Raw genomic sequence first — 70995 nt, 5'->3', positions numbered from 1 at the left:
GTTCATTCTCCAAAAAACGACTACAGCCTTCCCAACACCGCACCTGACATCTGCCTCTGCATCTCCATTCTGGGAGATCACCCCACCCAAAGTAGGTGAATCTCTCCACTTTCTGCCCATGATACTTTATGAAGTAACAACAAAAAATCCCCTTCTCTTCACGCTGAAAAATTGAAAGTCAAGAAATAAGAGACAGGAACCAAGTGAACATTACAGGAATCTGGGTTGAGGTGTCTCTGCCAGTGCCATTCTGTTGCATCCAACCCCCATGAACTTAAAGGTAACATGTATCATCATGTCACAACCGATTTATGGCCTACTTATGCATTTACTACTTATCCTGGGGCTGTTTGCTTCACAGTGGGGTTTTCCCGTGGTTTTTTTGTTTACACAGGGATTCTCGCCTGTAAAATGTCCTGAGCCAAGCTGCTGTTTTGCCTGCCAGCTGCCTCATTGTTTCCATGCATTTTGGGAGGTTGGCTCCCACCATTTTTTATTGGGGACCATCTTTAGTCTGCCGTTATTTTACTAGGCAGTGTCAATTTCACAGGGTTTCACAGGGTCCATCATTTCAGCGATACACCTTCAGTGTTAACAAAAAAAAGAAAGCCCTTCCGATCATTTCGAACGGGTGGTCTGACAAGTGGGAGGAACTCCTGTGGTGTGGGCTGGGAAGGTGGGGAGGAGAGAGAGAACCGAAAGAATGCTAAATGCACGTTGATCTCTTCGCTTTCCCTGCAAAGGGAGAGAAAAACTCACACTTCGAGAGCTTTTGGAAGCCGCAGGGATCAGCGGTGGGATTCAAAAATTTTAGTAACAGGTTCCCATGGTGGTGGGATTCAAACAGTGGCGTGGCGCCAATGGGGCTGGGTGGGGCACAATGGGGGCGTGGCTGGGCATTCTGGGGGCAGGGCATTCCTGGGCGGGGCTGTGGCAAGGACGCAGCCGCTGCGCCGGTCCTTGGGCGGGAAACGAATGCAGGAGAGAAAGGGGGCATATAAATCCAAAGGGGGCATATAAATCCAAACTCCTCCTCCTCCTCCTCCTCCTCCTCCTCCTCCTCTTCTTCTTCTTCTTCTTCTTCTTCTTCTTCTTCTTCTTCTTCTTCTTCTTCTTCATGCGGGCCGGGGTTGGGAAATGCTGCTAGCAGCTGCTAGCAGAGTAGGAGGAGAAGCCTGCATAAAATACATTTATGTCATTTTGTATGCCACCAATGCAAAGAACCAACATTGAAAAAATGTGTTAATTTTAATGGGAAAAGATTTGGAACGAGGAAGCGTGAAATGGTGCTCTCCCCTCCCCAAAAGAGAGAGACTTGAAAGTATTTTTTTTTTTAATGAGCTTGCAGGAAAGGGACGGGTAAGCCAAAGACTGCATCAAAGAGCTGAGTTTTGCAGGAAAGGGGCGGGTAAGCCAAAGACTGCATCAAAGAGCCGAGTTCTGAGGAAGGCTCTGTAGGAAGAGGAAGAGGTAGCCCTGGACAGGTGTTTGAGAGGGTGCTCCAGGTGTTGAGGAAGCAGATGAAGACCTTTTGGTGGCTGAAATGTAGGAGGGACACCATCAAAGATGAGTCAGAATGTTAGGGCAAAGAGGTAAGGGAAGACGGCTTTGTTTGTGTAGGTTGTGCACAAACTGGGGTGTTCGTGTTCCTCCACTGGCACGCCTTGAGCCTGCCGCTGGCTGATAATGACACAGCCAGCTTGGAATTTTCTGTCCAAATTCCAACACAGAATTTCTGGCTGAACTAAGCAGATTACTATCGGGGCTCAAAGCCGCGCGGATTCACCCTTTGGTCCTCAAGGTGAGTTCCGAGCAAGTCACAAATCCACCATCACCTGGCCAGGGATGTGTCAGGTGCCCTCCGGCAGTGCACAGAGGAATCTTAGGGGAGTGGTGGGCACTGTTCTTAATCCACCATCGTAATTGTTTTGCTGTTTTATTTAAAGGCACCTTCCCACGGACGTCAGCAGGCAGAGAAATGGGGCCACCCTCGGAGGAGTTGCGGCATCATTGGGTAGTTCCTAAGGTGCTCAGAAAAAAAGGATCGGCTTTGCAAATTTAAAAGGGGGGAGAGAGAGAATGTTGTGTATACATGCTGCCTTACCATGGAGCCAGAGCTGCATAAGGGTCTCACCTATCTGTCAATCACGTTTTTATCCTGCACTTTCTCCAAGCAGCTCAGGGCAGTGGCGTATCTGCCTAGGGACAAGGGTACCCCTTGTCCCCCGGCGCCACTCTTCTGGTCATGTGGGGGGCGCAAAATCGGCCCCCCATGTGACCAGGAAGTCCTGCTGTCTCCTCACTTCCTGCTGCCTCCAAGCACCCTCAACCCCACCCTGGACTCCCCCATCCCTTCCTTCCCCCCTGCCGGCTGGGCTCCCAGCCTGCAACCTGCAATCTCTTCGGACCTCCCCTTCGGGCAGGCCAGAAGAGACTGCAGTCCCGGCCCCCGAGACTTTCTTTTATAAGCACCGAGGCCAGGGGTGGAGCTGGGTGGGTCAAGGGCAGTGGGGGTGGAGCCTGGAGGCATCGGGGGTGGAGCTGGGGGGCAGAGCCTGGGGGGCAGAGCCTGGAGGGCGGGGGTGGAGCTGGGGGGCAGAGCCTGGAGGTGCCATTTACCCCTGGTACGCTTCTGGCTCAGGGTGAAGGAGAGATGCCAAGGCTCAGGCCTCTTCCACACACGCAAAATAATGCGTTTTCAAACTACTTTCACAACTGTTTGCAAGTGGGTTTTTCCATTCCACACAGCTTCAAAGAGCACTGAAAGGAGTTTGAAAGTGCATTATTCTGCATGTGTGGAATGAGCCTCAGAGAGAGAGAAAAATACAGAAAACCCCAGAAAAAGACTCTTGCTTTCTGTTCATTTCCAAGGACTTGAAACAACTGAAAATCTTGGGGGACACTGGGGGGGGGGGAACTCCTACAAAATATTTTGTTTCAAAATGGTTTAAATGTTTTTAAAGATAAGGATTTGCAGTTATCCCTCCCACATCATGACTTTCCCCATCATGGTTTTGGCATATCGTGGGTCGGTGTAAGAAATTAAGTAGGAATTATTTGGGAGTTTTGCAAACGCTGCAGATGTCACAAAAAATTTTTTAGAAATGTGGAAATGGATAAAATATATGTATTGTATAATATCAACATATTTTATCTTTTAATACCATAAATGTACACAATTTCTTATTTAAAGCTGACATAACAGAAAGAGAAAAAATTTCAAACTTCTTCTCTGATATGAGGGAAGGACGAAAAATTTTACGTGATTTTCAGATCATGGGGGCTGCCGTGCCCCTAACTCCAGTGATTTGGAAGGGCTAACTGTATGCACTTAGAAAGCATGGATTTACTTCCTTTATATCTCACTTTTCTCTCCAATGGCAATCCAAAGCAGTTTACATTATTCTCCTCCCTCCGTGTGTAGCCTAACAATTCTTACGCAAAAGAAACTACGTCACTAGTAAATACTGAGGCATATTTTAAACATATATTTATTGTTTAAATGTGAACGTCCATAATTAATAGGCTATCAGCAATGTTTCTAATTCTTAACATGGCCCCATCTGCGGATTCTTAAAATTTGTGGATCGGGGCCATTTAAAGAGAAGGAAGATTTTTCTACAAACTTGGAGAAACTCCCAGGTTTGTAGAAATAAAAAGGTAAAGGCAGTCCCTACTGGGTCATTATTGGTCCATGGGTGACGGCACATCACAACATTTAATAAGCAAACTGTGTTTACCTTCCCTAGTGGTTTGGATTGCCTTCCCTAGTCATCTACATTTTACCCCCAGCAAGCTGGGTCTTCATGGAAGGTTGGAATACTGAGTCAACCTTGAGTAGAAATATAACAGGTAATAAAAACACGGGGGGATTAGATCAGCGGTGGGATCCAAAAATTTTAGTAACAGGTTCCCATGGTGGTGGGATTCAAACTGTGGCATAGCACCAATGGGGCTGGGCAGGGCTCAACGGGGGCGTGGCCAGGCATTCTGTGGGTGGGGCATTCCTGGGTGGGGCTGTGGCAAGGATGCAGCCGCTGCGCCGGTCCTTGGGTGGGAAACGAATGCACACAGGGGCAGGCTGCCACGCACACCGGTGCACCTCCTGCTAGACTGCTTCAAGTTCTGTGCGCTACTGCTGAGAAGAGGGGCACAACTAAGGCAAAAATCACGTGGCAAAATCACCCATTAGTAACCCCCTCTTGGCACACACAAATAATTAGTAACCTACTCTCGGGAACCTGTGAGAACCTGCTGGATCCCACCTCTGAACTCAGGGGAGATTAGATCCCCCAGACAGAGGAATGTCGCCTTGCACAGCTTGCACAGATATTGTGGGTGGTGAGCATCAAAATCTAACTAGAGAAGCCAGTACATTCTGTTGCCCAGTCTCCTTTGGAACTCACCCCAAGGTAGTTTGGATCCAACTAACAAAGCCCAATCAGTGCCTAGCCTTTACATGTGCGAGATGTAATGTATTACCATCAGCTTCGTTGCAAGGGAGACAGTTGAAAATTCCCTGTGCTGAGAAAATTTGCATATGCACCGTGACCTGTGTAGAATTGCTCGGGCATATGCTTTTGTGCTGCCCTCTCTTTGAGACAACCGGACTAAATCTTTTACAACCGGTTCTGGCAAAGAAGTTTGTCAGACTAACAAAAAATCTTATACCTGTTGAATAATATAACCGAGACAACAGCCAAATTTCTGTGTCTTGTCAATGAGATGTGTTTACAAATATAAATACTTCTATAGTGCTGCAGCCAGTTCTCAAGATTTATTGTATTATATATAGATATTCTCTTTTTTTGTCTGTCTTTTATGCTGATATGCCAATAAAGGTTGACTCAGTGATGGGATCCAAAAAGTTTAGTAATAGGTTCCCATGGCGGTGGGATTCAAATTGTGGCGTAGCGCCAATGGAGCGGGGCAGGGCACGACGGGGGCGTGGGCGGGCATTCCAGGGTGCAGGAGGCATTCCTGGGCGGGGCTATGGCAAGGATGCAGCCACTGCGCCGGTCCTTGGGCGGGAAACGAATGCACGCAGGCGCAGGCTGCCACGCACGCCGGTGCACCTCCTGCTAGACTGCTTCAAGTTCTGCGCGCTACTGCTGAGAGGAGGGGCGTAACTAAGGCAAAAATCACGTGGCAAAATCCCCAATTAGTAACCCCCTCTCGGCACACACAAATAATTAGTAACCTACTCTCGGGAACCTGTGAGAACCTGCTGGATCCCCACCTCCGGGTTGACTTGATTTGACTTGTGGGTGGTGACTGGGTGACTGAGCAGGTTGGCCACAGAGTGCTGTCACAATAGAGATTCCCCCCTCGGAGTGAGCAGGTAGCCCAGTAAGCAAGTAAATGGACAGGGAAGGAAGATATTTCCCCACAAATCTCACTGAGGTTCCCAACTTGTAACTTCTATAATGACTACTAATAAACCCTGTTGTGCAAAAAGATACAGCAAGCTCTACAAAAGCGTTGCTGGTCATTTCTGTCATTGTTCATGAAACATTGAAATTCAACATTAGTTTGAAAAGGGGCTTGGACAGATTTACGGAGGAGAAGTCGATCTCTGGCTACCCATCTTGATCCTCCTTGATCCAAGATTGCAAATGCCTGAGCAGACCAGGTGCTCGGGAGCAGCAGCAGCAGCAGAAGGCCATTGCTTTCACATCCTGCATGTGAGCTCCCGAAGGCACCTGGTGGGCCACTGCGAATAGCAAAGTGCTGGACTAGATGGACTCTGATCTGATCCAGCAGGCCCTTTCTTACATTCTTATGTTCTTAACATGTAGAACCAGGTGTCAGGTCTTGAGACTGAAGTCAATAAGCAGACTCTGGATGCTGGATCAGAAGTCTTTATTGATAACAGCGAGTGCCTGCCTTTCAGACAGCCAGTTCTGCCAGACCATGAAAATACAGTTCCCTTTATCCCCTCAGAGTTCCCGCCATAAATCCCCTCTCCCTGTTTCCCATGGAATGTGAGAATAACACAGTGGAAAGAAAGATGCTTGGGAGTTGAGCATCTCAAGGCCAGTGCAGTGATAGTTCTCAGCCACCTGCCATCCCCTCCCGCTGGGAAGGCTCCAGGATTGCTCTTAGCTAGCTACAGTTATTAGCATCGAAGGAAAGGGAAAGTAAAGGGAAAGATCCAGTAACATATCAGAAAGCGGAAACAGCTTCCCCCTCCCCACAAACAGGTGTGAGTCCTTTCACCTAAGCCCAGCTCTTTGATGGCAGGAGAGGGCACATCCAGAGGTGGGATCCAGCAGGTTCTCACAGGTTCCCGAGAGTAGGTTACTAAGTCTTTGTGTGTGCCGAGAGGGGGTTACTAATTGGTGATTTTGCCACCTGATTTTTGCCTTAGTTACACCCCTCCTCTCAGCAGTAGCGCGCAGAACTCGAAGCAGTCTAGCAGGAGGTGCACCGGTGTGCGTGGCAGCCTGCGCCTGAGTGCATTTGATTCTCACCCAAGGACCGGCACAGTGGCTGCGTCCTTGTCTCAGCCCCGCCTAGGAATGCCCCGCCCCCAGAACTGGCCACGCCCCTGTCATGCCCTGCCCAGCCCCATTGGCGCTACGCCACTGTTTGAATCCCACCACCATGGGAACCTGTTACTAAAATTTTTGAATCCCACCACTGGGCACATCCTGACATTAGGGTAAGACATGTGGACTCTCTTCCGCTTGTGTGCCTGCAAAGCTCTTTAAAAAGTGAGTTGTCACCAATACGTCTTGCCTTTTATGTCGAAATAAGACAATACACTATTTGCCTTTTCCCCACTAGTCTTTTTCAACGTTTCCTTCTGCCAGATGCTAAGTTTTATTGTTAGAATTCCACATGCTTTTTGACCCATTTGGTTCTGGAAAGTTTCCATCCAACTGTTCCTCTGTTGTTCTCACAAACACTTTTACTGAAATATGTTTCCTGGAACCGTTTCTGAGTCTGCTTCAATTGAGCAGGCAATCATGTTGAATTGGGGTTAATTTCCCTGCCCAAACACCCACCCCTCATTCATGCCCCTGTGCAGTTGTTCAACTTCCCTTTCAGCCCTTGGTTGGCCCCCCCCCCCCCCCCACCATCCTCTCCCTCCCTCAATTCTCCCACCCTTTTAAATTTTCCTGAGAATAAATTAATGACATAGCACTGGTGCAAATTCATGGTAGCCTTCATGTCCCCGCAACCCTCAAAAAAGAAAAAGTGTAGGAATTTCCAGTCTCTAGAGCAGTGATGGCGAACCTTTTTGAGACCGAGTGCCCAAATTGCAACCCAAAACCCACTTGTGTATCGCAAAGCGCCAACACGGCAATTTAACCTGAATACTGGTTGGCTCCGAGGAATGTGTTACTCAGGAGTAAGCTTGGTGGTAGTCATTAGCTTTCCTTTGAAGCAACCATGCAACTCTTCGAACGAGTGAATCACGACCCTAGGAGGGTTTACTCAGAAGCAAGCCCCATTGCCAGCAACTGAGCTTACTCCCATGTAAAGGATCGCGCTTTAGTTCTTCGCCTGAAAATCAGTGGGGTTTAACAGCGCTTAACAGGGTTACCTACACTGATTCCCCAAAACTGGGTCTTAGATTTAATGCTAATAATCAAGCCCAGCAGCCCAGGCCAGCCTAGGTGTGTATGGCACTCAGAGAGGGTGAGTGCCACCTCTGGCACCCGTGCCATAGGTTCGCCACCACGGACTCCTACAGAGTCTAGGATACAGAATATGACTCCCCACTCCTTTTTATCTTCTCAACAACCTCTGCAAGTTGGGAATGGCTGGTTTAAGGCCAGTAGTGAGTTGCCTGACTGATGAGGAATTTGAACCCAGATGTCCAGAAAACCAGCCTGACGTTCTAACCCTTACAGAACACTGCCCAGTTCTGAAGGCACACATCCCCCAAACGTAATCACCATTTCCACACCCAGGATCTTCAACTCTCTTCATAGTTTACGTCTTTCACGACTTAAAGGATCCTACCCAGAGGTGGGATCCAGCAGGTTCTCACAGGTTCCCGAGAGTAGGTTACTAATTATTTGTGTGTGCCGAGAGGGGGTTACTAATTGGTGATTTTGCCATGTGATTTTTGCCTTAGTTGTGCCCCTCCTCTCAGCAGTAGCGCGCAGAACTTGAAGCAGTCTAGCAGGAGGTGCACTGGCGTGCGTGGCAGCCTGCGCCTGCGTGCATTTGTTTCCCGCCCAAGGACCGGCACAGCGGCTGAGTCCTTGCCACAGCCCTGCCCAACAATGCCCCGCCCCTGGAATGCCCGGCCACGCCCCTGGAATGCCCCGCCCAGCCCCATTGGCGCTACGCCACAGTTTGAATCCCACCACCATGGAAACCTGTTACTAAAATTTTTGGATCCCACCACTGATCCTACCCCCCCAGAGGCATACCTCCAAAGGGACAGTGGGGCAGGGAGTGCGGCACACCGGGTGCCCCCCCTGTGGGAGTGTAGTGAGGGCGTTCCAGGGACATGGCAGGGGCGTTTGGGGGAGGGGCAGAGGACACACCAGTGCATCGGGTGCTTTCCCCCCTTGCTATGCCTTTGCTACCCCCTCAAGAAGAAATGAAAGTGTGAAGAGGGCAGCACCTTTACAGCCTAAAACACTATGGCACGGGGCAGAAGGAATGTGGGCAGAGCGCTTCCCTGACCCCATTTCCTCTCTCATAAGCTGCTGCCACCACCCCTCAGGCTCAATACAATGGTGCCATTCTGCTACAGAGCAAGGACAGATTTCTCCATCATTTCCCTCCCTGGTTTCTTACAGGACTACCAAATGTAAAAGTCAGACCTCTATCCACCAATGCAAGAGAGCAAAGGAGCACCTAATTCAACAAACCAGGCTATTTTGCACTGTCTGTTTGTTACTGCGCTGCCTGGTAACTTTTACTGGCTTCCAAAGTACCCAGCTCTCGGCAGCGCAAAGGAACCCAAGCAAGACCCTACACGGCGAGTGTAGTATCAAAGGAGATTTATTGAGATGCTGACCTAAGTGTCAGCACCTCCGTTCCGCACAATGACTGCGCTGCCTAGCAGCTTCACAATCTCTTAAATACCCTTTCTCCCGTCGGGAGCCCGGGAGAATACAAGACCGCCCACCACCATTCACTGGCAAAATTCAAAACAACCAATCATGCATTTGCAACATACGGGAACCAATCAGAGTTCGATGGGTATCCCCTTCTTGGATTTCACGCCGGAGTAGGGCGAGGTGATGACGTATGCCCTGGCGGGAGAATCACAAAGGGTCCTTCAGGTGTTCGGGGTCAGGAAATGGAGCTTGATGACGATGGCCCCTTATCTGCCTGCTGGCAGGGATTTGGCAGGGCAGAGGCGCTTTCCCCAAAGATCTTCTTTTGTTGTGTCGATCCATCAGGGACCTTTACCTGCGATGAAGAATGGCGGGCTCAGGTGGGGCCGAGGTGGACTCCTGCCTTGAGCCAAGGAGGTTCCACGCAGTCACAGATACAGAGAAAGTTATAAATCCTATTTCCTATCTAATACAGTTGGCTTCTACCTAACTAACACAAAAATAAAACACAGTTTAATCCTTAGTCAAACAAAAGGTCCAGAAGTGGAACGAATTTACTTCTGGCTCCGCTATCATGTTTGTATCACAGCAGTGAGTTGGGTCCCGTTTGCTTGGGGAGAACGGCAGGCTTATAAATAAATATGTACGTACATAAATGAAACATTGCAGAGGAAACCAAAGGCATATCTAGGGACAATGCAGCCTAAAATCTGAGTGCCCCCCCCCCCAATATGGGCAGCCACCTGCCTTCACCACAACAAAACAACGGGGGAGGAGGAGGAGGAGTTTGGATTTATATCCCCCCTTTCTCTCCTGCAGGAGACTCAAAGGGGCTTACAATCTCCCTGCCCTTCCCCCCTCACAACAAACACCCTGTGAGGTAGGTGGGGCTGAGAGAGCTCCGAGAAGCTGTGACTAGCCCAAGGTCACCCAGCTGGCGTGTGTGGGAATGCACAGGCTAATCTGAATTCCCCAGATAAGCCTCCACAGCTCAGGCGGCAGAGCAGGGAATCAAACCCGGTTCCTCCAGATTAGATACACGAGCTCTTACCCTCCTACGCCACTGCTGCTCCAGGAGGAGGGTTATGGGGCCGATTTTCCACTCCCCACATGACTAAATGGCTGCAGCCCGGGGACATTTGACCCTACATTTCCCCTTGGTAGTGCGCCCCTGAGAGAAACAGAGATTCTTAAGGAAAGATGGTGATGCAAAGCAATCACTTCCATAGGAGGCTGCCTTCCGTGTCACTGCAAGAGTACATGCCCTATTATGCCTCAGATGAGGAAACTGCCACATTTCTGCTCCAGGGTGCGATTTGTTCATTGACTGGCATGTATCCTCACATTCTGCTCAGCCTTTCTTCTGTTTAAGTGATATTCTGCCAGAGGAATTTGAATGAAGGCTTCACTCTGTTGGGCAGACTGGTAGGATAAATGCCACTTGGTCCCAATGAGGAGAATGACTTCCAGTGCATAAGAAAATAATGGACCTATAGAGGAGGCTCCCACTGCATCTCTGTATGAGTCACTGCTCAACTGGAGGCCCACTCAAAGGTCATTTAATTCCAGGGAAAAGTGGCACTTTGGCAGACTACAATAAGCGTGCTTCAAGTTTCACAGAGTGCCACAAGCAAAAATAGACCAATCCATGCCCTAAGGAGCTTATCATTTACATTTAGTTAATAAGGGATGAGAGGGAGAGGCGTTGAATGCAAGAAGGCTGCAAGCTTACGCAGAGACATATTTCTAGGCTTCATTAGAATACAATGGAACCTCGGTTTTCATCAGGTTCGGTTTTCATCGATTTTTTCAGTGAAAAATTTGCCTTGGTTTTCATCGATTTGCCTCGGTTTTCATCTATTTGAAGTAAGGTGCAGGGGTTTGTGGAGAAAAATCACCCAGACAAAGCTGTTGCAGGCCGTGTCTTGCCCCATTTCAGACAAATCTTAAAGAGGCGTCAGAAACAGACCTCTTTGGACAGCTTTCTGGTGCGACATTGGTCCACTGGCTCTGAAGCGGGTCCTAGTGTTATTGTTTGTTACTGTTTTCAGCATTAAACACTATGTTTATTCACCTAAAAATGTGTTTTGGGTATGTTTTTGGGAGTGCCTAGAACAGATTAATTGGATTTACATTGATTCCTATGGAAAAAGCTTGCCTCTGTTTTCATCGGTTTCAGTTTTCATCTATTCTTTTCGGACGGATTACCAATGAAAACCGAGGTTCCACTGTAGCTCCTTTTAAATTTCTTCTTGTTTTCAGATGTTGCTCTTGCGAGCTCTGTCGTTTGGCTCGTTGTTATTTCTGGGCTTCCTGATTCGTTTGAACCTTTTCGTGTAATTGATGCAAAATCAAAATAGGTCAGCAACTGTAAAAATCCAGAAGGGGGAAATTCAGCCCAACGCAACCGAGAATGGCATGAAAAGAACAGTGTGGCAGATGGCCAGGGAGGGTTAGGAGGACTTTATTCCAAACGATTTGGCAAGTCAACACCACAACAGCAACTGCCTCCTTCAAAAAAATGGGGATGGCCACGGCCGCTTTCCCATTTCTGGAAACGGTGACGAGGAATCTTGTGGCAAAGATCTAGGTGAGATCGGATCCTCGCTGGCACGCCCCAAATGGTCATAACATCTTGTTTGTGTTCCCGGTAGCATTCTAATGAGGGCCTGGGCTAATTAGAAAATTCTATCTTTGTGACAGATCGCTTCAAAGCATGTGAGGGGAATAAATAGGAAGGAGACGGCAGGGACAAGAAGGCATTTGCTAGAAATCAAGACAGTAGAATTAAAGGCTCCCATAAACCCAAAGTATCTTGCTCTCTTCGGAGGCAACGGCACAGCATATTTCACCTGCTCACTCAGGAGGCACCTGCATGAATTACTACACAGTTCCTCCTTCCTTCCATTCTGGAGGCATGCCCAGTTTGGTGTTATTCACAACAACATAGGAGCAATCTCTATGAAAGGCAAACTCTAAAAGTAATTGTATGACAGGCAGAAATCCACAGGTAAAAAAGCTTTCTAATACTACATTACACTACTATGCAGCGAAAAGGTTCTTCTGGGAATTTTTGCCAGCTGTTGCAATCTGGTAACGTGGACTGTCAAAGTAATATTGGTTGCTGTTAAAGTAGGAGTCGGAGTAGTAACCCCTGAGGTTAGGAGGAGCACTTCCGGCAAAGAAACAAAATAATTTTACAAACATTGGCTGTCCTCTCTGGCTCCAAATGACTCACATGTACGGGCAGGAGGTTAGGAAACAGATCTTAGGGACTAGTAATTTGAGTGAGCTCAGTTTGCAAGGGGGTGTTACAAAAGTGAGGAAACATCAATAGGAAATTACAAGACAAGGCTTACCCAGAGTCCTCCTGGTTTTAAGAGACTGTTTCAATGCATGCATGACATCTGTAAATGACGTTAACAGGTCCAAATCTGGTTTAGTTCAAATTGAAATGTGACTCTTAAGTACAGCAGACATCAGCCACATTACCTCTCTGCCTGCCCTCTTTCCCAATTAGTTTTAGTCTTTCCTTAGCTTTAGTCCCTCACCTTCCCATATATATATATGGGACATACACATACATACAGATATGGTATTACAGAAAGGAAAAATCAGTGGTTTCCTGATAACCAATTGACTGTAATAACCTTACTAAGAGCAATTGCCCGAAGAAGACAGTTTGTCGCTTGGAGATACTTCTGGATCCTGGCCGACAATTGCTGGCAAAGATCTCCTCCAAAACACGTAGGACCATTTAACGGTGTAACAGACTGTCTCCTCACCTATTTGGGACAGAGATAACATTGCTGCTTGTATGCCTTGGATCGCTTCAATGGCAAAGGGTGCGGCGTCCAGTTCTATAACTCTCTACAAGATGAACCTCATTTTACTTTCTGATGGAAAGCAGGAATACAATTAAAGGAATACAATTAAAGGAATACAATTAAAGGAATACAATTAAAGATGCTGACATATATGAGATCGTTCACGGAAGGCATAGTGTAAAGAGATGGCTTTTCTCCTTTGGGAAAAGGGGTGGTTCGCTTGCTGGAAGACATTACTGATCGCAGTACTTTAGTAAAAATACAACTGACCAAGATCACTATCCTTAAGTAATCAAGCACTAGCCAAGCTCGGAGGCAGAAGGCAATATTTATTTTATTTTATTTATTTATGGGTTTTTTATACTGCCCTACCCCCGAAGGGCTCTGGGCGGTGCACAACACAATTTCTACATATAGCATATATAAACAAACCCCATTAGATTAAATTTAAATCACAGCGGTAAATTCAATGAAGATGGCGTCAGCAATAAACCCCAATATCTGAGTACTCCCTCTCACTGTTCCCAGAATTTCTTCCAGGATGACTGAAACATGACAATTGTCAAAGCCTCACCCTATCCGAGAGGAATTTTATATGGGCAAAGCTGAACCAGTCGGGCGGATGAAGTGTGGAGCCTAATTACTCTGGAGGTTTTTTTTAAAAACAGCCATTTTCCTATTTAAAAACCCTCCTCTCCGTTCTTTAAATGGAAGCTGTCATGCCCCGAATTAAAAAAACTATTCTTGTAAAACTATCATTAGGTGGCCAGATTAACGCTCCGGGTATGTGTGTAATTACTGTGAGGCACTTCCGGGCCCTGGTCCTCCTTATAAACAGCTGAATGAATTCTTTGCATCCGTTTTCACTGTGGGAAACGTGAGACGCCCACACTACAGGTGTTTTCGGGAAGGGCGTCGAGAGAAATGAGCCCACGTTTTAAGGCTACTAGTCAAATTAAAATCGAATAAGTCTCCAGGTCCAGATGGTATCCCCCTAAGGATTCTTACACAATACAAATGTGAAACTGTTGATCAGTAAATTTAAGCAGGTTGAAAAAAACCCATAAGGGGGGGCCTTTGGGGAGTCCGGCCGCTGATGCCCCCCTCCTTTCTATAACATCTGTGGACCCTGCCGTCCCCTTTCCCCCCCCCCTCTCATCTCAGGGGATTAATTAGTAGGACGCCATCGGTATATCTGATGTTAGGACGCTGCATTTTAATGGCGTTGGTTTTAATATATATAGAGCCACTATTTAATGATTTATTTAAATCTCGATATTATTGAATTTATCTGTGCTCTATCTATTTGTTTGTTCACTGCCCTGAGCCCTCCGGGGGAGGGCGGTTTATAAATATAAATATAATAATAATAATAATAATAATAATAATAATAATAATAATAATAATAATAATAAATAAAATAATAAAAATGTGGGGAAAAAGAAAGTGTGGATAGTTGATGTTGCAATTCCTGGTGACAGCAGGATTGATGAGAAGCAACTGGAAAAACTTACACGATACGAGGATTTAAGGATTGAACTACAAAGACTCTGGCACAAACCAGTAAAGGTGGTCCCAGTGGTGATCGGCACACTGGGTGCAGTGCCTAAAGATCTTGAATGGCACTTAAAAACAATTGGCGCTGACAAAATCACCATATGTCAGCTGCAAAAGGACCCTACTTTCGGCTCTGAAACCTTGCATTTATTAAGATGCGATACATCACACAGTCCTAGATGCTTGGGAAGTGTCCGACGTGTGATGTAATACAAAATCCAGCATATTGATCTTGCTTGCTGTGTGTAACTGTTTTGTATAACAATAAAGCATAATAATAATAATAATAATAAATAATAATAATAAAGCTGAAAAGCCTATAGAAGGGGTGGGGAACTTTTTTTCCTGCTAAGGGCCATTTTATTTATTTTAATTTATTGTTTACACTTTTATACCGCCCCATCCCCTAGGGGCTCTGGGCGGTGTACAACAACTTAAAACATAATAAATAAATTATTAAAATCTTTAAAACAGCGGTAACACAATACTAATAGTAGTAATAATAGGAAGGCGTCCGACCAGCCCCGTTTTCCATTAAAATTCTCCCGGGGGGAAAAAGCAGGGGGGGGGGGAGGGCGGCGAGCCACATCAGATGGTAGCCTAGATGACAGGCCGGCTGGGGCACCATTTCAGCGGCTGGTCCCTCCAAAGGCCCGGCGGAACAACTCTGTTTTACAGGCCCTGCGGGGAACTCATTAAGGTCCCGCGAGGGCCCGAACCCGCCGGAGGGAGGGTGTTTCCACCTGGCCAGCAGTGGGGAGGCCAGCTGCTCTATCAGGTTGAGGGGCCAGGGACCACTAATAAGTTAGCCTCTGTTGAGCGGAGAGGTCGTGCAGGGACATTGCTAATACGGGGGTGATGCGGTTCCAGCGAGAAGGTCGCACGAGGGCCCCAGCGCCACGTCGGGCGCTTGAAGGTCCGAACACCAGCACCTTGAAGATGATCCGGAACTCCATCGGAAAGCCAGTGCAGCTGGCGTAATACAGGCTGAATATATGATCATAGATGGTGCTGCCTTCGTCGCAGTCGCATGCTTGCCCGCTGCATGCTGGACCAGCTTTGAGTCTCTCCGGATCAAAGCGCATAAGGGAAGACCCGCGTAGAGCGAGTTACAATAGTCTAATCTGGAGGTGACCGTTGCATGGATCACCGTGGCTAGGTCTGCTTGGGAGAGGAAAGGAGCCAGCCTCCGGGCCTGACAAAGGTGGAAAAAGGCAGCCCGGGTTGTATGGGCCACCTGGGTCTCCATTGAGAGAGACAAATCCAGGTGGACCCCCAGGCTGCGCACGGAGGGGGTCGGCGCCAATGTGACCCCCTCCCACACCGGTGGCTGGAAAATCCTGTCCTCCCCCCTGCGGCCAAGCCAGAGGATCTCCGTCTTCGATGGATTCAGTTTTAACCTGCTCTGCCGCAACCAACCAGCAACCGCCTCCAAACAGTGCTGGAGAGCCGCAGGGGCGGTGACTGTTCCCCCCTCCATCAACAGATATTTGGATATTTATATCATTTGCGGGCCACGCAAAATCATCAACTTAAAAATTAGCCTGCTATATTTGGTCAAACATTGAATTAACTGCTTCTTGCATCGCCTGCTTTCTCGCTTTTTTTAATCTTTGGAGGTCTCCTTTGTGTGTTTTCCTTTCAGCTGTCTCATTCAGAGGCGTTGGGCCTTTCCTCAAGCCAAGATGGGGAAAAAGGGAAACAAAAAAGTAGTTCCGTCTGACACAAGCAAGACAGGCCTCGTCCAGCCAAGCAGGCTCTGTTCTTCGTGGAGGGCAACCTCTAGTATCCAAATAGAAGTCAAAGTCCTCTTTGCGCAAGGCACAGCCGGCACGGATGGGTGCGTCGCGTTTGCTTGGATGTCAATAAAGTCCTTGGGAAGCCCTCCTTATTGTCTTTTTGACGTACCCAATTTCCGGGCGTAGAAGAGATGGGCAGCGGCTGGCCAGTCCAAATGATTTAACGGGCCTTATACGGCCCCCGGTCCGGACAATCCCCACCCCTGCCCTACAGGGGCCTTATAAGTCAGATGCAGTGGTGGGATTCAGCAAGTTTGCACCACTTTGGCAGAACTGGTTGTTAAAACTGTGCTTGTAAACAACCAGTTGTTTAAATTATTTGAATCTCGCCACCGGAGCCGGTTGTTAAATTATTTGAATCCTACCACTGGTCAGATGTGACAATGGCACAGTAATACAGAGGGGATCCACCAAATTGTCAGTTAGCCTATCTATTGTGTGTAAATTGGCAGATATTATTTATTAACATTAAGGCTCATTCCGCACATGCAGAATAATGCACTTTCAAACTGCTTTCAGTGCTCTTTGAAGCTGTGCGGAATGGCAAAATCCACTTGCAAACAGTTGTGAAAGTGGTTTGAAAATGCATTATTTTGCGTGTGCGGAAGGGGCCTATGATTATTGTGTACATCTAACAAAGTCTGCTGACGGAAGCCTGCTGCCTTACCAAACGTTTGGAGTTCTTTGAGAGGGTTAACAAACGTTAACGGCGGTCCAATAAATATGATGTATTCAGTTTTCCCAAAGCTGTTTGACAAGGTCCCTTATGAAAGACTCCTGAGGAAATATCGCAATCAGAGAATAACAAGACAGGTTGTGGTGGGTTTTCCGGGCTGTGTGGCCATGGTCTGGTGGATCATGTTCCTAACTTTTCGCCTGCATCTGTGGCTGGCATCTTCAGAGGTGTATCACAGAGAGAAGCCTGTTACAGACTGTAACAGACTTCTGTAACAGACTTCCCTCTGTGACGCACCTCTTAAGATGCAAGCCACAGATGAAGCCAAACATTAGGAACAAGATCCACCAGACCACGGCCACACAGCCTGGAAAACACACAACAATCAGTTGAATCCGGTCGTGAAAGCCTTCGACAATACAATAACAAGACAGTTTTCTCTCATGGATCCATAACTGGTTGAACAACAGGAAAGAGTAATATTAAGAGGACAATTCCCAGATGAACCAGTATTGGGACTGGTATTATTTGAATTTGTTCATAAATTATCTGGAACTGGAGGTCTGCAACACAGAAGCCAAGTTTGCAAATGATACCAAATTATTCAAGATGGCAAAAAACTGATCCTGGTTTTGAATACATGTTGATGGGGTCCACGCTAGCAGAAATGAGAGGGAAGCAATCCTAGATTGATAAAGGATAGCTCTATCAAAATGGCGTCTCAATGGACCGAGTGGCAAAAAACACCAACTCCTTGCTGAGAATTATTAGGGAGTGAAAATTTTAAAAAGTGCAATATGTCTGTATAGATCAGTGATGGCGAACCTTTTCGAGACCGAGTGCCCAAATTGCAGCCCAAAACCCACTTATTTATCACAAAGTGCCAATACGGCAATTTCACCTGAATACTGAGGTTTTAATTTAGAAAAAACGGTTGGCTCCGAGGTGCGTGTTACTCAGGAGTAAGCTTGGTGAAGCAACCATGCAACGCTTCGAATGGGCAAATCACGACCCTAGGAGGGTTTACTCAGCAGCAAGCCCCATTGCCAGCAACCGAGCTTACTCCCAGGACAGGTAAATGATTGTGCCCAGGCCAGCCTAGATGTGTGTATGTGGGAGTGGTGGTGTGATTTTCCGCCCCGCCCACATGATGAACTCTGGGCATACGTGCCCACAGAGAGGGCTCTGAGTGCCACCTCTGGCACCCGTGCCTTAGGTTCGCCACGGCTGGTATAGATCCATGGCAGTGGTGGCGAACCTATGGAATGGGTGCCAGAGGTGGCACTCAGAGCCCTCTCTGTGGGCACGTGCAAACAGACTGCCCCCCCCCACATCTAGGCTGGCCTGGGCCACTGGGCTCGATTATCAGCATTAAACCTAAGACCAAGTTTTGGGGAAGCAGTGTAGGTAACCCTGTTGGCGCTGTAGAAGCCCCACTTTGATTTTCATGCAAAGAACAAGAAACGTCGCTTTACCTGGGAGTAAGCTTAGGTTTGCTTTGGCAATGGGGCTTGCTTCTGAGTAAACCCTCCTGGGAGTCGAAGTGATTCACCCGTTAGCAGGAAGAGATGCACGCAGTTTGCTTCAAAGCAAAGCCACCGACTACCGCCAAGCTTACTCCTGAGTAACGCACGCCTCGGAGTCAACCGTTTTTCCTAAACTAAAACCCCAGTATTCAGGTTAAATTGCCGTGTTGGCACTTTGCGATAAATAAGTGGGTTTTGGGTTGCAGTTTGGGCGCTCGGTCTCAAAAAGGTTCGCCATCACTGATCTATGGCATTGCCTTTATTTGGAGTTCAGTTCTGGTCACTGTGTTGTGAAAAAGACACTGCAAGAGCTGGAAAAGTGCAGAAGTGAGCAATCAGGATGAGTAATAAGCTGGAACGCCTTTCATATCGTTGCATTGGGAGCTTTTCAGTTGAGACAAGACTGAAGGCATGAGAGAAGTTTATAAAATTATGCACGAGGTAAAGAAATCGGATGGAGAGAACTTTTTCTCCCTATAGCTTGGGGATACCCAGTGAAACCGAAGGGCAGCAGATTAAGGACGGTCAAAGCGAAACGGCTCTTTACTCAATGAGTAATTAAATCAGTAATTAAATAAAGCTGTCAGTGGCCGCTTAACCACAGGGACGGAAGTCATATTCAGTGGCAGTTAACCTCGGAATGCTAATTTTACAAGGCGGCCATGAGGGAAAGTCCTTGGCTTCTGTGTCTGGTTTGTTGGCACTACAGGACAACTGGGCGTGTGAAACGGGATGTTGGAACCTCTCCACCACTGTCGGGCTCCAGCAGGGCCTCTTACATTCTTTTGGGTATGGGGCCTGCTGCCCTGTAAGAGCATTTCTTTACCCCCTGCTTCTGCTTTGCTTGTATTTCTGTAAATAAAGCACAATATCAGGCAACTAAACCAGACAGGGCTCTTTCTGCAAAGTCTCACCTGTTGGGAAATCTGGACAAAAGATTCAACTGGATTCAACTGGTTGTGGTGGGTTTTCCGGGCTGTGTGGCGGTGGTCTGGTAGATCTTGTTCCTAACGTTTCGCCTGCATCTGTGGCTGGCATCTTCAGAGGTGCATCACAGAGGGAAGTCTGTTACACACTGTTACACACTATTAACCACTTAACAGCAAACGTTTAACTCCCTTTTAATTGCTTAATCTGCTGGTAAATTGGACAGTATTTTTAAAAGTTAATTATTTTTTAATAGCAGGACAAAGACTGCTGTCAAGCCCCAAGCCCCTTATGTCTTGCCACCACTATCCAGGGGAGTCCTGGAGATTGTGGCACTGTGTCTAGACACAGTGTGTAACAGACTTCTCTCTGGGATACACCTCTGAAGATGCCAGTCACAGATGTAGGAAAAAAATGTTAGGAACAATGTTACCCACTGGCACGGGGCAACTTCAATAGCGATTTCAGTGATTTCAGCTTGGCAGCAAATGAAATTGAAGCCACAAACTTCAAATTGAAAAATAAAACAAAGTTTTTAATGCGGTCGAACAGAGTTTCGTTCAGAAGAAAGTGAATTCAGCAGCAGTTTGGTGAGCACCAGGAAAGGCGCACGGCCAGGCCTGGCAAAAGCACACCGAAAACAGAAAAGTACAGACTTCCTATAGGCCCTTTCCCCACTGACCTTAAGCCCCGCGCTACTCTCCTCAAGTAGCGCAGGGTCCAGCTGCCTTCCCCACTTCAGGGGCGGCGAGAACTCAGCCGCCCCGACGCTGCCTCTCTCGCGCCCCTCGACGCGCGTAATTCCTGGCGCCTTTTGAAATGGTGCCTTTTGATGACCCCGTGCAGAGCGCAGGGTCGTGGGGAAGCCAGGGCGCGCGCCGAGAATTGCCCGCAGCAACCCTCGGGCAAAGGTGAGTGGGGAAAGGGCCATAGTAAATTTTAGAGGTTACATCATCAATTGAATTATACAATGACACTACAGGGGCATCAGGGGCCATTAAGGTCCATTCTTTCCAGACATCCAAGTCTTATCTTTGGTGAGGGAAACACCTCCGGATAGTTGTCCGGTTGGTTGGCACACCAAATTGTGGAAACCCTTTCTCATTTTTACATAGCCCCAAGTAATTGTCATACACACCCAAGATTGGCACACCAAATTGTGGACTTATATGGATTTAGATCTCCTGACTGGGATTTTGCAACATAAAGATGCACAAGAAGATTGGTCGTTACTGAAAGAGTACTTCGAAACAACATTTCATGCATCTTAAAACAAATGATTATGAAAGTTATTTGTTCACTCACCTGTTTTGGACTTTTCGAATGAGTATAGTAAACTAAGTTAAGTTAAAAAATATATGAGTTAAGAAGCTAGCAATTGATACTTGAGTAAAAGATGGAGTAAAATAATGACGATTGGTTGAAGTCTAAGTAGTCATGAATATAAATGTCAATACAACAAGACAATCCCCAGCTAGGGGTATGTAATATGTTATGTATTATTGCTTATTTCAAATGATATCAGATGGTTATTTTGTATGTATTATGTATTATGTCATTTGAAACTCAATAAAATTTTAAATAAAAAAAATGAGAAGGGGCTTGCCTGATTCATTTACTGTCTGCATCCTGTTTCTTTGGGTCCACCTTTAGCATAATCTAATCTTTTTGTTTCAGCAAGCTTGTGATTTAGGCTCATTCCGCACATGCAGACTAATGCACTTTCAAACTGCTTTCAGTGCTCTTTGAAGCTGTGCGGAATAGCAAAATCCAATTGCAAACAGTTGTGAAAGTGGTTTGAAAACGCATTATTTTGCGTGTGCGGAAGGGGCCTTATGGCTCATTCCGCACATGCAGAATAATGCACTTTCAAACTGCTTTCAATGCTCTTTGAAGCTGTGCGGAATAGCAAAATCCACTTGCAAACAGCTGTGAAAGTGGTTTGAAAGCGCATTATTTTGCGTGTGTGGAAGGGGCCTTAGTAGTGCATTTTACAGCTGGAAGGAAAACCTTACAGAACATCAAAATAAACCTAAATTCTACTAACACTATACGTCTTTCAAAAATTACATTAAAACAAAATCATTATTATCTGTCTCTCTGGTTCCAACAAGATTTACCAGACCACGGCCACACAGCCTGGAAAAACCACAACAACCAATAAAGACATTTTGTCTGTTCTGCTTCTGTCGCCCGGGATAGTCCCCAAGCAACCGCAACGAGGCTGACCTACAAACTCCAGAGTTGGCCTAAACAAAGAGAAAAAAAATCTGCTGCCCAAAAGATAATGCCGCATCACAACGCAGAATTGCTGTATTGCACAAACATTTCCGGCTGGTAGCATATGTGCCATGCCACGGGGAGACATGTGCTAAGCTCATTGTTGCTGTGTGCTAAACAGGAGACATTGGAATGCCGGCATTCCCTTTTCAGCGCTGCAGTCCACGCCCTCTGTGGTTTTAGGTATGAAAGCCGAAAGCCGCCACTCCCAGGACAATTGAAATCTCCTCATCCCGAGATTAACGTCACTGATGGTGCGCCTTTGAAATGCACGTGGTCTCAACACTTACCAAAGCAAAGGATCACCCTGACCATTATCTTCCTCCTCCTCCTTCCTTCCTTTCTGCATTATTCAACATTTGCTGAGATGCTCGGGCTCCTATTACAAAAAGATATTGCATGCAACCCTTTAGGGTAGGCCTGAGGTCTGTTCTGACATCAATAAAAATATCTGAATATCAAGTACAACAGCAATTATTATCAATTAACCACCTAACGACGAACATTTAACTCCCTTTTAATCACTTAATCTGCTGGTAAATTGGACAGCATTTAAAAAAGTTGATTGCTTTTAATAGCAGGACAAAGACTGCTGTCAAGCCCCAACCTCCTTATGTCTTGCCATCAGTATCCAGGGGAGCCCAGGAGATTGTGGCACCAAACATTCACTTGTGTCAGGGGGATTGTATTTAGTGATTGAGATAGAATCCTAACCCAGTGTAAATGCTACATCTATCTTGTACCTCGCTACAGATGTAACCAGCCTGCTATATGTTATTGCTGCTATTCTGTGACATTCTTTCCTTGATCTTTGCTTTATGGCTTCACATGCTGTGTAGATAACTAGGCTTTCCCCTGACATTCTAGTCCCATAGGAAACATGGTTATTTCCACTGTCCTGCGTAGGATACCGGGGGCTCTATATCTATCTATTGCCGACCTTGGGGCGCCTTAGCTCCGAACTAACCCTTTTCACATTTTTTGGGGAAAAGGGGGGGATCAACATTGTAATAAAACGGGTAGCAAAAAGCCAGGTTCCCCAGAACTCGCTTTGCCGCGTCTGGGTGCTTCGATGCCAATCAATAAATGCTACCGATCAACAATACAGAGTCTGTTTATTGCTTCAAGGTTCGAGACTTGACATCGTTCGAGACTTGACATCGTGGCTGATGCTTGTGCTTTGTTTAGAAGAATAATAAGGAACTTTCTCAGCCCAACCACAGAACACCTGTTCCTTATCTGTGTTCTGACCTTGGAGAGAGCCAGGCAGCTTGAAAGTGCGTTGGGAATGCTTTCACCGTCAGGGGAAGGGGTGCTTAGCTGTTGAATATAGATCGGTATTTTGTATGTGAATGCCAGATTTGGCAAAAAACAACAACAACCCTTTGGAGTATACCAGTTTGTAAGCTGATGCAATAAACCTGATTTCTGCAACTTTGGTTATTGGGAGGAAGCCAGAATCATTGTAGTGGTGGGCTTTATTGTGGAAGAGGCATCTTGCTTCCCCCCCCCCCCCCATACAGATGGAGATGCCTCTTCTGTGCACCAACTGAGAACCCTGTATTTTTCGTCATCTTTTTATTTATAGGCAAGTCTGATTAAAACTCATGCAGTGAATCGAATCAGGGAGCGATCCAAAACAGGCCTACAGAAAATCCTCCCCCGATCTATTCAATGGGGCTCATTCCCAGGAAAGCATTCTTAGAATTGAACTCTATGGCTTTTTTGAAGACGAAGCGATGCTGAACGAAACAGCATCTCCGTCGGAGTGTTTTGGGCTTTCCGGGCTGTATGGCCGTGTTCCAGTAGCATTTTCTCCTGACGTTTCGCCTGCATCTGTGGCTGGCATCTTCAGAGGATCTGATAGTTGGAAAGGTAAGCAAGTGGAGTATATATACCTGTGAGTACAATGAAGTGTACTCACTTGCCAGATGCCCTCACCTATTGACCGTTACTCACAGGTATATATACTCCACTTGCTTTCCTCTCCTACTATCAGATCCTCTGAAGCCACCCACAGATGCAGGAGAAACATCGGGAGAAAATGCTACTGGAACACGGCTACACAGCCAGAAAATCCACAACACTCCAGTGATTCCAGCTGTGAAAGCCTTCGACAATACAGCGTCTCCATTGCTTATGCTCCTTTGAAACTGAAACTCTCCTACTGCAGAGCTAAAGACAGGGCTTGCTTCATTTTTAACTTGTGCCCAGTGCTTAGGGCCATGACCTTTTGCACTCCAGATGTTATGGACTACAATTCCCATCAGCCCCTGCCAGGGGAGTGCAAAAGGTTCGCCACCACTGGCTTAGGGATATTTAGGTGCTTTATCAATCAATCAATCAATCAATCAATCAATCAATCAATTAATTGGACATGAATGTATTGAGGGACGGGGAAGAGGAAACAAAGCTACAGGCCATTTCTCTATCTGGAACACAAAGGAAATACTCTCAGCTATCAGGCAGAAGTTCTGGGACTTTTTTGCTTTTCCTCCACCCATACGTGGGGAAGGCCTGTGTCTCAACACCCCTATGGCAGTTGGGATGCATTGAGAAAGGAGCTACACATGGAGGGTGGGGGGTGGGAAGCAGCCACAACCATCTTTTCAGCACAATCTGTCCGCTGGAAGCTCATATCCTGGAAATCTTGATCTTTAAAATGAAGAAGAAGAAGAAGAAGAAGAAGAAAAAGAAGAAGAGTTTGGATTTATATCCCCCCTTTCTCTCCTGTACGAGACTCAAAGGGGCTTACAAACTCCTTGCCCTTCCCCCCTCACAACAAACACCCTGTGAGGTAGGTGGGGCTGAGAGAGCTCCGAAAAGCTGTGACTAGCCCAAGGTCACCCAGCTGGCGTGTGTGGGAGTGCCCAGGCTAATCTGAATTCCCCAGATAAGCCTCCACAACTCAAGCGGCAGAGCTGGGAATCAAACCCGGTTCCTCCAGATCAGAGTGCGCCTGCTCTTAGCCACTGCTCTTAGCCACTACGCCACTGCTGCAGACATTAAGACCCAGACCTGGACTCTCTGCTGTGGACCTCCAACACCTTTTCTGCCCCCTCCCAGTCTTTTCAGGAAGGGGTGGTGCCAAGTATGATTGACTACGGGATAACAGTTTGGTTGTACAGTTTATTCAACATGTTGCTTTGGTATCAGCTGCCATCACAGGGCACAGATCTCCATGGTCAGTGAAGTTCAGTAGTGGCCACCATTTGGTGGCTGACTCCGCCTCCTGTGGCAGGCATTTTGTGGAAGCCATGTTTGTTAACGGCGCACACCATGCCATGTCAGCATTCCAAAGATGCCCGCAGGCTCAAAAGGGTTGGGGACCCTGAGCCCAGGCAGAAGAGCGAGATTCAATCCAGTAGCACCTCAACATCACTGTTGTCACCAGGCCACCCAAGTGTAGAAAAGAAGACCCAGCTGGCCAATGTCCTCTTTGGACAGGCAACCTTTGATTGTATCAGTGGTGCCCGGGCAGTCATGGGCAGGAATGTCCCAACCGCTTCAGTTCTGCTGGGCTGAAGTCGGGGGCGAGCTGAGTCAACCCCCAGCACCTTTGCTAGACCTGCTCAGCTCAGCTCAGCTCAGCCCCTTCTGCAGCACCCAGGAGACCCTTCTGCAGCTCAGACCCTTCTGCAGCACCCAGGAAACCCATCTGCAGCTCAGACCCTTCTGCAGCACCCCAGAGACCTTTCTGCAGCTCAGACCCTTCTGCAGCTCAGACCCTTCTGCAGCACCACAGAGACCTTTCTGCAGCTCAGACCCTTCTGCAGCTCAGACCCTTCTGCAGCACCCCAGAGACCTTTCTGCAGCTCAGACCCTTCTGTAGCACCCAGGAGATCCTTCTGCAGCTCAGACTCTTCTGAAGCACAGACCCTTCTGAAGCACCCAGGAAACCCTTCCACAACTCAGACCCTTCTGCAGCACCCCAGAGACCTTTCTGCAGCTCAGCCCCTTCTGCAGTACCTAGGAGACCCTTCTGCAACTCAGCCCCTTCTGCAGCACCCCAGAGACCTTTCTGCAGCTCAGCCCCTTCTGCAGCACCCAGGAGACCCTTCTGCAGCTCAGACTCTTCTGAAGCACCCCAGAGACCTTTCTGCAGCTCAGACCCTTCTGCAGCACCCAGGAGACCCTTCTGCAACTCAGATCCTTCTGCAGCACCCCAGAGACCTTTCTGCAGCTCAGACCCTTCTGCAGCACCCAGGAGACCCTTCTGCAACTCAGATCCTTCTGCAGCTCAGATCCTTCTGATGCACCCAGGAAACCCTTCTGCAACTCAGACCCTTCTGCAGCACCCCAGAGACCTTTCTGCAGCTGAGACCCTTCTGCAGCACCCAGGAGACCCTTCTGCAACTCAGATCCTTCTGCAGCACCCCAGAGACCTTTCTGCAGCTCAGACCCTTCTGCAGCACCCAGGAGACCCTTCTGCAGCACCCCAGAGACCTTTCTGCAGCTCAGACCCTTCTGCAGCACCCAGGAGACCCTTCTGCAACTCAGATCCTTCTGCAGCTCAGATCCTTCTGCAGCACCCCAGAGACCTTTCTGCAGCTCAGACCCTTCTGCAGCACCCAGGAGAACCTTCTGCAGCTCAGACCCTTCTGCAGTGCCTAGGAGACCCTTCCGCAACTCAGACCCTTCTGTAGCACCCAGGAGACCCTTCCGCAACTCAGACCCTTCTGCAGCACCCGGGAAACCCATCTGCAGTGCCTAGGAGACCCTTCTGCAGCTCAGACTCTTCTGTGGCACCCCGGAGACCCTTCCGCAGCTCAGACCCTTCTGCAGCAACCAGTGCAGATCCGTGGGCTGTCGTGGCATCTCCTCCAGAGGTGGGCGCAAGTTTGGAAGGGAGCCGCAGATGCCCAGGCGGCATGCACCGGCCGGCTGCCAGCCCAGCAAACCTGCTCATCCGGAACGGGCTTCCTGGGACTCCTGGGCACCGAGTTCGGAGCCCGGCCCGGACGGCCTGGAAGGGGGAGCCTGCCGCCCCGAGCCATGCACGCTGCCCTTTGCAGAGCCGGGAGCCCCCTGGGGTGGTCGAGCCAGGCCGAGCCCCCTCCCGAGCCCCCTGCTGGGCGTCTCCGCGCGGCGCTGGGGCGGCAGCAAGCGCCTCGGCACGCCCCGCGGCCTCGCCTCGCCCAGGGGGCGGTTCGGGAGCCCCCGCCGTCCCGCCTTCGCTGGGCTCTGGCTCCGGCTTCCCCGCCCGCCCCTTCCTTCCTTCCTTCCCCGCTCCCTCCCTGCCTGGCTGCATCCTGCTCGGTGCAGGCCGGCGTGCGGCGGCGGCGGGGCTGGGGGGCGCGGGGCGGGGGGGGGGCATGTGGCCGACGCTGGCCCTCGGGGCCCTGCTCTTCCCGGCCCTCTTCGCCGCCAGCCTGCGGACTCTGGGCGGCCTCGCGCCGGGATGGAGCCGCAAGGACCGGATCGTCTTCAGCGGCAGGTACCGGCTGGCTCCGTCGCGGGGAGGGAGGGAGGGCGCGCAGGTCTGCGGGTCACGCAGAGTTCCTCGGCAGGCGGAGTCCTCGGCGCGCCCTGGAGAGGGGCGACCGATGGGCCTTTCCGTGTGGAGGGAAGGCTCTGATCCGGATTAAGAGGGAGGGGCTCTCGTCGGGGTCGGGGACTGGGGCTCTTGGGCGCCCTGGCCCGGGCCGCTTCGTGGGACGGCGAATGAATGGGGTCCGGTGCGCGCGCCGCCTGTTTGTTTTTGCGGGGATGAAAAGTCGCCCGCGGAACGGGCTGGAGCGCTTGCCTCGCTGGAAGTCGGCGGCGTTCAGAGCCCTACTACAGGTGATCCTTTCTGTAGGGTTTGGGAGCCTGCCTCGTGGTGCGCCTTCATTCCGGACACCAACCTTGCAAGGTGGGCTGATCCTGCAGAGAGTGGGGCGGAAAGGGGCTGTGGGGCTGAAATACTCCGGGCTTGCCTGGTGGTGGTGGAAGGGGCCATCGAGTCACAGTTGATTTATGGGTTTTCAGGGCAAAAGACATCCAGAGACAGTTGTTGTGGGTTTTCCGGGCTGTGGTCCGGTAGATCGTGTTCCTAACATTTCGCCTGCATCTGTGGCCGGCATCTTCAGAGGTGTATCACAGAGAGAAGTGTTATGCACCTCTGAAGATGTCAGCCACAGATGCAGGAGAAATGTTAGGAACAAAACCTACCAGACCACGGCCACACAGCCCGGAAAGCCCACAACAACCAGTTGAGTGCAGCCATGAAAGGCTTCAACAATACACATTCAGAAACGGTTTGCTGTTGCCTCCTTGGTGGTCTCCCATCTATGTACTAACCAGGGTCTCCCCTCCCCCCCCTTTAGGTTCTGAGACCTGCCTGGATCAAGTTAGCCTGGCCCATCCAGATGAGGGCTTGACTTTCCCAGGAGTATTTTAATAAGTTCATGGCTGAAGTCAGCTCTGAATCCAGGACTTCCGGACTTGTACAACAAAATAATTGGGGTGCTGTGTGGTTTCCGGGCTGTATGGCCGTGTTCTAGCAGCATTCTCTCCTGATGTTTCGCCTGCATCTGTGGCTGGCATCTTCAGAGGATCTGATGGATCTGAAGATGCCAGCCACAGATGCAGGCGAAACGTCAGGAGAGAATGCTGCTAAATCACGGTGGAATGGCTCACCAGTACAACCTAATGATTCCGGCCGTGAAAGCCTTCGACAATACATTGAACAAAATAATGGTTTTATTTAATTCATTTGTACCCCACCTATTGCAGTTTACATCATTCTCCTCCATTTTTTATCCTCAAATACAACCCTGTGATGTAGGTTAGGCCAAGAGTTGCGTGTCTGGCCCAAGGGCATCTAGCAACCTGCCGTGACCTGTGATTCGAATCCAGGGCTCCTGCATACTAGTCTGACACTCTAACCACTACATCGCACCATCTCAGCTGACTGTATGCTCAGCTGTTCACAGGAGACGGTGTCCCCAAAGGGACAGGATGGTCGGACTTGAAGCAGCGCAGGTGTGTGGGAGTTGTCGCCGGAGAAAATTGCCAGGCTGTGGGATTATTGTGAAAATGAAATTAAATAGGGAGGACTCTGATAGGGTTGTTGCTCTCAAACTGGAGGTAGGGTGGCATGAAAAATGCTAGGCCAGTGATGGCGAACCTTTTCGAGACCGAGTGCCCAAACTGCAACCCAAAACCCACTTATTTATCACAAAGTGCCAACACGGCCATTTAACCTGAATACTGAGGTTTTAGTTTAGAAAAAACGGTTGGCTCCGAGGTGTGCATTACTTGGGAGTAAGTTTGGTGGTAGTCAGTGGCTTTGCTTTGAAGCAACTGTGCAACTCTTCCAACGGGTGAATCACGGCCCTAGGAGGGTTTACTCAGAAGCAAGCCCCATTGCCAGCAACTGAGCTTACTCCCAGGTAAAGGATCGTGCTTCAGTTCTTCGCATGAAAATCAGTGGGGTTTAGTAGCGTTTAACAGGATTACCTACACTGCTTCCCCAAAATTAGGTCTTAGGTTTAAGGCTAATAATCGAGCCCAGCAGCCCAGGCCAGCCTAGATGGGGGGGGGGGGGGGGGCTCTGTTTGCGCGTGGCCACAGAGAGGGCTCTGAGTGCCACCTCTGGCACCCGTGCCATAGGTTTGCCACCACTGTGCTAGGCCAATAGGGAAACTTCCCAATGCTGTGAGTACCTGCAGGAAAACACACGTCCTTTTGAGAGCCGGTGTGGTGCAGCGGTTAAGAGCAGCACACTCTAATCTGGAGAACCGGGTTCGATTCCTCACGCCTCCGCATGAACGGTGGACTCTTGTCTGGTGAACTGGATTAGTTTCCCTGTTCTTACACATGAAGCCTGCTGGGTAATCTTGGGCTAGTCGCAGTTTCTGTTAAGACTCTCGGTCCCATCTACCTCACAAGGTGTCTGTTGTGGGGAGAGGAAGGGAAGGAGTTTGTTGGCCGCCTTGAGACGCCTTGCAACGGAGACAAGCGGGGTATAAACCCAAACTCTTCTTAACATTTTGAATTGCTCCGGGGTGGTTTATCGCATTTCCCAGTGTGGCCCTCACCAGGTTGCTGTGAGGATAAAATGAAGAAAGGCAGTCGCTCTGAGCTTTGTGGGGGGAAAGTAGGATAAAGAAACACAACATGGTTAGATAATATGGTTAAGAGGATAACGAAACGAATAAAAATAGGACGAGGGGAAGAGAACAGTGTATACAGATGAAGTCTACAAAATTATGCATGGGGTAGAAAATGTTGACAGAGAGAATTTTTTCTCTCTTTCTCACAATACTAGAACCAGGGGGCATCCATTGAAAATGCTGGGGGGAAGAATTAGGACTAATAAAAGGAAACACTTCTTCACGCAACGTGTGATTTGTGTTTGGAATATGCTGCCACAGGAGGTGGTGATGGCCACTCACCTGGATAGCTTTAAAAGGGGCTTGGACAGATTTATGGAGGAGAAGTCGATTTATGGCTACCAATCTTGATCCTCCTTGATCTGAGATTGCAAATGCCTTAACAGACCAGGTGATCGGGAGCAACAGCCGCAGAAGGCCCTTGCTTTCACATCCTGCCTGTGAGCTCTCAAAGGCACCTGGTGGGCCACTGCGAGTAGCAGAGAGCTGGACTAGATGGACTTTGGTCTGATCCAGCTGGCTTGTTCTTATGTTCTTACAGCGAGGTCTGTTGAACCCTGTGCTAGGATGAAGGACGTATGGCCGCCAGATCTGCGCCTGGAATGGCTCCCGCTGCCAATCCTTGCAGACACCTCTCTAGCAAGGAAGTTCTTATTCGAGCTTCATTTGAACGGGGTTCTCAGACCCGTCACCGATGACAATTCACTTCCCTCTGAGAACTCTCCCTCAAAAAGGTGACAGCATAACAGATGAGGAGCTGCCGTCCAGAGACGGAGTGGAGTTACATGTCTCTGGGCGCACGCTATCTGGTCACGTGGTGGGGGGGAATCACCCCCCCACTTAGCTTGCCAGCAGGATCCTGGGGGCGGCTCCTTTGGCTGGTGCCGGCTGAAGAAGCAACATGGCTGGACCGCTGCTGGGCACCCCTTGGCCCGCGGCAGGCTCCCGACGGCAAAGTGGGGGCAGTGGGGGGGGGACGCGCCTGGAGCTGGTGTTGCCCCAGGCGCCGTTTCCTCCCCCTCCCCACACCTCTGCTGCCTCCTCAATAGAAAGTGGTGAGCTCAGAGCGGTGACTCTTGCAGAGATGCAACAGGTGCCCTCCTCTGAAGGTAGGTTTCTGCATGGTGAGCCACTGACTGAGCCGGCCACACCTGATGCAGAGATGCCGTGCAGCAGGGTGGTTGAAAGGAGGGCAGGCCAGAACAGGTGATTCATCCGGAGTTGCATCTGAACGGATGCTTTGCGTTTAGCAGAGGCTGTTTGTGGCTTCATTCATTTTGGCCCAGTTGCTTGCGAGCGGGCCCAGGTTGTGAGAACGGCACACCGTGACAATTGCCGGCTTCTGTTTCTCTCTCGGGGATCCTCCTTGTAAGAAGAGCAAAATCATCTCTGGACTCTCTTGAGCTTCAATTTCAATGACACGCTCTGTGGTCCCTTTCACTGTTTTCGGGGTGGATTAGCTGCCTGAGATCTCTGGGATAGTTTCCCAAGAGTGTGAAAACATGTCGAGGGCAGCCGTTCTGAAAAGTGTGGTTCTCGGGCCCCGGGTGGTCTTCGGCAGGCTTTGAAGCGGCTGTGGAGACCACCCCGAAAAGGCAAATGACAAAAAGATTTTCCGGCTTTCGATTCCACGGAGCTCCGGGACAGATTAACCTCTTGAGGAGTCGGAGCACATGCAGATACCCTGACCCTTCAACCGGCTACATGCAGTTCAGGGAGATTCACTGGGGTGCCCAAGGAGTCCGAATCAAATTCCAGGTCAGCCACCACTAGTCTCTCTGACCTTTCGGCTGGGTATTTTGGAGAGGATTTCTTGTCACCTGTTCCACGGTCCGGGTGATTTGTTGGTGCTGCTTTCTAAAGAGTTTTTCTCTCTGTGTTTTTCTCTGTGCCGTGGAGAAAAACACATCTTATTGTGACATGTCCCTGAAGATGCCAGCCATAGGAGCAGGCAAACCGTTAGGGCAAGGGCCATGCTGGCAGGGACTGATGGGAATCGTAGTCCATGAACATCTGGAGCGCCAGAGTTGGACACCGCTGCGTTAGGGGCTAAATCTAACAGACCACGGTTCACACAGCCTGAAAAACCCACAATAGCCAAACAAATTTTGCCTCTGTGTGCCACTTTATTGTTGTTTTTAAGTGACATTTGCTTTGCTGTTCTGGTTTTGTGGAAGACTTTGGAGATACAGAGACAGACAAATGTCTCCAAAAAAACACATCTTCAATCGTATGCTTTGGGAGATCAGCTGTGTTTTCTCGTGGCATTTTGAAAGGTTAAAAGCAACCCGGAAGGGGGTGTGTGGGAGATTGGTGCAGGGGTCCGCAACCTGTGGCTCTCCAGATGTTCATGGACTACAATTCCCATCAGTGCCAGGGGCTGATGGGAATTGTAGTCCATGAACATCTGGAGAGCTGCAGGTTGCAGACCCCTGGTTGGGTGCCGGTGGGGGTGGAGACCAATTTGACCCCATGCAGTTTTCCCCATCTCAGTTCCACCTCCCCACAACTGCCCCACTGGAGGAAATGTGTGGGTTCATGCTTCCTGGCATGGGGCAAATTGCATCTTTAGGGAGGTGGATTGTGCACCAGGAAACAGGACAGAGCTCAGCCGCAAAATCCCCTTCCTGCCAGGGATACAGACCGGTCCAAAGATCAGGTTTTCCAGGGGCTGTTTTTTGTCTCGATCGCCTAATAGATGAAGCTGAGTCACATCCTTGACCTATCACAGCTGCTATTGCCTCGGTTTTCATCGGTTTCGGTTTTCATCGATTCTTTTCGGACGGATTACCAACGAAAACCGAGGTTCCACTGTATTTGAATACACATCAGCTTTCCGATTTATTTTGGATCTGTCTTTATTGTAAATGAAGAAAAGGGGCGCAGAAATATGATTAAAATATAACTTATCAGCTGTTGAAAAAGACTGTGGAACACGCCGGGAATCGAACCCGGGGATATGTGTTGTTGTTGTTGTTTTGCAACAAAGCAGGTGCTCTTTCACTGAGCTGTGGCTGTTTCGTAGGCCTTAAGGAAAAAAAATCAGCAACCTGAGAGAGTCTAACAACAGGCCTCATATCTGCTCTAGTTCTCTAAAGCTTTTCAAGGCAGAAACATCCACACTACTTGTGGATGCGTTCTTAAAATCCAATGCAGCAAACCTCTCGTAAGACCCAAAGCCCTTGGACGTCCTGTTCCCTTTGTGCCCGTGTTGCGCCCTCCCCAAATGCCCCCCACTAACTCCTGTGAGCCCTGGCAGGTTTTGTTGTTGCTGTTTCCAAAGTGCTGGGGTAGAGGCGGGGGGTTGGGATGGACGCACAGCCAGAGTAATCCCTTCCTTCCCGTTTACACGATCCAGAGAGCTGGCCGACTCTGCCAGTATCTCCCGAGATACGCAGCCAAACAAACGGAAGAACCAGCCGAGCCCCAAACACAAGGTGCAATTCTTCCGGCAAGTGAATGAATGGATAATGGAAGGCAAGCAGGCCTTATTGATTTAAGAGTATTTGCCTGGTGTACCTAGACACGGCGACCTTGCCGATTTGCCTTTTAACAGTTGGTGGGGAAGGCTATGGGCGTGCTCTCTCTCTCGCTTGTTTAAACTGCTGCCGTGCGTGCGTGTGTGCGTGCGTGCGGTTGTTTCCCCGAAAGAAAAAAGTAAGGCAGTAAAATTAACAACCCTTAAACACATCACTAAAACCTCCTCTTGGATATCAACATTTATTTGCTCAATAGGAAAGATCCTCTGGGTAGGATGCACAGGGTCAGACTTGGAAAGGGAATTCCAGAGTCATGGGGCAGAGACCCCGAAAATGCATCTCTGGGCGCCTCTCTGGCCTTGTTTTGGTGCTCGTCTAGTGATCGGTTTTAATTTCCAAGCCTGTTTCGACTCTAAACTTCCCCTTCTCCTTTTATTTATTTCTTGTTTAAATTGTATCCTTGAGTCTTTATTTGGCCACCGTTTTCTGCCCGCCCCCTCCATAAAATGTGTGCAGTGTACTTATGTATAAATGATGCATTAATAATGTCTGTAAAAGAAACAAAGGAACTGGCAACCCCAGTGAGGAAAATGAGCCAAAGAAAAAGGTTTGTAACAACCATCGACAGAAAGTAAAAAGAAACGAAGGGGACATCCCTCGTTTCTGTCTTTTAAAACTAATGAGAGCGACCCAGATGGAGGCGTCCAAGCTGTTCAGAGTCTGGAGGGAATATCTTTGCCACGGCTGCATCCGCACATCTGACGCTGTTGCACAATCATTCACAACTGGACTGTTTTATTATTATTGTAGATTTCACAGCTGCCAGATCTTTAACTGGTTGTTGGCCTTCATTACAATTTGAGCCTCACCCAGAGGCCTAGGAAGTTGTAATATATTCGCGTAGTATTCATGCAGATCCCAGCAGGGCTGCCTTCTAAATTGTTGTAGTAGTAGTAGTAGTAGTAATAGTAGTAGTAGTAGTAGATTTCACACCTGCCAGATCTTTAGCTGGTTGTTGGCCTTCATTACAATTCGAGCCTCACCCAGAGGCCTAGGAAGTTGTAATGTATCGGCGTAGTATTCGTGCGGATCCCAGCAGAGCTGCCTTCTGTATTATTATTGTTGTTGTTGTTGTTGTTGTAGATTTCACAGCTGCCAGATCTTTAACTGGTTGTTGGCCTTCATTACAATTCGAGCCTCACCCAGAGGCCTAGGAAGTTGTAATGTATCGGCGTAATATTTGTGCAGATCCCAGCAGGGCTGCCTTCTGAATTTGACAGATGTTAAACACAGTCCAAATATTCAGCACAGACATTTCGATGTAGTTTGGCCTGGAAAAGTGCGCTGCTGTGGCAATAAAGAGGGGCAAGATCACCGAGAGTGATGGGATTGAAATGCTTGATGGCCAACTCATCAAGTGCAACTAAGAGGCCGATGATGATGATGATGATGATTATTATTATTTCTCTCTCTCTCTCCCCCCTCCCTCCCTCCCTCCCTCCCTCCCTCCCTCCCTCCCTCCCTCCCTCCCTCCCTACCTACCGCCCTCCCTGGAGGGCTCAGGGCGGTGAACAGCATGAATACAAGTAAACACAAAATAACCTAATAAATTAACCATGAATAGATAAATAAATATAGACTCTATACGTATTAAAATACAAAACTCCATTAAAATAAAGCGTTCTAAGTTACAAAAAACAACAAATGGCGTCTCACAACTAAACCCCCCTGAGAGAGGGGCGGTAGGGTTCACCGATGTTATGAAGAGGGGGTGGGGGCGATCAGCGGCCGGCCTCCCCAAAAGCCCGGTGGAACAGCTCGGCCTTACAGGCCCCGCGGAACTCATGAAGGACAGTTTTGTCTGTAAAGGACACTCCATTGGCCGACAGTGGCTGTTGCACAATAATAATGCAATATCCAAAGATGCATGGATGCAGCCCACCATCTTGAAGAGCAATGGGGAAACTGCAAATACCATCTACCCTACTAATGATAGATATTTATTACGGCCTTTTGGCCAGCCAACAGTTCAAAATCAGAGTACACGTGAACACATAGCACTCCATCTATACAAAAATATAATATAAATTGTAAAAACCATTATAAAATCTATTGATAAATAACATTAACTTCAGGCATTATTACAGTCCTCGTCGCACAGTACAGCTCTTTGTCTTAATAAGGAATTACGCTTGTTGTGTACCAGTATACAAAATTTAGCTACCTTCTGTGAAATGGCGGAAACACGATCTTCTAATAGCATTCTTACAGAATTTGTATCTGAATTTTCTATGAATGGATATACATGACGAGCTAACAATGGTTGGATTAACAGCTCCCTTTCACCTTCATGTAACTTGCAATGCAGTAAGATATGTGACACTGAGTGTACTTCCCCTGAGCCGCACACACAGGTTCTCCTGTGCCTTGGAATATTTTGGAATCGTCCCATCAGATTAGCTGACGGGAAGGCATCGAAGCGAGCCCTAGAAAAAGCCCATCGGCTTCTTGCTGACGTTATATCAGATAAATAAGGTGCAGCTGAAATACCTATCCATGATTTTAGTGGTTTATATAGAACAGGTAGCCGGGGAAGATCTGTTTGCATCTCGATGTCAGTAAGGCGTTGGTGGACCATAACCATTTCTCTGCTGCTTCCAATCTCCAAAAGTTGCATTGGATCAAGACCACACTGTACCCTACTAATGAAATAGTTACCTTCTTGGAGTCTATCAAATTATCGATGCTGTGTTGCTGTGCCTATGTGCAAGGGTTTTTTTGTTTCTGCAGGAGGAACAGGAAGGCAGTTGTTAATTCTCTCCCTAAAGGTACTTTTTTACTGCTTTCCCCCCAGGCTGGTTTCCTCCTTCCAAGCCACGATGGCAACGCTCTCGGGCATCATCGTCATCAGTAGCTGCAAGGACGTGGTGCATGACAGGTGAGAGAAACAAAGCGAGCATTATGAAGCGGAGGCAGGGGTGCGGGAAGGACTTTTACCCACAGGTGCGCCACCCGAAGACCTTTGTGCTCTTACTTAGGAGCGAGCCCTGCTAAATTCCAAGGGTCTTGATTCTCAAGGTCCCAGGTGCGCACACCTGGGGCTGCTGGATGCACGTTGCTGGCTGCGAGGGTGACAAGATCGGGAATATGGCTCTGTTAACTGATTGGCTTGAACAAGGTAACCTTCTAGGTCAGGAGCCGATAGGGTTCGGGAGAGGTGGCTCAGCTTTGGATCACTGCCAAAGGTTATATCATCCGATCTAAATAATCACCCTCCTTTCCCAAATGGCTCCCTTTATGTAGGATTTATTGATCAGAGAGAAGAGTTGGGCACCGTTCCTAGGGCAAGAGTTTGGGAGAAGCGGTGACATGCTGCGGTTGAGAACAGGCTGCTGTGGCTCACGGGGCAACTTCACGACAGGCCTTACAGCTCAAATCTGCTGAGGTTATGGCTGGGGGAGGGCGGGGCTTGGGGGCCTCCTGGGCCGGCCTGTACTGTGGTGCCCACCGCCAAGCCCCACCCCTGGGACATGAGATACTCACATACACGCTAAAAGGGGTCAGTGATATCAGTCACAGACCAGGAAAGGGATTTGGGCGTCTTAGTTGATAGTTCCATGGGAATGTCAACTCAATGCATGGCAGCTGTGGAAAAGGCAAACTCTGTGCTGGGGATCATTAGGGAAGGAATTGATAATAAAACTGCCAAGATTGTCATGCCCTTATATAAAACAGTGGTGCGACCGCACTTGGAGTACTGTGTTCAGTTCTGGTCACCACATCTCAAAAAGGAGATCGAAGAGATAGAAAAAGTGCAGAGAAGGGCAACGAGGATGATTGAGGGACTGGAGCATCTTCCTTATGAGGAGAGGCTGCCGCGTTTGGGACTCTTTAGTTTGGAGAGGAGACGGCTGAGGGGGGATATGATTGAAGTCTATAAAATTATGCATGGGATATAAAATGTTGACAGAGAGAAATTTTTCTCTCTTTCTCACAATACTAGAACCAGGGGGCATCCATTGAAAATGCTGGGGGGAAGAATTAGGACTAATAAAAGGAAACACTTCTTCACGCAACGTGTGATTGGTGTTTGGAATATGCTGCCACAGGAGGTGGTAATGGCCACTAACCTGGATAGCTTTAAAAGGGGCTTGGACAGATTTATGGAGGAGAAGTCGATTTATAACTACCAATCTTGATCCTCTTTGATCTGAGATTGCAAATGCCTTAGCAGACCAGGTGCTTGGGAGCAACAGCCACAGAAGGCCATTGCTTTCACATCCTGCATGTGAGCTCCCAAAGGCACTGCAAGTAGCAGAGAGCTGGACTAGATGGACTCTGGTCGGATCCAGCTGGCCTGTTCTTATGTTCTTATAGCACATTGCACCTGTTCATCCCAGTGTTTTGGCATTCTTCCTCCAAAATCTCTTCCCTCTTATACCTATCTGTTGTTCTCCACAAAGCCTAAGAACCCATCCCCCTTGACGGGTATGAGGGGAAGGTTCATGCGTTTACCTTATTCAGAAAGAATGTGGTAAGGTCGCCACAATTGCCCTTATTCTTTTGGAGGCCCTTTGTATGGCCGTCTCAGGAGGTGCTAGATTTCACTGTGTTGGCCAGATATGTATCTTTATGGCCTAGTTACATATCTGCTTGCTGGCAGGAATGATAAAAGGACTCTAGCAATTGCAATTTTGTTTTGCTCCTGTCGTCTATTGGGTGATAAGCAATTAACAACTAGTCATTGGTCAGGTTAGATGCGTCATAGAGGTTTTACTGCTTGAAAGGAAAGGAAAAGAGCTCCGACGATGCACAGTCATGGAGTTCCGGAACTGGGAAATGGGTGTGCAGTTTATCCAGTTTAGCATCATGGAAGAGACCACAAGGGCATCAAGTCCAACCCTCTGCAATGCAGGAACACACAATGCAGGATCACACCATCACTTGTGCATATGTGTGAGGGGAGTTATTCCTTCTCATATTTCAAAGTGGCAGACAGGGAGCATTTTTGATTGATTGAGAAAACAACACAAGAAGGAAACACCGACCTCCCCCGTCCCCTGTGCTGTCATCTCAGGGCAGATTGGCCCCTCCCACCTCTGGGCTCAACTCACAGAAGGCCAGCATACCATTTGGGTGGTTGTCTCTATATCCAAGAATGGAATGTGCTGAGGTAAGGCAATGGTTGCAGCTTCAACGGCAGCCGGCTGGAGTTCCTCACTCTACTGCCTAACCCAGTGGTGGGGAACCTATGGCACGGGTGCCAGAGGTGGCACTCAGAGCCCTCTCTGTGGGCACACGCAAACAGAGTGGCCCCCCATCTAGGCTGGCCTGGGCCGCTGGGCTCGATTATTAGCATTAAACTTAACACCTAGTTTTGGGGAAGCAGTGTAGGTAACCCTGTTAAGCGCTGTTAAATACCACGAAGAACTAAAGTGCAATCCTTTACCTGGGAATAAGCTTGGTTGCTGGCAATGGGGCTTGCTTCTAAGTAAACAGTCCTAGCATTGTGATTCACCTGTTGGAAGAGTTGCACGGTTGCTTCAAAGTAAAGCCACTGACTACCACCCAGCTTACTCCCGAGTAATATATGCCTCGGAGCCAACCATTTTTTCTAAACTAAAACCTCAGTATTCAGGTTAAATTGCCATGTTGGCACTTTGCGATAAATATGTGGGTTTTGGGTTGCCATTTGGGCACATGGTCTTGAAAAGGTTCGCCATCACTGGCCTAACCAAAGGCAGTAGATCTCCAAGTCTTGGGCCGAGGCTCCGTCAATAGGATCCCTGAACCCAAATTCCCCTAAAAATCCCCTAATGGCATCTCATGTTATACCAAGTGGAAATGGTTCCACTGTGGGAAGAGAAAGGCCTTTAGGAGCATCAGTAAATATCCCAATCCTGAACACTCTACTGGTATTTATTCCCAGGTCTTTCGTTGTGCCTGTTCTTCTGAGCTGCTGTCGCACACCCTCTCTGAGCCTGGACCCATAGAGCTGTTTCATGTCTCTTCCACAGAGCTTGCCAGGGCAGGCACCAGCCAGAGCCTGTGAAATTCGTGGTTCTGGCTCCCCAAAGGGTTTATTCCTCATGCAGTCAGATAACATCAAGGAAGTTTGCTGCTCAGAGCTGTTTGCAGTAGGGTTTTCTCATGGTTTTTGTTTGAATAGGAACTCTGCTCCTACAAAGTGTCACTAGCTGAGGCATAATTTTGTTGCCCCCCCCCCCCCATTGTTTCTGTGCAACCTCCATTTTGGGAGGGTGTCAGCTGCCCTTTCTCCCCCTGCCATCTTTGGCCTAGTGTTAGCATCTGGCGATTTGCTCTCTCCCCCCCTTTCTGAAAGGATGCTGGTAGCTTCCGAAGAGGATTTCATTCCAGGCTTCTCTCCGCTTGCATCTGAATGGAACAGTCTCCCACCTGGGGGCTTTTCGTTCCCCCTCTTGAGACTTTGATCCCCTCCAGCTGCGAATTTTGGAAGTTGTTTTCTCTGCTGTCCTGTCAAAAGATTCCAAATAGCCTGTAGATGCAGCATAAAGCTTCTTAGGAGCTCCTGCCATCCGCTTGAGAAAGCCCTCTGGGTGCCCCGTTCAAGACCTGAGCCCTGGCCCCTTGACTTCTCCCTGCCGGATCCTGGCACATCTTCTCCCAAAGCACTCATGCCATCAGCATCAGACTCTCTGGTTACCATCTCGACCTGCACCCAGCCTTCTCTTCCCAAAAATTCTCACACTAGAATCTCGAAAGCAAGCCTGCCGCAAAGCCACGAAGGTGTTTACTCTGGAGTATTGGAGACCACAAAAGCTGCCACCATATCATGAAAGCAAGCCTGGGAGAGCCACGCTTGTTTCATTAAAACCTGGGTTCTTTTCTCCAATAACTCCAACCAGCTGAAGTCTCAACGATTTCCATTGAAAAACAGAAATCAAAGAAATAAAACATGATTGCCGTTAAGGGATTGCTTAGGTGGTTATGTCCCTTTTGGTTCTTTGTCCCCGTTCCGGGAACCCATGGCCCAGAGATGCTTCTCTGACCAGGTCTCAAGATGGAATTCTAAACCCTTTGTTTTCCCCTTCTCAGGAAAACTCTGTTCAGGCCACGAGGTAACTTAGGCCTTTGAAGTTTCATCCTAGCACCTCTGCATAGTTTCCTGTCCTCCCTCCAGGAGATCAAAAGGCAAAGATGCTTTTCACAGTCATATGTGACTTTGCTAGTTTTAAGTACTATTCCATCACAGTTAGTTTGCCAGACCATGTCAATTTCTTGCCAGCTTTGCTGGGTCTATTGCTCCAGTGATATTGCAGTGTAAAAAAGTAAGAAATCCCTTCAGATCCATTTGAAATTAAGCTAAACATGTGCCGATCTCCTTCGCTTTCCCTGCAAAGGGAGAGGAAAAGCCACACTTTCGGAGCTTTCAGAAACCACGGGGATTCTCTGTTCTGAAGGAGGGGTGACTGCGGAAGAGGGGAAGCGTGTGCATAACTAAGAATCGAGCCCAACTAGAATGAATGTTCAATGCAAAGGAGACCACAAGTGTGTTAATAGACAGAAAGTGACTAGCTTGAAGTCACCGAAGGAAGAGAGCAGCTTTGAACGCTTTAGTCACTGCAGCATACTGCCTCTTGTGCGACTCCTTCCATTACACCCATGTAAAGACATTTTGCCCAGAGAGCAAGCCAGGCCTGACACCCTGAAAAGGAATCGACGGTTGAGATGTGAGGCACTTTGCACATGCTCAGAGAATGAAGCATGCATGGTGTATGGGGAATCAGTGGGGGCTTGCTTTCCATTTCTCCCAGCAGCCCTTTCATCCAAGTTCAGCCACATAGAAACAAGCATGGCTTCCTTTTCCCTTAGATTGGGGGTAGTCAGTGCTGTGCCTATCCTTCTTGGAAGATGGCAGGAATCATTCTCAGGGGGTGGGAGCTGAGATGATGTCATGTGCCCAGAAAGCTGCTGATTGGAGGTTGGTGAGCAGAATTGAGCTTTTGCGGTAGTTGCTTGAAAGGACGCCATTGGAGGATTTGTATTGCAAGGAGGGGCTGTGGAGTGGGAGCAACCGGAGCTGGTTGCAGGAAGTCCTTCTCTTAGGGCAGGGGTGTCCAGCTCTGGCGCCCCAGATGGTCGTGGACTACAATTCCCATCAGCCCCTGCCAGGTGGGGCAGGTGGGGCGGGGAGCAGGGTTGCCAGATCCAGGTTGGGTAATTCCTGGAGATTCGGTGGTGGAGCCTAAAAAAGACAAGGAACTCTGTGGAATATAGTGTCATAGAGTCCACCCTCCAAGGTATCCATATTTCTCCAGCAGAATTGATCTTTGTCGTCCGGAGAGGAGTTGTAATTCCAGTCCTTCTATGCTTTTGGGCTTCTTTCTTCGCCATCTCTCCCCCCCCCCAAGACCCCCTATTTCACTCCATCTCCTGTCTGCCCAGCTCCACTAATAAAATATCCCCCCCCGCCCCAGTTTCTGGCATGAATGGAAGCACTGTTCAATATCCACCCCTACCCCCTACTGGTCCAAACACCCATAATGTGCCGTAACCTTGCCTTGCTCTATTTCTGCGACCCACACACAGGCCCCCTTTTCTTCCTCAGCTGTTCTCCTCCTCCCTCTTTCTCTGGGTCAGCTCACCCCCCCCTCCCCGCCCCATCTGCTTTCCAACAATCCCCATTCAGACAACCACTCGCAGCCCAGTTGGTAAAACAAGACATTAGACCTCAGATAAATAGGTACCTCGTGGAGAGGGAGCTGAATTTTGCACATGCCCAAAGAGAGGCAGCGTAGCGTAATGGTTAAGAGCAGGTGGATTCTAATCTGGAGAACCGGGTTTGATAACCCATTCCTCCACCTGAGTGGCCGAGGCTTATCCGGTGAACCAGATGTGTTTCCACACTCCTACATTCCGGCTGGATGATCTTGGGCTAGTCACAGTTCTCTCAGAACTCTCTCAGCCCCACCTACTTCACAAGGTGTCTGTTGTGGGGAGAGGAAGGGAAAGGAGCTTGTCAGCCACCTTGAGTCTCCTTACAGCAGAGAAAGGTGGGGTATAAATCCAAACTCCTCTTCTTCTTTTGGCTAAATCCCCATTTCTGCAATAGAGTCCAGGAGCCAAAAGATAACGGAAGTAGGTTCCCCAAAGAGCTTTCCTTCTACGTCACAGGTGTCAAACTCGCGGCCCTCCAGATGTTATGGACTACAGTTCCCATCATCCCCTGCCAGCATGATGCTGGCAGGGGATGATGGGAACTGTAGTCCATAACATCTGGAGGGCCGCGAGTTTGACACCTATGTTCTACGTGAATGTTGATGACTTATGGAGTGTAGTATACTGATAAGACCGTCAAATTAGGACTGGGGAGATCCGGGTTAAAAAAAGAAACAAACAGAATATTGGTATAGTGATCCGGGTATTAGGTTCTCTGGGTGTAATAATCTGGGTATTGATATAATCTGGATATTGGTTTTATAATCTGGGCATTAGGTTCCCCACTTTATTTATTTTAAAACCCAGGTCTCCCTTACCTGGCCCAACCTCAGCACCACACAGGTCACCTGATGGAAAAAGGATGAGTCTGGGAGGAGATTTCTGGCATCAGGGGAAAAGGGGAAAGTTAATTCATTCTGACTCTGAACTCACACTTTCCCAAAATACTGAAATTTTAATGCAAGCTCCTTGAGGGCAGAGACCTGTTCTTTTTTTCATACCCTGGACAGCACTGTGCCTCTTGATGGTGTCTTGGGGATTGCAGTTTGTATATTCCCGAGATTTATACAGGCACCCTCAAGGCATAAGTGATGTATAACACGGTAGGGTCATAGTCAGTTAAACAGCCTCTCAGTTGTGCAAGCTTCATTGCCAAAGTGGGCAAAGAATGCTGTTATTTCTTAATAGTTCTCGCTGCTGAGTGTTACAAATAGACTGAAAGAGGTTCTGCATTTTAAACTCCCTCCTCCACTCAGCTAAAGGGTAGTGAGGATTGCTGTGTTTAATATCAATCCCCCTCCTTTCTTCCGAGCTTGTAGACCCTCCGTCAGCACAGAAACAAAATCAGCAAGGCGGATTCTGCATGGGCCAAAAACAGCGGTGTGAAAACAGTGTAAATCCTTTTACTATGGCCCCTTCCGCACATGCAGAAGAAGGCACTTTCAATCCACTTTCAATGCACTGTGCGGAATAGCAAAATCCTCTTTCAAACCATTGTGAAAGTGGATTGAAAGTGTCTTATTCTGCATGTGAAGAAGGGGCCACCGTTTTAAACCATTTTACACTGTTTTCACACCGTTTTCACACTGCTGTTTATGGCCCATGCGGAATCCACCCAAAATTCTCCTTCTGAGGTCTGCTATTGACCCTGAGCAGTTTGGTTTCCTGGGACAGTGCAAGAAAAGATGGTTGAGGTAGGGGGTGGGGTTCTAGTCACAGTTCTTCGGAACTCTCTCAGCCCCACTTACTTCACAAGGTGCCTGTTGTGAGGAGAGGAGGGGAAAGGAGCTTGTAAGCCACCTTGAGCCTCCTTACAGGAGAGAAAGGTGGGGTGTAAATCCAAACTCCTCCTGCTCCTGCTCCTCCTCCCCCTCGTCTTCTTCTTCTTCTTCTTCTTCTTCTTCTTCTTCTTCTTCTTCGTCGTCTTCTTCTTCTTCGTCTTCTTCTTCTTCGTCTTCTTCTTGGTCTTGGTCGTCTTCTTCTTCTTCGTCTTCTTCTTGGTCTTGGTCTTGGTCTTCTTCTTCTTCTTCTTCTTCTTCTTCTTCTTCTTCTTCTTCTTCTTCTTCTTCTTCTTCTTCTTCTTCTTCTTCTTCGTCCTCGTCGTCCTCGTCGTCCTCGTCTTCTTCTTCTTCTTCTTCTTCTTCTTCTTCTTCTTCTTCTTCTTCTTCTTCTTCTTCTTCTTCTTCTTCTTCTTCTTCTTCTTCTTCTTCTTGGTCTTGGTCTTGGTCTTGGTCTTGGTCTTGGTCTTCTTCTTCTTCTTCTTCTTCTTCTTCTTCTTCTTCTTCTTCTTCTTCTTCTTCTTCTTCTTCTTCCAAACTCCTGCTCCTCCTCCTGCTCCCCCTCGTCTTCTTCTTCTTCTTCTTCTTCTTCTTCTTCTTCTTCTTCTTCTTCTTCTTCTTCTTCTTCTTCTTCTTCTTCTTCTTCTTCTTCTTCTTCTTCTTCTTCTTCTTCTTCTTCTTCTTCATACTTGACACCTGTCATAACCAACACCGAGTCCACTGATAAATCAGCTTGGATTGGCAGAAATCAAATAGGAAAATAACTCCTGTGTGCCCTTTCCTCCTACAGGCACTGGTTGGCCCAGGAGTACACCTGGATCGTGGTTTCCTACATGACCTACGACCTCTACGTCATGTACCTCTGCTACTGGCACAAGAGCCAAGAGAAAGGGGAGGACCTGAAAAAGCACACCCTGGCCAGCTTGAAGGGCTTCCTGCAGAGGGAACGGCTGATGGTCACTCACCACATCTTCATCCTCGTCATCCTCACTCCCGTCGCAGTGGTGAGAGCGCATAAGGAGAGACAGTGGGAAGACTGAGCCAGAAATGGGACGCGGTTGGGGTGAGGGAGTTGGCTGTTCAACGGAAGATGTAACTCTGTGATCTTGGGGAAATCCGTCTCCCTTTTTCCTGCGGTCTTTTTTCTGCGACCCTAAGCAAACTCTCTCAGCCCCACCTACCTCACAAAGTGTCTGTTGTGGGGAGAGAAGATGAAGAAAAAGAGTTGGATTTATACACCCCCCCCCCCCATTTCTCTCTTATAAGGAGACTCAAAGGGGCTTACAAACTCCTTTTCCCTTTCTCCCTCATTGAAAGTGATGCTGTTTAGCAGTGGATTCCAGCATCACAGCGGCTGCCGGGGGGTGGGGCGCAAAACTCAGATTTTGCACCGGGCTCCATTTTCCCTCTATGCCTCTGCCCAGAGGGGAGGGCAGAAGGAACTGCCAGCTGCCGGCTGGGAGCCCAGCTGGTGGGGAGCAGGGGAGGGCAGGGCGGGGGAGTCTGCCATCCCCGGTCTTGGAGAGCTGCTTTTATAAGCGCTAGGCCAGGGGTGGGGCTTGGGGAGGCGTGGCCATGCCCTAGGGGCGGGTGGGGGTGGCCCCACCCCCGAACCCCCCCTCCATAAAAAATCTATACCTACGTCCCTGCCCCGCACAACAAACACCCTGTGAGGTGGGGCAAGGGAAGGAGTTTGTAAGCTGCTTTGAATCTCCTTACTGGAGAGAAACGGAGGTATAAATCCAAACTTCTCCCCTTCTTGAACTGCTCCTGAGGATTTAAGCCTGGAATTCACCACCACCCCCATCCCACTGGATTCACTAGATCCGTGGTGGCAAACCTTTGGCACTCCAGATGTTATGGACTACAATTCCCATCAGCCCCTGCCAACATGGCCAATTGGGGAGGGGCTGATGGGAATTGTAGTCCATAACATCTGGAGTGCCAAAGGTTCGCCACCACTGCACTAGATGATATAGATTAGGGCTATAGCAATTGGGGTGGGGGACTCTTTCCTCCTGCACCCCATTTCCCTGATCAAACACGCATTCCTCAGTGGGCTGCTTTTGGTCTGGTAGAGAAATGAAACAGGAAAAATCTGGGTGACCCCCCTATCCTTACACAGTTTACAGTTCTCCCTGATTGGGGGAATGGCACAGAGTAACACCCCGTGGGTCAGGATCCAGAGAGGGCCTTCCCGTGGTTGACCTGAGGCCGGCTTTTCCCATCCAGAGTTCCAAACATGGGACATCGGCATAGTTTGATTGAAGGATTTTTGCAAATCCGGGGGGGATGCTCCTAAATGATAAAGGGTCGTGTCCAGTGGTGGGATCCAAAAATTTCAGTAACAGGTTCCCTTGCCAGCCCCCCCTCAGCAAAGGGGGCAGAGGCATACGTATGCAAACCTGAGCCCTGGGCAACACCTGAGTTGGATGCCCCCCCTATGGGCAGCCACCCCACCACGACCCCACAAAATTTTTTTGCACCAGGTCATTTCTAAATCATCATCACATTATAGAAAATGCTGCCCCAACTCACAAATCTGAACACAGCAATGGTGAAACACACAGGTTCTTGGATAGAGACTGGTGAGATAAAAGGGACGAAAGGCTGAGAATCCATGAATTGCAGTACCTGGAAGGGATTAACCAAGTTCAGGGAGTTACATTATGAGTCGCAATTGCTATATGGAACCTTCACGTTCAAAGGCAGGATGCCTCTCGGGGAGGCGAGGGCGTGGAGACGGAAAAGCGGACCCCATTAGTAACCCCCTCTCGACACACACAAATAATGAGTAACCCACTCTCGGGAATTGGTGAGAACCTGCTGGATCCCACCTCTGGTCGTGTCCTAGTGGCAAAGAGAATAAGTGAATCAAGAGAAGGCACCGTGGCTTGCAGGGTTGGGTCGGCTACGAGCCATGGATGCCTCCCTCCCAACCCTAAACTCTCATCCGTGCTCTTTCTTTGCAGCATCTTCGGGGGGACCTGGGAGACTTCTTCGTGGGCTGCATCTACATGGCAGAACTCAGCACTCCCTTTGTATCCCTGGGCAAGATCCTGTTGCAGGTAAACTGGGTTTTATTTAGGGGGTTTGCAGGCGAAATCTCAAGACGGCACACAAAAAAACCACCAATGCGCCAATTTAAAAAAATTATCCTAATGAAAATGTGTCAATAAAACTATCTAAGAACATAAGGACAAGCCTGCTGGATCAGACCAGAGTCCATCCGGTCCAGCACTCTGCTACTCGCAGTGGCCCACCAGGTGCCTTTGGGAGCTCACAGGCAGGATGTGAAAGCAAGGGCCTTCTGCTGCTGCTGCTCCTGAGCACCTGGTCTGCTAAGGCATTTGCAATCTCAGCTCAAGGAGGATCAAGATTGGTAGACAGAGATCGACTTTTCCTCCATAAATCTGTCCAAGCCCTTTTTAAAGCTGTCCAGGTTAGTGGGCATCCCCACCTCCTGTGGCAGCATATTCCAAACACCAATCACACGTTGCGTGAAGAAGTGTTTCCTTTTATTAGTCCTAATTCTTCCCCCCAGCATTTTCAATGAATGCCCCCTGGTTCTAGTATTGTGAGAGAGAAAATGTTCTCTGTCAACACTTTCTACCCCAGGCATAATTTTATAGACTTATAAAATTATGACGACCTTGTAGGGTTTTCACGGCAAGAGACAAACAGATGGTTTGCCATTGGCTGACTCTGCATAGCTATCCTGGACTTCCTTGGTGGTTTCCCTTTGACATAGGGCTAAAAGAAGAAGAAAAGTTTGGATTTTTACCCCACTTTTCTTCTGAAAGGGGTCCCAATGCAGCTGACAAACTCCTTTCCCTTCCTCTCCCTACAACAGACACCTTGTGAGGTAGGTGGGACTGAGAGAGTTCTGAGAGAACTTTTACTGGCTCAAGATCACCCAGCAGGCGTCATGTGGAGCAGTGGGATAACAACCCTGGTTCACCAGATTTTAGTCCTCTGCTCAAGTGGAGGAGTGTGGAATCAAAACCAATTCTCCAGGCTAGAGTCAACCTAGCAGTGGCGTAGGAGGTTAAGAGCTCGTGTATTAAATCTGGAGGAACCGGGTTTGATTCCCAGCTCTGCCGCCTGAGCTGTGGAGGCTTCTCTGGGGAATTCAGATTAGCCTGTGCACTCCCACACACGCCAGCTGGGTGACCTTGGGCTAGTCACAGTTCTGCTGAGCTCTCTCAGCCCCACCCACCTCACAGGGTGTTTGTTGTGAGGGGGGAAGGGCAAGGAGATTGTAAGCCCCTTTGAGTCTCCTGCAGGAGAGAAAGGGGGGATATAAATCCAAACTCTTCTTCTTCTTAACCACTGCATGCTAGCTTTGGCCATCCAGGTCAGGGCAAGACCAGACAATGAACCAGCAAAAGAAAGGGAACTCTTAAATAACAGCCAAGTGAAGAGAAATGAGGCAGAGAACCTAGCATAAAAGAGGTGCCGAGCGAATCTCAAGAGGAAGGGCATTTCCAAGGCAGTCTTATTACCTACAGTTCTACAAGGAACACACTTCCTCCAGTTTAAACTGAAGAAGAAGGAGGAGGAGGGGAAGAGGAGGAGGAGTTTGGATTCATACCCCACCTTTCTCTCCTGTAAGGAGACGCAAGGTGGCTTTCAAGCTCCTTTCCCTTCCTCTCCCCACAACAGACACCTTATGAAGTAGGCAGGGCTGAGAGAGTTCAGAAGAACTGTGACTAGCCCAAGGTCACCCAACAGGAAACACATCTGGTTCATCAGATAAGCCTCCGCCACTCAGGTGGAGGAGTGGGGAATCAAGCCCGGTTCTCCAGATTAGAATCCACCTGCTCTTCACCACTACACCACGCTGGCTCTCCTGAGAATCTACGAAAGATCTACTTCATTCTGTAACCCGCCCCCCCCCGGATGACATTTTGTGTGTGAAAAAGTGAAAACCTTCAAAAGAGCCTTTCTTGATCTACGCAGTGTCCTCTCCAGTCTTGTTTCCGGATGCCCCTGAAGTCCCATCAGTAGAGGCCCAAAGGCCGAGCTTATTAATGCCTCCCAGCACAGGAAGTCAGAGGTACCTTGCCCGGAACATGGAAGTTCCATGTAGTCATTGTCGCTAACACTGGTGGACAGGTCTTTCCTGAATGTGTATAATTTTTTTTAAGCCATCTAAGTCAATGGCCATTATTCCACTTTGTGGCAACGATTTCCACATGTTAATAATATACTGTGTGGAGTAGTATTTTATTTCGGTGTGTCATGAATCTGTAGCCTGTGAACTCCAATGGGTAACCACAAGTACCGGCATTTAGGTGGCAGGAGAGAAAATTATGTTGGCTCCCTGCTTAATTTTATAGGTCACACCCATAGTCATCTTGGTGTTGTGGTTAAGAGCAGGTGGACTCTGATGTGGAGAACCGAGTTTGATTCCCCATTCCTACGCGCGAGCAGCAGATTCTTATCGGGTGAACTGGGTTTGTTTTCCCCACTCCTCTACGTGAAGCCTGCTGGGTGACCTTGGGCCAGTCACAGTTTCCTTTGAACTTTCTCAGCTCCACCCACCTCATAAGATGACTGCTGTGGAGAGAGAAAGGGAAGGAGTTTGTAAGGCCCTTTGAGACTCCTTACGGTTGAGGAAAGCGGGGCACAAATCCAAACTCTACTTCCCCGCCACCCCACTTTTTGACATCTGGAAGCTGCTCCAAGCCTTTGATCATTTTTGTTGCCCAACGTGTATTATTATTATTATTATTATTATTATTATTATTATTATTATTATTATTATTATTATTATTATTATTATTATTATTATTATTATTATGCACATAACAACACAGCACAAGTGTCTGGAATTCATCTCTGAATATCGAGTCCTTCCCAAGGACCTAGGATATTAGAGGTATTTGCGTAGAATATGTGCAGTTCCTAGAAGTGCTGCATTCTGCAGCAGGTGGACGGATGTTCTGTCCAAGTTTAGGCTTTCCAGATGTTTTTCAAGATTTCTTGGGATTCCTCCTAGAGCACCGACTACTAGTGGGATTACTGTTGTTCTTTTTTGCCACAATCGTTCAACTTCAATTTGTAGGTCCTTGCATTTTGTGATCTTTTCCAGCTCTTTGTCCTCTACCCTGCTGTCAACTGGCACAGCAACATCTATGATCCAAACATGTTTTTTCTCTATCACTGTCATGTCTGGGGTGTTGTGTGCCAGGTGTCTGTCTGACTGTATTCTAAAGTCCCAGAGTATTTTTGCTTCTTCATTTTCTGTGGTCTTCTCTGGCTTGTGCTCGTACCAGGTCTTGCTACAGGGCAGGCCGTACTTTTTGCAAAGGTTCCAGTGCACCATTGCTGCTAGCCTATTGTGACGTTTGAGATAGTCAGTTTGGGCTATTTTCTTACAACAGCAGATGATGTGCTCCACGGTTTCATCACCCTCTTTGCAGAGATGGCACTTTGGGTCATTATTATTATTATTATTATCATCATCATCATCATCATCATTATCATCATTATCATTATCATTATATTTATATTTATAGGCCGCCTCACCCCCAAAGGGCTCGAGGCGGCTCACAATACAGCTGTTCCAATAACAGCACATAAAATACATAACTAAAACCAACCACGTTAAAACAAATTTCCACAGCAGCAGTTTCTTAAAATTTAAACAACAAAGTTAAGAGCAAGCAAAATTAAGGACAGGCGCCCGATCAAAAAGGCTGGGAGGGGAAAGGCAGGGCCCAAGATGGAATCAAGGCCCTGCCAAGATGGAAGTATGTGGAATGCTTTTCTGAGCTTGCTTCCTGATTGGAAGGTCATCGAAAGATCCCTGGTTTGACAGTAGCATCCAACGCAAATGTAGGCCATAACTGAATACTCTCAACCGAGATTAACCGGGAAGAGGCTGGGCCCAAGCAATTGACCACCATTATTCGACGTATTTACATCCTGTTTTCAATTGCTCAAAGCAGGTTATCATAAGTGTGGGATATACAACCAATTAGCCACATTCAACTAAACCAGTGATTCCCAATCAGGGTTCCGTGGTACCCTGGGGTACCATGAGCACATCCCAGGGGTACCATGACAATGCTACCGCCTGCCCCTCCCCCACACCCCAGCATCAAATGTTTAAATGTTTAAACAACATTGAAAAACGGCATTGTTTTATTTGCCTAAATTCGGTGTGGATTGGGGGGGGGGGTAGATTTAAAGGGAGCTCTCCCTTTAAATCCCCCCAATCCATGCCGAATTTAGGCAAACAAACAACACAGCTGTCAACGCTGCTTTCCCTCCCCTCCCCTGCTTGCCACTCCCCCCACCTACAAGCCAAAACCAGAAAAAAACCTTTAAAATGCAAAAATCAAATGAACCTCAGGGGTACACTGAGATATGAAGAGTGAGGTCAAGGGTACCGCGACGTCAAAAAGGTTGGGAAACAATGAACTAAACTATCAAAAACACAGTGCAGTTCTGAGATTCTTTTGCTTGAATATCTGAAACGGCCATATTTTTTTTTAATCAAATTTGACCACAAGTCCATTTTGCTTAGTGCTGTCTTCTAGAAGGTCTGAGGCAGAGAAAAGCAGGGGCCTGTGGAGTCACTGCTCTGCTTCTGAGCTTATTGCCCCTCCCCGGTTTTAAGATTAAAACCATCAGCAAAATGCGCGGGGGCGGAGGGAGGAGAACCACAAACCATCTGCCAGCCGGATTCAAACCAGAAGTGAACCAAAGGCCAAAATAAGGAGATTAGCTGAAGGGCTTGCCTGTCGGGGCCTACAACAGTTCCGCACGGACAAATCTACAGCAGGCATTGGTGGAGATGCTGCAACCCCACACAAATGCGCCGCTCAGATTTTAAGCCACCTTGAACCACGAGGGACAGCTGGAGATAGGGTTTTAATAAACAGAAGAGCCAGGAAACCCCTCTGCATTACCTGTACCAGTTACAGCCTCAGCTTCAGGATCCGTCCCGGGACTTTGAGCTGCTAGCATCTTCCCCCACGGCTCAGGGTCTTAGGATGTCCTGCCTCCCAAATCAGGGAGATTTCTATACCCCACCCCACCCCACCCCACACACAAGACATTACTATCTCTTCTAGTTCCCAGCCTGTGCCAGCCAACTGGAACCTTTTATAGCCCTTCTCCTTTCCTCTCCCAGTTCTTGCCTTTCTTCGCTTGCTCCAGAGGAGACTCTTTCACTCCAAGGAGACCTTTGCATCGAAGGAGGCCTTTATTCCATAGGGAGTCAGTCCCCTTGTCTGCTCTTTAGCTAACGCCGCAAGCTTCCCTTCTGACCTTTGTAACTATACACCACTCTTTCCCATAGGATTTCACCCTTCTTCTCCCCTCCTCCCACACCATTAGGGTGCTCCAGAGTGTAACAGATCTACTTCTGCCTCTGGGTTGGGGCGCTGTAGGGTGTGTCATGGTCTTGGGTGAACCAGAGCAGGAAATCATGCAGAGAGACAGCATTCATACTCTCTTGTGGAGTACTTTGGGGCACACGGGAACCTGTAATTATTTTCATTTTTTTCTGTGCCAGACACATAGGCAAAGCGCCCCAACACACCAATGGGGGTGTTTGTTTATTTCAGTCATTTCTTGGCTGGGGGCAGCTGCCGGGGGATTTGAAACAATATAAAACACTAAAAACCATGAACCGTTTTAAAAATAACCAAACGGCAGCAATAAATCATACAAATTGCCCAAGACATGCAGGACACCAAGAGAAGCAATTCTGCAGCAACCCCTGCCCCAAAGCAGAGCATTGCCTAAGACAGTATTAAATCTGGGCGGGGGAAAAGAAAGAAAAACCATAGCAGACCTAGAAGAAGAAGAAGAAGAGGAAGAAGAGTTTGGATTTATATCCCCCCTTTCTCTCCTGCAGGAGACTCAAAGGGGCTGACAATCTCCTTGCCCTTCCCCCCTCACAACAAACACCCTGTGAGGTCGGTGGGGCTGAGAGAGCTCCGAGAAGCTGTGACTAGCCCAAGGTCACCCAGCTGGCGTGTGTGGGAGTGCACAGGCTAATCTGAATTCCCCAGATAAGCCTCCACAGCTCAGGCAGCAGAGCGGGGAATCAAACCCGGTTCCTCCAGATTAGATACACGAGCTCTTAACCTCCTACGCCACTGCGTAGTAACACAGTAAATCAGCTAGTACAGGGGTCTGCAGCCTGCGGCTCCGGAGCCGTATGCGGCTCTTTCGTCCTTGTACTGCAGCTCCACGTGGCTTAGGTCCTCTCAGCCTCCTTCAGAGAGTCGCCCTAAGGGTTAATGGGAAAGAGAGGCACAGCCCGAGATGGGAAAGAGAGGCACAGCCTGAGACAGAATGGGAAAGAGAGGCACAGTTCCTAGAGAGGCACAGCCCGAGACAGCTATCCCAAGCCACTTCTGGCTTTCCTGTCCCAGGTGCTTGGTTGGCTGATGACGGTGATGTAGCACTTCGTGGATTTCATAACACGCTATAATTGTTTATACAAAGTGTAAAGGTTTATATATAAAGGACTTACACACACACACGTATATACATACATATATATACATACACACACACACATATATACATGTATATATATACATATATATATACACACACACACACGCACACCTATATATACACACACATATATACATACATATATACACACACACACATATATACATGTATATACATACATACATACATACATACATACATACATACATACATACATACATACATACATACATACATATACACACACATATACATATATATATACATATATATATACATACATACATATATACACACACATATATATACATACACACACACACAGAGACACACACACACACACACATAGTGTTATCTTCATTTTAAATGTCAAAAAGTATTTGTGGCTCCAAGTGTTTTCTTTTCCGTGGAAAACGGGTCCAAATGGCTCTTTGGGTGTTAAAGGTTGCAGACCCCTGAACTCGTAGAACACAAGAGATCACCTTATCCTGGCACAGAGCAGGGGACAGCTGACTTCCCGAGAGCATTCCACTGACAAGGTGCCCCCACTGAAAAGACCGCGTCCCTGTTGGCCTCTTATAAGTGGGGGAACTTGGAGCAGGGTTTAAGGCGAGGACCTGGATGATGGGCAAGGTGGTCTGGGTTCCCCCCGGTGCCTCTGTTTTCACTTATTTAACCTCACCTTTTTTCCTGTTCTGTTTGGGCAGCTCAAACTGCAAGACTCGCTTTTGCACAAAGTGAACGGGATCCTCATCTTGGCCACCTTCTTCCTGTGCCGCATCCTCCTCTTCCCCTTCATGTACTGGACCTACGGCCGGCATTCGGGCCTGCCCATCTACGAGGTGCCGTTCCGCATCCCCTTGCACTGCAACGTGGCCAACGCCCTGCTCATCGCCCCACAGCTCTACTGGTTCTTCCTCATCTGCCGCAAGGCCGTGCGCCTCTACAGTGCCTCGCCGACTCCGGACCGGAGCAGATAACAGCGGGTTTGGGCTTGCCTTGCAAGCACTGGGCTCGGAGGTGCCCCCCTCCCTTTCACAACCGGCGACTTAGGGATCGAGGGTCTGGAACTTGCGGGGGGGAAGGGGTCTGGTGGAACCTGCCGCAGAGGCCTGAGTTACCTTCGCCGACAGACAGAAGAAACGGGGCCGGTTCGGGGCCAGTCTGCCGCCTTCCTGCTCTCCTCCGTGCGAGATTAACCGGATCCTGTGACGGCCAAGCTGTTGCTGGGTTCCTGCCAGGAAAAACAGTGGTAGCTGGATATGGAATATTTGCAAGCCAGTAGAACTACGGGTGCCAGAATCTGGTAGCAGCCTCTCCATCTCTAGTGGCCCCCGGTAGCCTTTTGAGGTTGGGATGGGGCCCAGACCAGTCTGAATCACGGGGCCTCTCCGTTCCCGTCACCTGTCCACCTGCTTCCTCAACCACGCCGTGCGCCCAGGTCTTCCCATTTCTCCTTCCGACTGCCTTATGTCCCTGCCAGTCCGGGCACTCTGTCCCTCCACCCCAAAGCAAATGCAAGACTACACTACTGACTCTTGGAAAAGAAACCCACAAGGTCAGCTCAGCTGCACAAGGTCCCTAAAAAAAATTGAATGCTGTAAGGTTTGGCTCCATCAGGGCTGTCTGTATTCTGCACTGTGTAAAAAAAATTCAGGTCCCCGTGTTTCAGCTTTTAGAAGAAGAGGAATTTGGATGTATACCCCACCTTTCTCTCCTGTAAGGAGACTCCCGGTGGCTTACAAGCTCCTTTCCCTTCCCACAACAGACCCCTTGTGAGGTAGGTGGGGCTGAGAGAGCTCTGAAGAACTGGGACTAGCCCAAGGCCACCCAGCAGGAATCTAGGAGTGTGGGAACACATCTGGTTCACCAGATAAGCCTCAGCTGCTCACGTGGAGGAGTGGGGAATCAAACCCAGTTGTCCAGATTAGAATCCACCTGCTCTTAAAATATCCCGGTTACTAGAATTGATGGTTTCCGAAGATTAGACTTGACAGCAGATGGGTGGAAATGCGGAAGATGGGGAAGGGGATTGTCGGAGCAGCCCCTTTGAATAGCAGCACCCTTTGTGCCTTCTACCCTTTCCAATACTGGGCACGAGCAACACAGCTTATGCAAAGTGGGTCCCTGTGGGTAGACGGGCTTCACGTTTCAGTGGGGCGCAACTGTGCCAATGTCAACCCCCAGCATCTCCTGCTATAGAGGGGTCTTTGGGTACTAAGAAAATAGCAACTGTGGACTTCCATGGTGTCCTCCCATCCAAGTCCTAACCGGGGTGGATCTTGCTTAGCTTCTGAGAGTTGACGAGATTAGGCTAGCATGGGCTGTCCGGGTCATGGCAAAAAGTATAGGTGTGGCGTGTTGTGAGGTTTCCGGCTTGTATGGCCGTGTTCTAGTAGCATTTGCTCCTGACGTTTCGCCTGCATCTGTGGCTGGCATCTTCTCTGAAGATGCCAGCCACAGATTCAGGCGAAACGGCAGGAGAAAATGCTACTAGAATACGACCATGCAAGCCGGAAACTACACAACACCCCAGTGATTCCGGCCGTGAAAGCCTTCGACAGCACAGGTATGATTTTTGCAGAATTCGGGTGGGAGCACACACCAGCCTTGCCTGTAATGCTTGCGGATCTTGTAAGCAAAGCGATTGTAGTGGATGAAGACCACCCATGGGTAACTACTGACTCCAAAGGTGGAAGAGCATTTTCAGGCTCTCTAGAAGGCAGGATTTTCCGAGCACCAAGATCCTGCGTCATCTGTGTGGAATTTCAGAAGGATTTGGGGAGCAGAAGGTACCCAGCAGTTTCTTAACTCTGGGATTTGGACGCTCCCTGGCCAAGGTGCCAGGGAGGGGCAACGATGGTGGTGGTGGTGGTGGGGGGGTTGCAGACAACTCAATGGTGGGAATTCAGCAGGTTTGCACCACTTCGGCAGAACCGGTTGTCAAAACGGTGCTTGTAAACAACCGGTTGTTAAATTATTTGAATCCCACCACTGCTCCAGCCCCTATACAAGGAGGATCTTTTCCCTTCTCCCTGTCTGAGATTACTCCGCCCCCAGAGATCCCACTCGAGTGCCACTTCGCCCACGGAGAACAATCCAGTACTACCAGTTTGTATTAATGAAACGTGCCTCTTGTTGGGTTTCTGTGTCAAAAACTCTGATAACGGTGACTTTTTAAAAAATGATCTGTAATGTGCCTTACACACAGCAGATAGGAAAGCAAACCACCCCCACCCCCGAGGCCATTAACAATGCACTAATTCCAGTTTGTTACTGGTTCTTCTCGGTGAGCCAACTGCTGGTTAACACTGCCATATTCATTCTGGAAAATTATCTGTAATTGTCACGTTTACTTGTATTGTAATGGTATGTACACCTGAACGGTTTTTAACTTAAGAAACGGATTCTACACTTTTGTTTTCTCCTGTTTGGTTATCCAAGTAGTTGTGAAGAAACGGCTGACTTGCCCAGTGTTCGGGGTTGTCCTTGGCAGGTTTGGGTTGTGGGCGGGGTTAGAGATTTTGTGGAAGAGTTACTCCAGTGCAGAATTACTCCACTGGAATAGGGTTAGACTGGGATAACTCTCTTTAGGAATGCATTGAAAAAGATGTACCAGACTGAATAGTTTATTTTGAAGACTATATTTGGTTGCTTATCTTTAACGCCTTGCGATATCCAGGCTAGCACTAAGAATTCTTGAGGAATGATTATTTGTAATCCGAAAGGTGGGCTGCAGGGGATATGTTCTCCTATCTTCTTTAAATGACCCCCCCCCTGCGATGTCTTTAAAGATTACAGTCACTGATGATTTCTGTTAAGAGCATCCAAATGGTCATAAAGAGGTGGCTAGTTCTGACAAAAAAAAGTGGGGGTGGGGAGAGGGGAACAATGCCACTCTATAGCTCACCCTCCAAATAATAATGTGGCCAGACAGATTCAACGGACTTAAATTTTGGTCTTCCAGATGATCATAAAGTGGCGGCTAAACTCGTCAAGTCAGATTTTTATGTCTTTTCTGACTACTGAGCTGGGCAAGAGTGCATTGTGGGACAATATCTTGGGGGGGGGGAGAATTGGTTTATATACCCCACTTTTCTCAACCTTTAGGGCAGGGGTCTTCAAACTATGGCCCTCCAGATGTTCATGGACTACAATTCCCATCAGCCCCTGCAAGCATGGTTAAGTGGCAGGGCTGATGGGAATTGTAGTTCATGAACATCTGGGGGGCCATAGTTTGTAGACCCCTGCTTTAGGGACTCTCAAACATGGCCTACAATCGCTCTCTACCACCACAACAGGCATCTTGTGAGTTAGGTGAGGCTGAGGGAGTTCTGAGAGAACTGTGAATTGCCAACGGTCACCCGGTAGGCTTCATGTGGAGAAACAAACCTGGTTCCCCAGATTAGAGTTCACCTCACAAGTGAAGGAACGGGGAATCAAACCTGGTTCTTCAGACTAGAAGCCACCGCTCTTAACTACTACACCACACTGGTTGACTGTGCTTTGACAACCTAGCAAATCAGCATCGGGGAGGGAACCTCTACAATGAACTAAGAGGATTGTGTCACTAAGCCTTTTCTCACGAGGCTCAAAGTCTTGAGTTCTGAAAGCAGCCAAGTAAAGATTGAGGCATTTCAAGGACTGGATTGATCTTGCCCATCCCATGTGAAATACCCAAGGGGCAGACACGTGCAAGTGAGCAGAAGAGCATGGATCTTCCGCTAGAAAGAGTGAACGGGGAGAAGAAGAAGAAGAGTTTGGATTGATATCCCCCCCTTTCTCTCCTGTAGGAGACTCAAAGGGGCTTATAATCTCCTTTCCCTCCCCCCCACCCCCCAACAAACACCCTGTGAGGTAGGTGGGGCTGAGAGAGCTCCAAAGAACTGTGACTAGCCCAAGGTCACCCAGCTGGCGTGTGTGGGAGTACACAGGCTAGTCTGAATTCCTTAGATAAGCCTCCACAACTCAAGCGGCAGAGCTGGGAATCAAACCCGGTTCCTCCAGATCAGAGTGCACCTGCTCTTAGCCTCTACGCCACTGCTGCTCCTGAAACTACAGGTTTCCTTCTCAGGACCAAGAAAGCACTAGAGGGGCATTTTATTTTTCATTTGCAGCCTCCTGCTCAGGTTTAACTGCTCGCATACAAAGGTCCCAAGTGTGGATCCTGTTATTTCCAGCTAAAAGGATCTCAGCAGCAGAAATGGAAAGGACTATTTTTCAGTACCTTAGGCTGATTCTGCATGGGCCAAAAACAGCAGTGTGAAAATGGTGTAAAAGGGTTCATAATGTTTTCCCACCATTTTCACACCGCTGTTTTTGACCCACGCGGAATCGGCCTTAGAGATCAGACTGCTAGAGCCGGCTGAGGGAATATGGCATCAAGTCCCAGCTGGTTGGTGGCCATCCCATTGGGGGAAGCAAGGAAGGTTCATAAGTGGTTTGCCATTACCTGCATGGGCTGAGAGAGTTCGGAGAGAACTGTGACTGGCTTGAGGTCACCCAGCAGGCTTCATGTGCAGGAGTGGGGAAACAAACCCGGTTGACGAGATTAGAAAATGCTCTGCTCGTCACCGCTACGCCACAGTGGTTTAGAAAGAATGGCTAGGTTCTGGCGTAGTGGCTTCATAGAGGTAACACTCCTCAACCACAAAGGGGACAGGTGTTACAGGATCACATTTGCCCACTGGCATATTATTCCCAGTTCCATTTTGGGGAGTTCGCAGCTGTGTCGATGCTGTTGGTCATGCTGCTAATTTAATAATGGCTTCTACCGGCTCTGGAAGTCCTAAGGAATTCAGGGAAAAGAAGAGAAACTGGAGGACAACACCTCTAAAACCCATCTTTAACAAAGTCATGTTGCTTCTGATTGAAGAACTGAGAGCCTCCTTGCTGACCTCGCCTGTTCACAGGCACCATTCACAACACAAGCCTTTATTGGCATATAAAACAGGACAAAATTTTAAAACTAAACAAGGTTAAGAAATGCAGTTAAAACTACTAATTTCCAGTATAAAATTTGCAAGTTTCAGAAAAGAGCACATCAGAGCTGTTCAGGAGATTGGGTATCTTATAACACTCATGCCACTGAGAACATTGCAAGAAAATGGAATTAATGTATTTCATGCGTATCTTATTGTATTTAGGGCATAGAAACAGAGAATGGTTAAGTGTTTCGACCGTAGTCATATCACATGAACAAACTCTTTTAGAACGTTCCATATTCTTAAATATTCCCTCCAGCAGAGCTGATGGCAGCACATTACATCTTGCAGTAGCCAAGGCTCTCCTCTGGGTGGGATTAATCAGCAGACGAAGATATGCTGCCATAACTCCACGCTCGCATGGGATTAATAATGTAGTCGGAGAACAGGTTGTCTTGGCAGCAAGAGTCAAATTATGAAAATCAAGATCCAAGAGCCTATTCTTAACTAGTCTGAAGGCTTCCACCTTTGTGAGCATAAGGAGTGATTCCAAGGGGAAACCAATAGCTTCAACCTTTCTAAAGATCAAAGTCTACCATTCTGAAATAAAGTGATCTGATAACAGAGAGGGAATATAGCTATTGGAACAGGCACCATTCTATTCTTGGTCCTCCAGGTGGTCATAAAGAAGTGGCTAGACTGGCCAAACCATCTAGTATTTTCACTGAAGTTGCAATGGACAACAAGGTGACTGTGGGATGTCTGGGGATTCATGAGAATAGAAACATCGAGGGGGAGGGGACTGCCTTTAGATTTTTAACGGTGGCCCCTTACCCAATTCATTCTTTAGGATAAGGATGGCTATTGGGTGACCCATGGTCCTAATCTGGCAGATCTAACCACAACCAGGACCTTGTGGGCCCACATTTTGACACTTAAGACTGCTGAGAAGGCCCTGGAGAACACGGAATTTGCCCTGTCTACCCAGGACCTTCAAGGGCAGGGGTCTGCAACCTGTGGCTCTCCAGATGTTCATGGACTACAATTCCCAATTGGCCATGCTGGCAGGGGCTGATGGGAATTGTAGTCCATGAACATCTGGAGAGCCACAGGTTGAAGACCCCGGTTCAAGGGAAACTCAGTTGCCAGAGGCAGCTCTTCAACTCCTTTTTGGGCAACCTCTCCTCACCGCCTGTCTCCTGGGAAAGCAGCGATATAGCCCATCATACAAGACACCAAAAGCAGCACTATAGTCCATCATATCAAGATACCAAACTTTAAATCGTTTTAATAGCAGATTAATCATACAAAACTTGGGTGAGGCTGTTGCAGCAAGAACATGTATTTAAGCAATTTTCATTCCAACTACAGGGTTATAAAAAAAGGAATGAGAAACAAGACCCTTGAGGGAAGCCCTTCCTTTCCAGACTGGTTTCTTCCCCAAGATCTCACCACCTTCCCTGACATTTAAAAAAAAACGATAATTGCCATTGCCACCTAGGGTGGAGAGTTTTGCCCTCTCAAACTCTTTGAGTTTGGCTCAAAAAGTGATATCTCCATAGCTTCGACCCTTGAGGTGACGCTGGCTAGACATTTGAACCCACTTCCAACTAGTGAACAGAACAGAGGCAAGCGACAACACAACACGTGTCGGCAATCACCAAGTTCAGCCGGGGGAAGAGAGATAGACGTTTATTATAGATCTCATGAAATTCCCCACCGACGGTCTCCGCCCCAGTCGTTCGCTGAGCAACATGGTGGCATCTTCCGCCCCCCGGCCAGGCATCTTTCGCACCCAGGCTCCTAGCTTCAGCCGATGCCAAAACCAAACCTTGCGGCCCGCTTTCCAAGCCAAGTCCGTTTCACAGCTTGCTCAGCTTCTGCTGGAGCAGGGTGCGCAGCTCTTTGTTGCTGACGTTCTCTGCGATGGACTCCAAAAAGTGCTTCTCGTTCGCTTTCCTCAGGGCCCGGCCAAGGGACTCGTCCGCATCACAGAGATTCTTGTACTGAGACAGGATCTCCAAGGAGAGGACCAAGAGGGGCTCGCCAGTACCCTCTGGCAACATGGCCGCCACGTGGAGCGTGTGGCAAAACATCTGGATGTAAACAAAGGACAATTCCTGCGTCACGCTCTTCTCCTCCATGGGATGCCAATGGCAACAGGGCGTGCCCTTCACCGAGCCCAGCAAATCAGAGAGGCCGAGGCAGTACAGCCTTGCCACGTGCTTCCACGCTTCCACGGACAGCCACGTGGCGCCGCTAGAACTGCACAGGAATTGAAAGCCCCGCAAGAGAAGCACGGAGAACTGGAGGTGATAGGCAAAAGGCTGGAAGTTCAGCAAAGGCAGGTGATGAACGTACTCCAAAGAGTAAGGAACGTACAGGATCTCTCTTTCCAAGAGGCTCTTGATGACGTGGACGAGCCGTCGCCATTCGCTCTGGCTGCACCACGGGAAAACCTGGACCAGGGCCAGCAAGAAACCCTTGCTGAACAGGTTGACTTCGTCAGGGTTGTCCATGTTGATCATGAGGAGCACAAGCATCTGTTCCCTCAGGGCTGTGGAGACGCAACAACACTCCAGCCACGCCAGAAGGCCACTGCCTGCCCCATAAGCCGGGAGGGAACGGGACGTCCACTCGTCCTCTGGGAGTTTACAGACCTCAAACAGGGTGGCCGGGACTTCGTTTTTGAAGTGTCCTCCATAAACCTTCTTCAGATGGAGACCGATGGTCCAGTCCAAGGCGTCCGCCTTCTTGTGCAACCAAGCCACAGACTGGGTCCACAGCTCCGAAGGCACGGAGTCCTTGTGGACCAACACAGCATCGCAAAGTTGGGCCAGGTTGCTGGTCACCAAGTCTTTGGTCTCGAATGAAAAGGCGTGCCTGTCTGGCGGCTCGTGCCAGTAGCGGGTGAAGGCGTGGAGGAGCTTGCCCAAGCAAAAGATGAGCGGGAACGGGTGGCAGGTGTGAATCCAATGCGGGTCTGAAGGCGAGGACACCTTCAAGGCCGTGCCAAGGATTTGCAGGCACAGCTCGAGGTGAGCAAAGTCCGATCTCAGAAAAGGAACGACAAGGTTTCGCGTCACCTCCGACGGAGCAAGGAGAGGGCTGGCCCCGCTCGGCTGCATGAGACACACCAAGAACTCCAAGAACTGTTCCTTCTCCTTGGCAGAGGACAACTTGTCCACAAGAGTCTCTTTCAAGCACGCCAGCATGAGGCTGACGCCTTCCTCCTGACCGTGAAGTTCCCTGAAGTTAAGAGCCGGGAAAGAACACAGGATCTCCGCCAGGAACTGGTGCGTTCCTAAGTTGGCCACGGCTAAGTTACAGATTTTCTTGATCGTCGCCTCTGGGTTGAGTACAGCCAAACGGGACACCGAAGCCACGGCTTTCTTGAAGCCTTCTCCGGAGGCGCTCAGAATTATCTGGTTGAAAGCAATATTGAGCTCCTCTGGAAAGCCTTCCTCAAAAGGCTTCAGGGTCCCAGAAAGGCCTCGGCTGCCCCACCTAGACAAGACGCCGGAAATCACCGTGTTCTTATCTGGCAACGAGAGCTCCATGTAACAGTCCAGAATGACTCTGGCTACCTTCGTCTGATGTTCTTGGCTTTCGGCGGAATCAGCCGCAGGGCCCAAAGAGGCTGCCGTCTCCAGCAGTTTCAAGACCAGATCGGACCTCTGGAACAATTCTTTGTTCTTTACGAGGCAAGCCACCCAGTCTGTAGAGGACGCCCAGTTCTTTTCCGAAGCAAAAATGGAACACATCTCCATGTGCCGGTCCATCTTCTTCTCAATAATCACCATAGCAACAGACGCCATGAGGCTGCTGTCCGAATTCCTGCCTTTCACCTGGGGGCCGGCCTTCTTCAAGAAGTCCGTGATGAGATCACCCAGCTCCGACACGCCCCGCGTCATTTCCCGATCGAGACCCTCTAGCTTGGCACGACTGGTCAAATTCTTCCCCAGAGAGGACAGGCTCTCGAGAAGCCTGTAGCTCTCGTAGCCCGTTTCCTGAGGGTTGCTGAGCAGGTGCTGGACTTCCGCCGACCACTCTTCCAGCAAGGAGCGGAGAAAGTCCATGTGGTCAAGCAACGGATCGTCGCACAGCTTGGCCACGTTGAGCAAGCTCACGCTCCTCTCGGCTTCCTTCACCTTCTCATCCAGCCCCCTCTTGTTGTACCGGTTCTCACCGTCTCTGCTCCAGAGCGTCACCACCGATGAAATCTTGTCCAAGTAAACGTGGACAGGCAGGAAGGCCGGCTCAGCCTCTGCTGGAACCAAAACAGACAGCACATCTACTAGGTTGGCGAGAGCATAACACTTCATCTTGGCAGGGCCAACACTCTCTTTGGTCATTTTCAGTCCCTCCACCAAGGTCGGGAGGAGATTGGCAGCCATGGGAGAATGCGGCATGTCGCTCTTGAACCGCTTTGGGAGGTGGAGTGTTTCGTCTGAGTCGGAGAGGTGCTCGTAGGAGAACGCTCCAAAGAGCATGGTGAGCCGGTCCTCCTGGCCGTCCTTGTGCTTCAGAATTTCCCACCAGACGTCCAAGAAGAAAGACACGTCCTCCGGAGTGGTCTCGTGGGTGACATATTTGACGAAGATCTCCAGTTCCCTCTGGCAAACGTCTGCCGGCAGCACCAACAGGAGCTGCACGAAAAGCCGGGAGGCGTTCACCGCCTTCAACAGCTCAAAGAGGACCGTGTGGTTGATCTCCGGAATCATGACGCTCACCGAGAAAAAGACGTCATCTTTCCACCTCTGGTTCACAGAAGGAGAGGAGGCGTCCGAGAAGAGGATTTTGGACCACAGGATGACGGCCGCTTTCTTCTTCCAAGCGTTGGGCTGGGGAGGATAGGCAGAGTAAGAGGTGCAGATCTCTCTCAGGGCGTCGATGATGGGCTTCCCCACTCTGCACCAATCGGACTTGGTCAGCTCCGACAACGGCTTGGGGTGGCACAGCCTGGACGCCAGCAGGAATCCGCCGTGCAAGACGGTGGCTTCTCCGCAGATGGTCACCGGCCCTGTTTGGAAAACAAGACATGTCTGTTGAGAACCTGAGAAGAAGTCATGGGGCCTTCAAAACCAGGCACCAGCGCTGTGCGCCCTGGAACTGAGGCCTTGTTGCCCCCACCCCCACCCCACAAAACTGAGCAGCTCAACCTCAATGACAGATCCTCCAGATGCACTGATGCTTCTGGCAATCCCCAAAGGAAACAACAGTCGGCACATCCATAGGTGCTCAAGTGACATTCTGACGGTATGTTAATGTGGATTCGCTGCTCTCACCCATGTACATCTGTACAGACATGGGCAGATGATGAAGAATACAGGCACATGTGTACAAGCAGCATGGTGAAATGGTTAAGAGCAGGGGCGCTCTAATCTGGAGAGCCGGGTTTTGATTTCCCGCCCTGCCACTTGAGCTGTGGAGACTTAGCCGGTGAACCAGGTTGGCTTGTGCGCTCCAACACATGCCAGCTGGGTGACCTTGGGCTAGTCATAGTTTTCGCACCCCGCCCACCTCACAGGGTGTTTGTTGTCATCCCCTTTGATGCAAAAGGTGCCGGGTTGATCTTCACGCAACGTGTGATTGGTGTTTGGAATATGCTGCCACAGGAGGTGGTGATGGCCACTAACCTGGATAGCTTTAAAAGGGGCTTGGACAGATTTATGGAGGAGAAGTCGATTTATGGCTACCAATCTTGATCCTCTTTGATCTGAGATTGCAAATGCCTTAACAGACCAGGTGATTGGGAGCAACAGCCGCAGAAGGCCATTGCTTTCACATCCTGCCTGTGAGCTCCCAAAGGCACCTGGAGGGCCACTGCGAGTAGCAGAGAGCTGGACTAGATGGACTCTGGTCTGATCCAGCTGGCTTGTTCTTATGTTCTTATGATCTCCAAGGAAAACAGGTCTCTGTTGGAACAGCTAATTTTGAGTCCAGTAGCACCAACTAAATTTTTGGGAGAGAAAGTTTTGAGTGGTGAAACTCCCTTTGTCAGATACTAGAAGAAGAAGAAGAAGAGTTTGGATTTATATCCCCCCTTTCTCTCCTGCAGGAGACTCAAAGGGGCTGACAATCTCCTTGCCCTTGCCCCCTCACAGCAAACACCCTGTGAGGCAGGTGGGGCTGAGAGCGCTCCGAGAAGCTGTGACTAGCCCAAGGTCACCCAGCTGGCGTGTGTGGGAGTGCACAGGCTAATCTGAATTCCCCAGAGAAGCCTCCACAGCTCAGGCGGCAGAGCGGGGAATCAAACCCGGTTCCTCCAGATTAGATACATGAGCTCTTAACCTCCTGCGCCACTGCTGCTCCTAGAGCTGTGACCCTCAAAAACTCATACCCCCAAAATCTTCTCACTCTCCAAGATGCTACTGCACTCAAATCTAGCGGTTCTACGGCAAGCCCAACACAGCTACCCTCTGAAACAGGTCTTGGGTAGCAGGGGAAGGCCTGACTCTTCTGGAGACCCCTGCAGAGTTGATGTCCATCAGAGAAAAATGTATAGCCAGGGCAAGCAGCAGAAAGCAAACCTCCCCGTTCTGTTTACCCATCATGATATGCCCTCCTTTATACAGCTGTCCTTTAAAACCATCTAAGTTTGCTGCCACCGCTACCTCTGGTGGCAGAGTTTTACACAAAATAATTACGCATCGTGTAAAGTACTTCTGGTTACTTTTCCTAAGCCAGCTGCTCTGATATGCTTCAGAAAGCGCTCCTCGCGGTTCCAGATACTTGCAGTCTCCTAAGATTTTTGAGGGAAAGGCACTTGGCATATTCTCAGAAGCACTCTTCTTCATTACTTGGAATGGGGGTAGCGGAACAACATTGGTCAAGCGTTCCCCTGGCTAGAAATGCAGCAGTGGTCAAACTGCACCTGGTGAATGCCTGCCTGACAGAGGATATGGGGTGCTGCTACAGAAAGCAGGTGGGATAACCTTACCAACCCCTCCTCTCCTGCCCAGTTTAGGGCTTGTTTGCAAAGATTGTGGCGATTTGTGTTCACATATGCAGTGTGTTTTCCCGCCCCAAGTAGCACAAGTCTCAAAAACACCCACCCACATACTAGCAAAAGTGTTTCTACAGATATGCCCCATTCACACGTTGCAAGGAACACACATACTTCCTGCATGTATGTGCAATGTATCCGTTGGTATGAAAAAGCCAACACATATTCAATTTACAAATGAGACCAGGGACCAGTACCTGGATAAATGTGGGTTTTGAATGACACGTTCAACTTTGCACACGTGTTGATTGTAAAATGAGAATATAAGTATAAAGAAAAATAAAATGTACACAACACACAACCTGTACATGTAATTCACTGTAACTTGTGCACAGGGCTGCCCATGTAAAGTCCTGTCAAGTCAGAAATGACTTACGGCCACCCAATTTTTTAAAAGGTACTTAACAGTCACCTTTAAGCAGGAGCAAAAGACTCTTCTTCTAAAGAACTTTGAGGGGCGGAGAACCTGGCCAGGCTGGGACTTGGGTTCAAGTTGCCAATCAGTCATGAAGCATACTAGGTGCCCTTAAGCCACACACTTTCTGATAGCCCAACCCACGGGTGGCCACCCAATGGTGTTCCAGATGTTCATGGACTACAATTCCCACCCCGTGCTGGCAGGGGCTGATGGGAATTGTAGTCCATGAACATCTGGAACACCATGGGGTGGGGACCCTTAGCCCTGTGGTGGCGAACCTGTGGCACTCCAGATGTTATGGACTACAATTCCCATCAGCCCCTGCCCATGGCCCAATTGGCCATGCTGGCAAGGGCTGATGGGAATTGTAGTCCAGAACATCTGGAGTGCCAAAGGTTCGCCACGGGGTCAAAAGTGAGGGAGGGGTGAAAAGGGCATCTGCTAGGAAGCCAGCAATTTAAAAAATGATGCCCTGGGGGCAGGCCAAGAAAGTTGACCTTAAACATGTTTTAAAAAGACATGACCCCTAATGCAGAGGTCAGGCGCCTTCTGATCAGACCAAAACCCAGGACATTCAGGCAGAGTTTCTGAGCACGCGCCAACTTCTTTTTCGAGCAGGGTCCGAGCATGCGCACAGGCGTTTCCGGCCCAGCAACGTGCGCGCGACGCCTCCGAGCATGTGCAGAGCGCTGCTCCCGGCGGGGCCCCCACCCCCGCGCACCTCCAGCCGGGTACCCACCTATGTCCATGGCTGCGGGACTCCCGCCCGGGAGGTGGAGAGCTGCTCCTGGGGGGCAGGCGGCATGGCCGAGCTGCGGGCTCCGCCGCCGCCGCCGCTGCTGCTGCCAGCCCGGGCCGGCCTCGTGGGCGCCGCTGCCCGCCTGCGCCATTGTGCGCTCAGGGCGCGCGGAACAAAGCGCGCCGCCGCCGCCGCCCCCGGCCCAGCCCAGCCGAAGCCCTGCCCGCCGCTCCGCCCCGGCAGCTCCTCCCCAGCCGGCAAGACGGGGCACCGGAAGCTCACCAAGCGCCGCAACAGCTACATCTGCCGGCTGATGCGCGACACCGCCGCCCCCCGACGCCGGGCGCTGCCCCTGCCCGCCTTCACCAGCTGGTATGCCCCCACCCCCCGACCGACCGACCCCGCAGGGCAGGCCTGGGCACGCAGGGGGCAAGAGGAGGGGAAGAAGAAGGGGGCACCCAGGGCAGCACCCACCCTGGCCAAGTGGGCCGTCAGCCCCTGCTTGGACTGCCCCCTCCCCCGAGGAGCTCCACCACTTCCGGGGGGGGCCCTCTTGAACTCAAGGTATTATCCACTGGCAGCATCCCCCTGGCCAAGGGATGCTCCGAACCCGGGAGTGGGAAGGGGACACCCAGTGAGCCCAGGGCAGGATCCACCCGCAGCTTCCCCCTGGCCAAGGGGGCCTCCAACCCCAGCTTGGACTGTCCCCGCCCCACCCCACAGGAGCTCCATCACCTCCCAGGGCCCCCTTGTGAGCTCAAGGCATTATCCCCTGGCAGCATCCCTGGCCAAGAGATGCCCTGAACCCAGAAGTGGGAAGGGGACACTCAGTGAGCCCAGGGCAGGATCCGCCCCACACCACTACAGAGACCCTGAGTATATCTGGATCTGGGTTGCACTAAAGGGGCCGCCAGGTGTTCATATAGTGCAGTGATGGCAAACCTTTTCAAGACCGAGTGCCCAAATTGCAGCCCAAAACCCACTTATTTATCACAAAGTGCCAACACGGCAATTTAACCTGAATACTGAGGTTTTAGTTAAGGAAAAACTATTGGCTCCGAGGCACGCATTACTCAGGAGTAAGCTTGGTGGTAGTTAGTGGCTTTGCTTTGAAGCAACCATTCAATGCTTTGAACAGGTGAATCACAACCCCAGGAGGTTTTACTCAGAAGCAAGCCCCATTGCCAGCAACCGAGCTTACTCCCAGGACAGGTAAAGGATTGTGCCCAGGCCAGCCTAGATGTGTGTGTGTGTGTGTGGGGGGGGTGATTGCCCCGCCCACATGATGAACTCTGGGCATGCGTGCCCACAGAGAGGGCTCTGAGTGCCACCTCTGGCACCCGTGCCAAAGGTTCGCCACCACTGATATAGTGCATAAATCCATAATTAAGACCAAACACAGTTGGCCATACCAAACCGTGGTTTCCAATCAGCGTTTTGTACCTGACCAAGTTGTGGCCAGCGACAACCACACTGATTCTAACTGAATTCAATCTTGAGGGCCAAAACTGGGCAGGCAAGTGGGATAGAGATGTAAATAAATAACAGAACTACAGTTTAGGTGGTACCTAACCCAAGGTTTACAGCGACCACAGCTCCGTGGTCGAGTATCCGCTTGCCACGTAGAACGTTCCATGTTCTGTCCCCAGTGTCCCCAGTTGAACAGACCAGGCTGTGATTGATGGGAAAGATCCTGTAGATCGGCTGCCAGTCAGAGCCAACAATATCGACCGTCTGATTCAGACTAATGAATGTTTATTTACAGTTAATACGGTTAATAACCAATCTTTACAGCTTTGTCATCTGCTGACTGAATATCGGCCAGTCCCCTCCCGGGGGGTTAATGCCGGACATCATCTACTTATTTTAATTGTGGAAGATCACTGCTGCTAGTGTTTTAATGTTTAATTTATTTATTGTTTTAATTGAAACTATTTGATGTATTTAAATGTTGATTGTTTTGTGAACCGCCCTGAGCCCTTCGGGGGTAGGGCGGTCTATTAAATTAAATTAAATTTAACAACAACAACAACAACAACTCACAAAAGGCCAAATTCCAAATTTTTACAGAGAGGTAAAAAGTCACAATCTAAAATAAAATGAAACTTATTTTAACCTTCCTCTAAAAGAATGGATAGTCTCCTATCCACCTACTTTCCTCTGTTTATTTACTAAAACACAAAACCGAGCTACATTACTGGTAATTCTTTGGTCTTTACCCAACAGCAAATAGTTCAATTTCCATTTATTATCTTTACCAGCCCATTCAGTCAAGTTAGGCCTCAAGATTTATTCTCTAAGTTTATCATATAGAGGGTACTTAAGCGACTTGTGTTCAAGCAAATCCACTTCTTCAAGGGAGCAACCACAGAGCCTCTGTTCATAGGAGATTTTCTTGAATCTGCCGTCTAAGACAGTAGATGGCAGGGTGTTACTACGAGCCAATGAAAACATCCTCCTATGATTTTTATTCTCTAGGAAAAGTAGATAATGGGCTGGTTTCACCTGGAATCTAAGGGATTCAGGAGCCAGATATTCTGGAGTAAACCTTAAATCAGGTTGCGATGTTGTGTGGTTTCTGGGCTGTCTGGCCGTATTCTAGAAGCATTTCCTCCTGACGTTTCGCCTGCATCTGTGGCTGGCATCTTCAGAAGATCCTCTGAAGATGCCAGCCACAAATGCAGGCGAAGCATCAGGAGAAAATGCTACTAGAACCCAGCCACGCTGCCCGGAAACCACACAACACCCCAGTGATTCCGGCCGTGGAAGCCTTTGACAATACCTTAAATCAGATTGTCTCTCTATATCATAAACTCTTTGTCTGACAACCTCCCTAACTGGTTGTTGTGGGTTTTCCGGGCTGTGTGGCCGTGGTCTGGTAGATCTTGTTCCTAACGTTTCGCCTGCATCTGTGGCTGGCATCTTCAGAGGTGTGTCACTGTGTAACAGACTTCCCTCTGTGATACACCTCTGAAGATGCCAGCCACAGATGCAGGCGAAACTTTGGGAACAAGATCTACCAGACCACGGCCACACAGCCCAGAAAACCCACAACAACCAGTTGAATCCGGCCGTAAAAGCCTTCGACAATCTCGCTAGCTTTCTCTAGCCCCAGACGTAAAAGGGCATTGGGGGAAAGATCATGTTTGCTGGATGGTTCTTAGAACGGCACTATGCCAACCTGATGATTCAGACAAAGGCTTTGTGTGAAGCTTAAGAGAATCCCGCAAGCGGACTTCTCTCCCTTGCCGGCCGTTTGCCTTGCTGTCAGTATCACTGGCACGAGACTAAACATCCCATCTCCTCTCTGTCTCTCGCCCAACTCCAGGGACGGCCCGTACAAGGCTAATGTCCGCCAGATCTCTCGGCAGTCCCTTTGCACAGGCTGGAAGGAGGGGGCGCTCCTGACCACGTGTCTGAGGCTGAATTTGAAGAAGCCAACGCCTTGGTGGCACAAGTGACCGTGGCCCTCTTGGAGAAGAACCTGCAGCCATGCAGCCTTTACCACCAGGTCCCTCTGAAGACCGTAGGAAAGCCCAGGAGGAGGCCGGAATCGGCACCAGGAGACACGCAGAGAGAACACCCTGAAGGCCTCGCCCAAGCAGAGGAACTGAGGAAGGAATCTGGGGCTTAATGGCAGCCTGCAGGTGACTGGGGCACTCTGGCTTGGGAGTGGGGAAAACTTTCCTCGCGGCCCAGTCATTTAAGGCAGGGCAGGGCAATAAAGCTCCCTGCAACCTCA

The 70995-nt window shown here is 49.1% G+C and overlaps 2 protein-coding genes across 2 annotated transcripts; one reads left to right on the top strand and one right to left on the bottom strand.

The window, feature by feature from the left end:
- Window positions 1-26785: 26785 nt before the first annotated feature.
- TLCD3A (TLC domain containing 3A) lies at window positions 26786-54930 on the top strand. The gene is made up of 5 exons (XM_048518473.1): window positions 26786-27058; window positions 36054-36137; window positions 44468-44681; window positions 46650-46745; window positions 53871-54930. Exons 1-5 carry the CDS (start codon window positions 26937-26939, stop codon window positions 54141-54143), a joined length of 789 nt encoding a protein of 262 aa, XP_048374430.1. The 5' UTR covers window positions 26786-26936; the 3' UTR covers window positions 54144-54930.
- A 5419-nt stretch (window positions 54931-60349) lies between these two features.
- Window positions 60350-67596, bottom strand: GEMIN4 (gem nuclear organelle associated protein 4). The gene is made up of 2 exons (XM_048518513.1): window positions 67254-67596; window positions 60350-64110 (listed from the first exon to the last, which is right to left on the bottom strand). Exons 1-2 carry the CDS (start codon window positions 67402-67404, stop codon window positions 60950-60952), a joined length of 3312 nt encoding a protein of 1103 aa, XP_048374470.1. The 5' UTR covers window positions 67405-67596; the 3' UTR covers window positions 60350-60949.
- Window positions 67597-70995: the final 3399 nt, after the last annotated feature.

Source organism: Sphaerodactylus townsendi, linkage group LG16 (assembly GCF_021028975.2).
Source record: "Sphaerodactylus townsendi isolate TG3544 linkage group LG16, MPM_Stown_v2.3, whole genome shotgun sequence".
Lineage (NCBI taxonomy): Eukaryota > Metazoa > Chordata > Lepidosauria > Squamata > Sphaerodactylidae > Sphaerodactylus > Sphaerodactylus townsendi.
This window is presented reverse-complemented; position numbering and strand designations above follow the sequence as displayed.

Excerpts from the sequence above, each read along its gene's own strand:
- TLCD3A (XM_048518473.1), top strand. The coding sequence starts at position 26,937 with ATGTGGCCGACGCTGGCCCTCGGGGCCCTGCTCTTCCCGGCCCTCTTC. Across the intron at positions 27,059-36,053 it reads CGGATCGTCTTCAGCGGCAG|GCTGGTTTCCTCCTTCCAAG; the intron begins GTACCGGCTGGC and ends CTTTCCCCCCAG. Across the intron at positions 46,746-53,870 it reads TGGGCAAGATCCTGTTGCAG|CTCAAACTGCAAGACTCGCT; the intron begins GTAAACTGGGTT and ends CTGTTTGGGCAG.
- GEMIN4 (XM_048518513.1), bottom strand. The coding sequence starts at position 67,404 with ATGGCGCAGGCGGGCAGCGGCGCCCACGAGGCCGGCCCGGGCTGGCAG. Across the intron at positions 64,111-67,253 it reads TCCCGCAGCCATGGACATAG|GGCCGGTGACCATCTGCGGA; the intron begins GTGGGTACCCGG and ends TTTTCCAAACAG.